At 38.1% G+C, this 60948-nt stretch overlaps 1 protein-coding gene across 8 annotated transcripts; it reads left to right on the forward strand.

Annotated features, from left to right (window-relative positions):
- The first annotated feature begins 16069 nt into the window (after nucleotides 1-16069).
- Nucleotides 16070-54947, forward strand: PYHIN1 (pyrin and HIN domain family member 1). 8 transcript variants are annotated; one of them, XM_021925396.2, is made up of 11 exons: nucleotides 16070-16291; nucleotides 16894-17131; nucleotides 21477-21761; nucleotides 23027-23145; nucleotides 23690-23857; nucleotides 26599-27021; nucleotides 28424-28612; nucleotides 29507-29674; nucleotides 47308-47363; nucleotides 51548-51672; nucleotides 54608-54920. In XM_021925396.2, the coding sequence occupies exons 3-10, from the start codon at nucleotides 21497-21499 to the stop codon at nucleotides 51669-51671; spliced, it is 1512 nt and encodes a 503-aa protein (XP_021781088.2). In that variant the 5' UTR covers nucleotides 16070-16291; nucleotides 16894-17131; nucleotides 21477-21496; the 3' UTR covers nucleotide 51672; nucleotides 54608-54920. The 8 variants fall into 8 exon arrangements, with proteins under 8 accessions (XP_021781088.2, XP_021781085.2, XP_021781087.2 ...); XM_021925393.2 differs by having other exon boundaries at nucleotides 16071-16291; nucleotides 23000-23145; nucleotides 54608-54919; XM_021925395.2 differs by having other exon boundaries at nucleotides 16071-16291; nucleotides 16993-17131; nucleotides 23000-23145; nucleotides 54608-54919.
- The last annotated feature ends 6001 nt before the right edge of the window (nucleotides 54948-60948 follow it).

Raw genomic sequence — 60948 nt, forward strand, 5'->3', positions numbered from 1 at the left:
TGAATATCATCTGACACAGGCAAGAAGTTGATACCTATTATGAGATCAACTCTAATGTATGCATGCATCTGGGACTAACGACTAATTGAAATTTTAATGAACTTTATTCCAAAAATAAGTGTTCTATATTTATTTGATAGGTAAAGAAAGGGGATAGACTAACAGGCCACAAGCGATGAAAGCACAACACGAGCCACAATTTAAACATGCTCTGTTCCTCTTTTTCTTATATCAGATTTTGTCTCTTTCAGAAAGAGTAGGAAATGCAAAGAACCAATCAATCAAACTGAAAGTAATTAAATAATTAAATTTAAATTATCTGAAACTCCAGCATCCATATTACGCCCCTCTCAGATTTATTTTTAGGTAAATATATACTTTTTTTTTCTGAAAATGATATTAAACAATATATTGTCCTATTATATATCTGTGAATAGTTGCATAATTTGCTTTATTTTCTGTATTCATCTTTTGGTTGCTTGTGAGGCTGAATATCACTGTTATTATTAATATTCTCATGGATGAATCTACTGTTACTGATTAACTTGCATTGGGAAAGGTATTAGGCTGAATGGGTCACATAGATGAGAAGTCAGATCCAGCGAAGTCCAATCAACTCCAGGTGATCACTGTGTATAGTATCCAAGGTCAGACCGCTCCAGGAGCTGCGGGTTTGTGGGTGAGGCGAACCCATACCTCCAGCACTTTTTCTTATAAACAACCTTCCCTTCATTAATGTATAATGCTGCGGTTCACAGAGACCTAGATGTTACCGAGAAAGGATTTTAAAGATAATCCACTCTGACCCTTGGTTTTCTGTCAACATGCTACCTCCTAGAGCCCTGACATTAGGAAATACTGCATTGCTGGCAAAAGGGATAGTGAGGGAGGGCTCTCTGAGAAGGTCTAGCCTAAGGTATATGTATATCTGTACAGTACTAGGAGTTGCTATCCTGCAGGTTGTTCATTTGCTCATTTTAGAGGGGAAGTCTCACTAAGTTCGCTGGCTAGAGTGCAGTGGCTATCCACAGGCGTGATCATACTGCACTGCAGCCTGAAATTCCTGGGCTCAAAGGATTTTCCCACCCCACTGCTGAGAGTAGAGTCATGTGCCATCATGCCTGGCTACATCTTGTTTTTAATCTGTCACAGTCATTTTCTCATATGTACGGTAGTTACTATGTTATCAGGACCTGACTATTTAGTTTTCATTAAATGATAATTCTATCTATAAAATTCAGGATATAGGAAATAACAATATCCTACAGAAAGGAAAATGTCACAATATCCCCTGCAAGAAAGGAGATAAATTTCAACCCTCCTTCCTTCGACTGAAAAAAAAAAAGAACCAAAGGTCAAAACTGACTTTTTAAATGCATAGTTTATCCAAGCGAGTCAGATGTGGTTATCGCTATATTGTGAATACATACCTTGTATTAGTTATATACATTACAGACATTTTCTTACAATGTTTGTTGTATATTTTCACTGTGTTTACTTTGACTTTCATCGCCTTTCATGGCCTCTTTACAAAGAGGAAATTGATTTGCTTTAAGCTTTAGGAAAACCAGATTTTTGTTGTTTTATATTTAGATTATAGCAGAAGTCATAAGAAACCAAATGATGCCCTTGTACTCACATTTAAACAGAGAAACTTATTAAAATATATTAGTAGAATGACATTGATTATAGGTTCCTGAAAGACATAAAACTTGTACTAATTAATAAAATACTTGAGGAAATTAAGAGGGCAGGAAACTAATTTAACATCGTGCTCAAAAGCAAGGTCTCTGTGGTAAGATAGATTTCCTCTACCTGTGGCTCATTAGTTACATGAGATGGGAGAAATAGCTTAAATATTCCTCATGAGATTGGTTTAAAAGCCAGGAAGAAAAACTTGATTAAATTTGATTGCATGCAAATTCTAATTTGTTTATTTTTTAAAAAGGCAAAGTAAACACAGCGAAAATACACAGTAAACACTGTAAGAAAATGTCTGTAATGCATATAACTAACACAGGGTATGTATTCACAATATAGGGATAACTACATAGTATTTTATTTGAACAGCTCATTTGCAAATGGGCAAAAGATATGAATAATCACTTTATTCAAATGTCAAATACACATGATCAGATGCTCAACATTACCAGCAATTAATGACTTCCAGAGCATCAACCTATATGGTACAAGATATAAGTCAAGAACAAGATAGGTGTTTATGAGCTAAAAATAATTTATTGTGACTTTTACAGGAGCTTGAATACCCTCATTGGTAGAGTCAACATTAATAAAATCTGAATTATTACCATTAATATGGCCATGCCATTTTTATAGGTAGGTGCTAGAAAAATCAACCCAAATGTCCATCAGTGACAGATTGGATTAAGAAAATGTGGCACATATACACCATGGAATACTATGCAGCCATAAAAAAGGATGAGTTTGCATCCTTTGTAGGGACATGGATGCAGCTGGAAACCATCATTCTTAGCAAACTATCACAAGAACAGAAAACCAAACACCGCATGTTCTCACTCATAGGTGGGAACTGAACAACGAGATCACTTGGACTCAGGAAGGGGAACATCACACACCCGGGCCTATCATGGGGAGGGGGGAGGGGGGAGGGATTGCACTGGGAGTTATACCTGATGTAAATGACGAGTTGATGGGTGCAGCAGACTAACATGGCACAAGTATACATATGTAACAAACCTGCATGTTATGCACATGTACCCTACAACTTAAAGTATAATAATAATAAATAAATTTAAAAAAAAAAAAAAAAGAAAAATGCTACTTATACATGTAGCATTTACAAGTAAAAATTTAAACAATTATCAGGAGCATTTTGTCTATAAAAATGTAATCTTCCTTCAACCCTATTATCCACTTACATTTATATATTAAAACATATTATATATGACAAAATTAATACTCAGCTATTTCCTTGAAGTTTTGCTTTAATTATATAAATGTAATATTTGCATTTCAGTCCCTAATATCTTATTACTTAAAAATGTCTTATAGTATTTGCTATAGGGTAAAATTTATACACAGAGAAAATTCATGCAAATGTATTTGGTGGCTTCATGACCTCAGGAGTGCACACCCTGTAGTTTGAGAAGTGTGTTGTTGTACCATGCATAATAGCTAACTACTAAATAGTATCTTACTGTTTACAAAATGCTTTCACATGGAGTCTCAAAAATGAAAAGAAAAAACAAAACATTCAGGGACACCTATTTATCTCTGGAATGAGATGATAATTATTTTAACTACTCAGTATGGAATGCCTGATACACTACACTTGCTATTTATTGTAATCTTCCAATGATCACATTTTAAATTAGGTAAATGACTTACCTGAGGCCACACAGCTAGTAAAAGGACTGAACTCAAGTTTTCTGAATGCAGGTGCTCTGTTCTTTCTTTTGCCAACTGCCTTCTTATAATACAGAGTGCAATGGTATATTGTTTTTTTATTTTAAAAAAAGAAATAAAGAAAAACAAGGTTGGTGTTATTGGCTGTGATTTGAAAGGCACCAACCCAAATATCAAATCCTATTATAATTGAAGTATTAGCAATTATTTTATTTTCCTAAGTCATTTATCTCTCTTCAGCTAGAATATCTGCACAGCTTGATCCTTCACTTTGTTTAGATTTCTGCTTAATTGACCCCTCCTAAGCTCGACCTTCAGTGAACAAAAGCTGCAAAATGGCACATGACACCATAACTCTCTATTACCTACATGACTTGCATTTCTTCATAGCAGTTATCTACTTGACATTACGGTATATATATGCTATTTCCATTCATTTATTTTTTAATTGGCAGCCCGCTGAAATAGAACAGTTTGTGGGCAAGGACTTTGCTGTTCATTTCTGTACTCCTACCACCTAAAACAGTATTGCACATACTGTAGGTATTATATAAACATTTTAAAAAGAAATTCATGTTAAATCAACTGTCTAGACATGCCTGCCTAAAAATTCAACCCTGAGAATCTCCACTTTCTAGCCTTTATTGATACATTTGGCGTTAGTAATCTAGGACCAGAGTTAGTTGAACATGGATATACAAGTGTCTTCGTTGTACATTCTCCAAGAGGGATTTCCAAGCCAGAAATAGCATAGATGAAAAACAGAACAAACCACTGAAATCAAACCACATCTACTTCTGGAATAATTTCAAAAAGGGAAAGGTTGAGAAGGCTTTTCAAAATCTAAGATATTATGCCAAATACATAGCACTACACAGAATCAAGGCAGGAAGCTTAGAAACTTCTGTCTCCAGAAGGAGTAATCCAACTTCCTATGGTTCCACTGTGCAAGCTACTCTAGATTCTAAGAAGGAAGTAAAACATGGTGTACTGCAGGGAAACTCAAAGTAATTGAGTTTGTTTGAATTTTCAGATTAAGCTGATAGAAAAGCATGTGGTTTATTTTAAAGGTTCTACTATCAGTTATTTTTTCATCATAATTTAACTGGTGAATCTGATATTTATTTAGGCTATGAGTATATTTGTATTCGGTATATGTGATATGATTTGACTGCGTCCTTACCTAAATCTCATCTTGAATTGTAGTTCCCATAGTCCCCACATGTCACAGGAGGGACAGGATAGGAGGTAATTGAATCATAAGGGCTGTTGCCCCACACCATTCTTGTGATAGTAAGTTCTCATGAGATCTGATTTTTTATAAGGGGCTTCCCTTTTCATCCACTCTCATTTCTCTCTCCAGCTGCCATGTGAAGAAGGATGTGTTTGCTTCCCTTTCCACCATGATTGTAAGTTGCCTGAGGCTTTCCCAGCCCTGTGGAACTATGAGTCAATTAAACCTCTTTCCTTTATAAATTACCCAGTCTTGAGTATGTCCTTATAGCAGCATGAAAATGAACTAATACAGTACATTTGTACAGCAGAGAGTGGGGTGCTTCTATAAGGATATCTGAAAATGTGGAAGCAACTTTGGAACTGGGTAACAGGCAGACGTTGGAACAGTTTGGAGGGCTCAGAAGTGGAAAATGTGGGAAAGTTTGGAAATTTCTAGAGACTTGTTGAATGCCTTTGACCAAACTGCTGATATAAACAATAAAGTCCAGGCTGAGGTGGTATCAGATGGAGATGAGGAATATTTTGGGAACTGGAATAAAAGTAATTCTTGCTATGCTTTACAAATACACTGGTGGCATTTGGCCTCTGCCCTAGAGATCTGTGGAGGTTTGAAATGGAGAGAGATGATTTAGGGAATCTGGTGGAAGAAATTTCTAAGCAGCAAAGTTCAAAAGAAAGCAAGTTTAAAAAATCTGCAGCCTGACAATACGATACAAAAGAAAAACTCAATTTCTAGGAAGAAATTCAAGCCTGCTGCAAAAATTTGCATAATTAATGAGGAGCCAAATGGTAATTACCAAGACAATGGGAAAAATGTCTCCAGCGCCTGTCAGAGGCCTTCATGGAAGCCCATCCCATCACAGGCCCAGAAGCCTAGTAGTGAAAAATGGTTTTCTGGGGCCCCACGTCCCACTGCTCTATGCAGCCTTGGGACATGGTGCCCTGCATCCCAGCTGCTTCAGCTCTAGCCATGGCTGAAAGGGGCCAATGTACAGCTCAGACCATTGCTTCAGAAGGGGCATGCCCGAAGCCTTGGCAGCTTCCACGTGGTGTTGGGCGTCTGGGTCCACAGAAGTCAATAATTGAGATTTGGGAACTTCTGCCTAGATTTCAGAGGATGTATGGCAAGGCCTGGATATCCAGGCAAAAGTCTGCTGCAGGGGCAGAGCTCTCATGAAGAACCTCTGCCAGGTCAGTGCAGAAGGGAAATGTGAGGTCAGAGCACCCACACATGGTCCCCACTGAGGTACTGACTAGTGGAGCTGTGAAAAGAGGGCTACTGTTCTCCAGACCCTGGAATGGTAGATCCACTGAGAGCTTGCATTGTGGGCCTGGAAAAGCCACACTCAGTGCCAGCCCATTAAAGCAGCCGGGATTGGGGCTGTACCCTTCAAAGCCACAGGAGCAGAGCTGCTCAAAACCATGGGAGCCCACTTCTTGCATCTGCATGACCTGAATGTGAGACATGTAGTCAAAAGAGATCATTTTGGAAATTTAAGGTTTGATGACTGCCCTATTAGATTTTGGACTTGCATGGGGCCTGTAGCCCCTTTGTTTTGGCCAGTTTTTCCCATTTGGAATGGGTTATTTACCCAATACCTGTATCCACATTGTATCTGGAAAGTAACTAAATTACGCCTGTAATCCCAGCACTTTGGGAGGCCGAGGCAGGCAGATCACGAGGTCAGGAGATCAAGACTATCCTGGATAACATGGTGAAACCCGTCTCTACTAAAAATACAAAAACATTAGCCAGGCTGTGGTGGGTGCCTACAGTCCCAGCTACTCAGGAGGCTGAGGCAGGAGAATGGCTGCAACCCAGGAGGCAGAGCTTGGTGCGAGCCGAGATAGCAATTCACTGCACTCCAGCCTGGCAACAGAGCGAGACTCCATCTCACAAAAAAAAAAAAAAAAAAAAAAAAAGAGTAACTAAATTGATTTTGATTTTACAGGCTCATAGGTGAAAGGGACTTGCTTTGTCTCAGATGAGACTTTGGACTTGGACTTTTGACTTAGTGCTGAAGTGAGTTAAGACTTTGGGCGACTGTTGGGAAGGCATGCTGATTGTGTTTTGAAATGTAAGGACATGAGATTTAGGAAGGGCCAGGGCAGAAGGAGATGGTTTGGCTGTGTCCCCACCCAAATCTCATCTTGGATTGTAGTAACCATAATTTCCATGTGTCGTGGGAGGGATCCAGTGGGATGTAATTGAATCATTGGTGCAGTTTGCCCCATTCTATCCTCGTGATAGTGACAGAGTTCTCACAAGATCTGATAGTTTTATAAAAGTCTTCCTTCTTCCCTGAGCTCTCATTTCTCTCTCCTGCTACCGTGTGCAAAAGAACATATTTGCTTCCCCTTCTGCCATGATTGTAAGTTTTCTGAGGCCTCCCTAGCCCTGCAGAACTGTGAGCCAATTAAATCTTTCCTTTATACCCAGTCTCGAGTATTTCTTCAGAGCAGCATGAGAACAGACTAATACACTTTGTCATAATATTCTGCAATTACAAAGTCATAAACATTTAAATTACTGTCATAAAGCCAAGAAGAAATAACTTGCCATATTCAAAACTCTTGGAGGAGCTCAAGCTCCACTTTCTAAGTAATCCCTTCTCTGCTTTAATACTTGGTGATCACTAGACTAGAATCCCTAAGTGAGATGACTCAGTCACATTTTGGCTCTATCAGCAGCCACCTGGCACTGGCTAAGGGAAAAGGAAAGATCAAAAAAGTAGGCATTTGCACCACTAATTTTCTGCCATCTTGTATTTTCATAATTTATTGTTTATTTCCCTTTCTGACACTCTTAAGCTAATATAGTAAACACTGAAGAATACAGGAACATTAACTGGGCACACAGGAGTCTTTTTCCTTGTACCAAATATTCTCAAGCACTAAATCCAAAACTTAAAATGCAATAAAATCCTTATACCACTTACCCATCACTCATAAATTATTTTTCTCATCTTCACATGTTAACACCCAAAATCAAGCAAAATCTATTAATAAATCTCAGTTCTGATGAAATTTGCTCCTGTTGCTGAATAAATCTAAGTAAATTATAGATAGATATTAGTAACTTGAGGCAAGAATTCCCAAAACTATATGTATGGGGTGAGGAGTTAACTATTGACAACAGTAGAGAATCTCATTTCCAATTTAGGGGATAAATAATATCAGGGGAAATCCTGAGAGCCAAAAGTGGAAGTACAAAAGTAAAGATGAGAAAATAAATTATTAACTAATAAGATTCTTCAATGACTGCTTCCTAGAGTATGGTCAATTATAGATAAATTGAGCAAATAGAGGATGGAGATAATGGAAATTAAAGGCACAGAGTGTGGTGCTATGGTTTAAATGCTTTTGTCCCCTTCAAAACCAATGCTTAAACTTAGCACACAAAGCAACAGTGTTGGCAGGTGGGGCCTAATGGGAAGTGTTTAAATGATGAGGGCTCTGCTCTTATAAACATATTAATGCCACTATAAAAAGAGCTTGTGGGGGTGAATTAGCTTTTTTTGGCTCTCCTATCATGTGAGGACACAGCAAGAAAACCTCATCAGATACTGATACCTTGACCTTGGACTTCCAATCTTAAGAATTATGAGAAACAAATATCTGCACTGTATAATTACCCAGTCTATGGTATTCCACTACAACAGCACTAAGCAGAATAAGACAGTGGGAAAATATGCCTTGTTCATTGCAGAAAGCGTCAGAGAACAATGGTTTTCATGAACCAGAAATGTCATTCTCTCATATACTCTCCATGTACTATGAAATGAACATGAGATGAATGGTGCCAGTTCTGGCTATGTACAGTATATTAGAACTCATCCACATCATCTCTGAAGTTTCCATATAAATTCACTCTCCTCTCTGGCCCCAACACGATCAACCCTAGAACTACAGAAGCTCTTTCTGCCAACAGAATTTTCTGCAGTTTATGGTATTTGTTTAGGGCAAAAGGAAAAGCAGGCAAAACCACAATATAGACTACAAAATTGCAGAGAAGAACTAGGTCTGAGAAGCATTCAAGTTGGAGAGGAAGGAATGCTACAGCTGTGAAAATGTGTTCTGGGTAGGTGACTGCAAAGTGAATGGTAGAAATGTCTAATCCGACTGGAGAAAGCTTACTGATGCCAGGATAACTGCTGCTTCCCAGAACACCCACCCTTCCCTAGGAATGTAGAACAGACTGCAGAGAATCCAAACAATACCTTTGCGCAGGAAGTAAATAGACTAAAGAGTGCAACCAGATGGCTTAATAGGCCATCAGTGACTGTTTTTCCCCTCTTTTCCCATTCTCTTTTCTTCTTACGGCTTAAAAGACCAGTCATGCATGTATTGCAAAGGCAGAGATCTTCCTCTTCTTGCTATTACCCAAGATGGCCTCACATGTATCCCCTGAATAAATCTTTGACTACCTACCAATTTGGTGTGGTCTGCTTTCTTTGGTCTGAGCTTGCCCTGTTCTTATGAAGGGTAGGTATTGGTCCAGCAAGGAGTTTTCCCAACAGTCACCTTGCTAGTTAACTGTATTCACTCAGTGTGCAAGTATCCCACCTCCATTATTCCAACTTGTGTACAGAATTCAACTCTCTTTAAAACCTGTTATATACATGAATTGCAACATCTATGCATTAAGTAGAACACACTCTATGGAATACAGAATAACATGGAAAAATTGATAAAATGGGGAAAATAAAGCATAATAACAAGATTGAGGAAGGAGATAAGCTTCTACTCCTAGTTTCAACAGTTCAATGAAACAAAGATCAAAGCTGATATCTGACTTTCACAGTTTCACTCAGATGGGAGTCGGATAGACAAGTATTAGCTTTTCAAAGGATAAAATAATTTAGTTTAAGCTTTGGGAAAATCAGATTCCTGTGTTTTAACACAATTTTTTCAGTCCAAGCAGGAAGCATGAGAAACCAATCAATGCCCCTGTGCTAATATTGTAAGTGGCAAAGCTTTGGATAAGATAGACCTGGTTTGAATCTGGCTCCAACCCTAACTAGTCACATAATTTTAGGAAAATAGCTTAAATGGTTGCTACAGACTGAATTGTGTCACCCAGATTCATATGATGAAGCCCTAACCCTCAGTGTGATGATATTTGAAAATATGAGGCCTTTGGGAGGTAATTCGTTTATGATGTCAGGGTCTTCATGATGTGATTGACTCCCTTTAAAGAAAAGGCATCAGATCTCTCTCTCTCTCTTTCTCTCTCTCTCTCTCTCTCTCTCACACACACACACACTCTCTCTCTCTCTCTCTCTCTCTCTCTCTCTCTCTCTCTCTCACCCCCCACCAGGTAATGACCCAGTATGAATATGGCTATCTACAAGCCAGAAAGAGGGCCCACACCAGAAACTAAGTTGGCTGGCACCTTGATCTTGGAACCCCAGCCTCCAGAACTGGGGGAAATGCCTGTCATTTAAGCCACTCAGTCTATGTCATTTTGTTATAGTAACCTGAGACTCAAGTCAACTAAGACAATAGTCTTCTCTAAAATGGGGAAACTCTGCCTCAAAGGGTTGATTTGAAAATCTACTGACATAAAGCATATACATTACATTTTACAGTCTAGTGCATCATGAGAAATCAATATGCAGTAGGAATCATTGTTCTTAGCAAGGTAAAGACACTTAAAATATTGATACTATTGAGTATCAATAGTATCAACAGTATTGAGAACTATTTCACACTATTGAGTATTTAGGATGTCAAGGTCTTCATGATGTGATTGGTCTCTTTTAAAGAAAAGGCATCAGATCTCTCTCTGTCTCTCAAAAGTGTGAAGTCACTTTTCACACTTCTCAAAATACTCAAAAGTGTGAAATAACACAAATGGTTCCACACAACTGAAACTTTGGTATATGCGTAAGCGTATGGAAAATGAGGTCAGAATGGTAAAATAGTAAGCTACCTTTTTTCATAAAGGGAGGAATGGAAGTTTCATTGTGAAAAAATAGGTACATAATTGGGAGATTTTATGCAGTGAGAGGATGAATTGAAGGCAGCATACTCATTCCTCAGCTAGAAATCAGAAAAAAGATGATGATGATGATGATGATGATGATGATGATGATGATGATGATGATGATATGACTATGATGATGATTATTATTATTATTTTGAGATGGAGTCTTGCTCTGTCACCCAGGCTGCAATGCAATCTTGACTCACTGCAAACTCCACCTCCCGAATTCAAGTGATTCTCCTGCCTCAGCCTCCTGAGTAGCTGGGACTATGGGCGCCCGCTACCACACCCAGCTAATTTTTGCATTTTTAGTGGAGATGGGGTTTCACCATGTTGGCCAGGCTGATGTTGAACTCCTGACCTCATGATCCACCCACCTCAGCCTCCCAAAGTAGAAAAAACAGATTATTAACTATTGAGGAATTTTTCTGCTGGTTGTCAAGTATTTTGCATTATAAAGGCAGCAGAGGAGGTGATATTTATACCACAGGAATTGGCAATTACTACAAATCAGAGCTCTTCTGTAGTTGTTACAGTTAGATTAATATCTAGTTTTGCAACTGCATTCTATTTGTTGCATTTGTTCTTTGTTTCTTTGCCCCTGTTTTTCTGCCTTTTTTGGTTTTAATTGAGCAATAATTTTTTTCTTTTCTTCTCTTAACATATGAATTATTCTTTTAAAAAATTTTTTTATTGTTTGGCTTGGAGTTTCAAAAATATAGCTTTAACTAACCTAAATCTATCTTTAAATATTACTGTATTGCTTTATGGATACAACAGATACCATATAACAGAAAATCCCCTATTCCTCCATTTTTTTCCCTGGCTCATTTCTTGTATTTATATACTATAATGACTGAATACATTATTACTATTATTACTTTTTTAAAAAGTTATCTTTTAAATAAATTAAGAATCAAAATTTTCAAAATTTTCAAAATTTAATTGACTTGCATTCATGCCTTCTCTGATGGTCTTCTTTTCTTCATGTAGATCTGATCTCCTTCACTTTTGAACAATAATTTTGCCAGATATAGAAATCTAGATTGCCATGTTTTTTCTTTCAATACATTTAAGCATTTCATTTTATATTCTTCTTTCTCTTGTTGCCTCCAATGTTCCTGACAAAAAACTCCACAGTGATTCTTGGAATTGCTTCGCTATATATAATACAATATTTTACTTTCCTCTGACTTTGATCAAGATTTTTCTTTGACTTTTCTGCAGTTGGAATATAAAATGCCCAGATATGATTTGTTTTTCAGCATTTATCGCAGTGGAAAATATCTGACCTTCCTGCATCTGAGGTTTTGGCTCTGGTTGGTTTTAAATATTTCTTGGCAATTATTTCTCCAAATACCGATACAGGAGATAGAAATAAATTATCTTAGGCAGATAGTGAGGGTAAAAGAGTCCTCGGCAGAATTTCCCTTCTAACAAAAAGCAGCCCAAAAATCACTTATTTTCTAATAAAGAGCAGCCTGAAAGATCAAACTGCAAACATAGAGAAGGTAGCTAGGAGCTTCCACAGGGGGATGCTGGCAGCGCCAATAGAAAGGGCTACCTGTTGCGAGGCATATTCACCACGGGGCTCCACCTTCCCTTTTTTGTTAGCATGTGTACGGTAAAAAAGAAATAAGCAACATGGAGTAGCTATCCACCTGCATAATAAAAGACTGGAGTAAGGGCAGCCAGAGATTCGGTCCCTGTGCAGATGGCACAGCTGGTCCTAACCAGTTTTACACAACCTATGTAGGTCAGACACCACCTCCCCTATCTCATCTATAAAAATCTCTGCATTTCACAGCAGATCCGCAACCCATTTTTCCAGGACGCTTCTCTGTAGCAGAGAACTATTCTCTTTCTTTTGCCTGTTAAAATTCAGCTCTAAACCTCACCCTTTGTGTGTGTCTGCATCCTTGATCTCTGTGGCCATGAGACCAAGAACCTCAGGTGTCATGCCAGACAAAGAGACCAGTTCAGTACTTTTTATGCTTCCTTATTTCTTTCCTTCTGGCTTTTCAATCCCACCACAGTTATTAGATATTCTGAGGGCTGGAGGGCTTAATACTTTTTTCCTTTGCATTTAGTTTGGAAAATTTCTATTGATCTATCTTCAAGGTAACATTCTTTTCTAGATTGTATCTGGCCTATTGATTATTTTCTATTTCTATTACAATTGTTTCACTTCATACATTTTTGTTTGATTTGTCTCTTAGTGTTTTCTTCTCTCTGCTTATCTTACTCATCTGTTATTGCATGCAGTCTACTTTTTCCATCAGAGCTCTTAATACATTAATCACAGTAACTTTAGATTCCCTGTCAGCAAATTTCCACATCACAGTCATATCTGAGTCTGCTTCTAATGCTTCTTTTGACTCTTCAGACTCTGTTTTTCCTTGTCTTTAGCATACCTTGCTTTTTCTTTTTGTTGTTGTTGTTGTCATCAAAAGGAAGATATATATGATCAGGTAATAGGAACTGAAATAAATAGACCTTTAGTATGAGATTTTTTGTTAGTCTGGCTAGGTGTTAAAACTTTATTTACCTTTTGTCCTAGATGTAGGTTCCAAACACTTCAGAATCCTTTACTGTCCTTTTTGTCCCTCCCCTTGACTTTGAACTTCCCTGAGCATCCTCCTCAGAGAGTCAGTCTACCAGGAATAAGCAAGAAAAATATTGGAGGATAATATAAATGACCAGTATCACGAAAGTAAAGGGATAACACTGCAGATATTAAAATGGTAATAAAATAATATTATGAACAATATTATGCAAATAAGTTTGTTTACTTACTTGCATAATTCCTGTAAAACACAAATTTGTTACAGAAAAAATTCCCATGAAACACAACTTACCAAAACTGTCTTGTAAGGAAATAAAACAACTAAACATTTTTATATCTATTAGAGAAAGAGAAGTTATAACAAAAATCTTTCCGTAGTGAAAGTTTTGGGAATAGACACTTTATGAATTCTATCAGACATTTGAGGATAAAAGTTTACCATGTCTATACAATCTGTTTTAGAAATGCCAGTTTGCTGTCACACCCAATTAAAGATATTACACAGAAACTAAAACAAAAGCCAATTCTCACATGAAAATAAATGTAAAAACACTTTTGAAATATTGAAAAATTATACTTACCAATATACTTATCAATATGATAAATTATAATGCATTATTAAAAGTGTTTTATCTCTGGGATGTAAGATTGATTCAACATTTAAAACTCAATCACCCTTCCCTCTTCCTTGAGAAACAGAAAACTATTTACTTGAGAGACAAAAGGAGAAGGCACCTGTTTCAGGTGGCCGATGGTCATGAATGCATAAAGCAATCTTGCTAACGGAGGCTCCCATACAAATGGGTTTTGTTCTGACTCTTAGGGATAGAGAAAGGCTTTAACACTCTGCATTTCCATTTTCCTCTCTGAGATCACAAAAATTATCACAAGCCTTTATCCTTGGGTTTACAATGGACTTTAAAAGTCCCAAATGTGGTTTGTTGGTGTGATTGCTGCTACGAGAAAAGCTTCAGCTGAATTAAATTTGAAAGAGTTTAATTGAGCAACGAACGATTTGTTATTCAGGCAGCCTCCCAAGCCAGAGTAGGCTCAGAGACTCCAGCACAGCCACATAGTGAAAGATTTATGAAGAGAAAAAGAAAAGTGAGATACAGAAAATGGACATGAGATAGAGAGCTGGATTGCTTATAGCTCGGAGTTTGCCTTATTTGAATGCGGTTTGAACAAGTGGGCCACATTTGATTGGCCAGAACTTGGTGATTGACCCAAGAGTATACTACAGTCCATTTACACTTCCATTTAGGCCATCATTCACGCTGCATGAGAAACCTTTAGGCCGAACTTAGAATATGTAAGAAGCCAGCTTTAGGCTAACCTTGATTTAACATTGCTCTTCTACTTACTTTTGCTTTTCTCTTTAGAGGCTTTCTGCTGTCTCCTAGACTGATGACTGGGTACAGACTAACAAACATTTTCTGTAATAAGCCATGCAGCAAAATCTTTACACTCTGCAGCCAGATGTACTCTGTTGCTTGTCAACTCTTCATTGCACCATGAAGTAGACATTGACAATGCATAAGTGAATAATCACAGCTGTGTTTCAATAAAATTTTACTTACAAAAGTGGATGGTGTGTTAGTATTGTCCCATAGGCAGTAATTTACTAACATCTTGGTTAGAATATTAATCTGGTGGGAACTTTTCCTGAGGACTTTGAATGAGCATGGGAATTAGTACTTCAGATGATAAAGTCATGCAGGTTCATCCAGACTTTTTCCCCCTTATCAGGATCTCTTGTATGTTCTATTAATGCGCTTTCTGTGTGATGGCACAAATTGCAAATTATTGCCCACTGCTTCAGAATCAGTACAAATGCACATTTTTAAAGCATTTCTTTGCTTCATCTATTACAATTTTATCTGCACAGTGTGGATTACGGAGCAATGTTCTGAATTGTCTTTGGTGACAGTAATTTGTGTGTTGTATGCTGGAGTCCTAACCAAAGGCATTACTCTGCATGAAATTATTACCACAAAGGGGAGAGAAAAATGTCCTGAAACACGATAATTTCTACCAAGTTTCCTCTACTCTCTGACCTTTGAATTGGGGTAACCTGACCTTCCTAATATCCCTCTCTACCTATTATGTTAAAACCAACTCAGTGTCTCCACATTAACAGCACATAAACCTATAAAACCATGAACACTCAAAGGTATTTTTATGGCCACCCTTCCAGATCCTCCTTGCTTTTTCTTAACTTACTTTTGCTTTGATAAAGTTATCATATGTTCCCAAATCCAGACTTCAACTATCCTCTCCGTGACCCCAGTTTGTACTAAGATGATCAGCTTTCTTCTGCTCTAAGATGGCCTCAGATCATTTGTATTATTTGTGAAGGAAACCAAAAATACTTCTCAAAATACTTAGGACTATTAAGTTAAACACACAGAAAATGCAGGGGAATATGCTGCCTCAGGCACTATTTGCCTGACGGCAGGACATAAATCCTTATTTACTGGAGAAAGCACTTACTTTTCAGCCCAGAGAAGGCACCACCAGAAACCTGAGGAATCTGGGAACATCCCACATTTTCCCACCTTTAAATGACTGGGACTGCTTTCTCCTTTGCTTTTCACTGTAAAGGATTTATGGCTCTTTATTGAAACACTATTTAAACAAGGTTTCTAAGCCACAGCCTGGAGAGAGAAATACTTTTGAACTGAGGCCTATCCCTTATGATAGGTAGAGCACACATTAATAAACTGCTTGTTTTTCTCGTTAATTTGGCGTTTTCAGGAGAGTGTCAGCTAAGAACCTAAAAAGGGAAATTTAAAAAATATATATGTTTTCTCCCCTACAGCTATATCTGGGGCCCCACTTTCCACTCACAGCCACATCCTGCTTGCAGATCTGCTGCTGGGTTAACACAACATCATCTGCCAGTTGGTGTCATTTATTTGACATCTTGGGGCTACAGTACTCTGAAGGACACCCACTGCCCTTAACAGAAAAAATACTGCTGAGAAAATGGTTTAACAGGACTCTCACCCTACCAGAAGTTCAGTGCATTTTCCAGGATTTTCAAGGCTTCGATGTTGTCATGTTGCGAGCCCACTATCCACTTGTGTTTTTCCATGAATAATGAAGAAAACGTGAGTAGTCATGAATCTAATCATTGAGGTTAAGTAACCTAGTCATAGTCAAGAGGACAGCTAGTGTTAAACTCCTTCATATATATTTGAGAAAGGATTTATATATTGGTAATAACTTTCTGATATGGAAAGCCCTAGGTTTGTCAACTATTAATAACTGGGTGAATGCTTCAGGTAGTATTTAAACCAATTGCCATTTCATAGCAGACATTCTCCCATGCGGGAGATGCAGTAAAGTACTGGTAGCAATAGATGCTCCTACCAAGATCTCCTCCTGCAACTGCCACTCTGTGCACAGGAAAGGAGGGAGAAGAAGCCACCTTGCTTCCTCCTATATTTGACAATCATTCATCGGAATAGAGGTCCCTAATGACTCACATGTAAATCTGCTGGCTAAGAAAGTTCTAAGGTTGGAATTCCATTCAGATATCAACATTTGTAAGAAAAAAAAAAATTTAAATATAACTTTGATATAAATTTTACTTTGATAAGATACCTACAGGAAAGAAACTGTTCATTTTCTCTAACAGGATGGAAAGCGAAAAACACTGGTGGGGGGTGGGAGGAGTCTGCACATTGTTTCACAACTCCTCTCTCCCTAGGGCAAAGCAGAGTGTGAGGAAGCCAGTACTAGTCAAGTGAAGCGACTCTAAGGACGGCCATTTTCCCTTACTGTCTTTGAAAATACTTCATTTTCTTAGCATTTCAGGAGATTATAACATCCGGTATTTCAGTTTCTGAGAGCTTTACTGATTGATTTTCCTACTCAAAACAATCCTCATTTCCTACATTTCTGAAGATCTCAAGATCTGGACTACTGTTGAAGAAATTTCCAGTAAGGTGAGTACTGTGGGTATTTTTGCAGAAAAGATCTAGATGTTTCCTTGAAATCCACAAAATCACAAGGGAAAAATTAATATTGGCTCTTCAGAGCAGTGGGGTGAAGGGAGTAGAGCTGGTATCAACTATATTCAGAAAAGTGAAAACTGCAGTTACTACTTCCAATTCTTTACTTACTTCAGAGATAGTAGATATCCTTTATTCTACAACTGGGGCACAAATGAAGGAATATGCATTTTGATCATTGCAGATTTTAAAACAAATTCTCTGAGTATATATTCTCTGAGGTTAGAAAGCTTGGTGGCCACAGGGGTCTAGGCAAAAGACAAGAAAATGATTTCATTCTTTTTTATGGTTGCATAGTATTCCACACTGTATATGCACAACATGGATATAGCTGGAGAATATTATCTTAAGTGAACTAACACAGGAATACCAAATACTGCATATTCTCACAAGTGGAAGCTAAACATTGAATCCATATGGACACAAGATGGGAACATTAAACACTGGGGACTACTTGAGAGGGAAAGGTGGGAGCAGTATGAGTGTTAGAAGGCTATCTATCCGGTACTATGCTCACTACCTTGGTGATGGGATCTTTGTACAACAAGCCTCAGCGACACACAGTTTACTCATTTAACAAGCCTGCACATGTACTCCCTGAACCTAAAATGAAAGTAGAAGATAAAATAAGACAAGATAATGTGGTGCACAAAGTATCAGGAAATAATATTAAGTAAAAAAGACATCTAGATGTAGAGCTGTGTTTTATGGTATTATCTCAATTTTACAAAATATGTTCTCACACACAAACGTATGTGAGAACGTTTTGTAAGTAATATTATTCTACAAATGAAAACACAGTAGAAAATTTATCCATTTTGCAAACACAATTATTCAAATAATTTGTGTCAATATTTTCATAAGTATGTTTAACTTTTACATAAGCATCATTCTACACCAGGTATAAAAGGCAGTTTTTCAGTCATTTTAAGATTACTTCCTGCCCTCCTGAAAGTTAATGATTTTTTATTTTTCTAGTGGCAATGTATAGGAGAGAGGCAGGGAAGTCAATTTGAAATAGATTTATATTGCAAAGTCTAGAATTTTTAGAAGTCTTTCTGTATAGCCTGGTGCAATATTTCAGTGTACTTGACTAGAATATGAGATTTTAAATGTTGATTTCAGAATTTATATATGTTAGATAAATACTGCTATCAATTATGTTGCTCAAATTTGTAAAAATGTTATGTTTTTACTTTGTTCATTTAGTATTGGAAGATATAAAAACTCCTATTATAAGACGGTATTTTCTTGTACTTCTCTCAAATTCATATATATAATATATAGATATGCTCATATGCATATATATAATGTATATTACGTGTGGTATGTGATCATGCATACATGTTTCTAAACATAAACATACACATATAAATATATATATTTGTGGCAGTGTGTGTACATATGTGTGTATATGAAGATAAATACATTATATAAAAATATATTATCATGAAAGACTATACAATAATGAAAAATAATATACATTTATTATTATTAGATAAATCTATAATTTAAATTATTGTATCTTCCCAGGAATTCACCATTTTACCATGTGGAATCTGATAATACTCTTGGTCTTAAGATCTTTTTAAAAATGATTCTAACATAGATAAGCTGGCTTTCTTCTAGTTTCTGCTTGCATGATAACTTAAATTTCTTTTTCACTTTTCAGTGATCTTTCACTGACAACATACATACAGAAATTTTAAATCAAATTTGATAAAAGTTTTCATTTAATTAGTTAAGCTCTTTATGTACAGGCTAATAATTAACATATTTTGGCCTGTTTCTGCTATCTTCACTTCAATTTATAACTCTTCTATATTCTCCTACTTGTCTTTTTTTTTAAACTTACATTTCCATCTCACCCTCTAAGACAATTACATTAGTAAACTGTCACATTCTTTTTCTCCCCTCCCTCCACCATGTTGGTATACTTTCTGTTTCTCTTTTCTTTGATCAAGGCTTTCTTTTTTAAAAATAGGCATACACAATCAAGTTCGTTTTTCATTCTTACTCGTCTTTTGGCCTGCAGCTTTTTAAAAATTTTTTTTTAATTTTCTATTGAAAAGTTCTTCCAAAAATGTTTCTGTGTGCGTCTTTGTCTGGAAAAACTACTAAGGCCTTGAGGTTCAGAGAATAGTTTTCGGGGGCCTTTTGTTTAAATATCATTTTGTTTAGATTGAAATTCTAGTTTTAAAAATTATTTTTTCCTTCAAGACAAGATGAGAGCATTTCTTTTGTACCTGGGAGGCTCGATATGTTTTGAAAATCAGAACTTGGAGGTTTAAAAGATTACTTAATGCACATTTTTCTAGAAACCCCAATGTTATCAGTGTCATTACTGCAAAAACAAAAGCACCAATATTTCAGCATCAAAATATATGAATATTTGTGTTTAAGTGGAATAAATAAAAATCATACATAGCCTCCTGTAATCTCACATCGGGTTTCATTTTGCAAGTTAATTGTGCTGTCATACTCACAAAACAAATCAAAACTTCCCATTTCTAAACTTTTTGTTTAGCAATTTATATGGGATTTTGGACCAGCATTATATAAAAATGATTCCATTCTCCTGTTTCAAGTAGATTTGTTGTTGAGAATCAGTTTCAATCTAATTTTTGGATCTTTGCAGGTGATATATTCTTCATTCTCAGAGGCGTATGGAGTATTTATTTGTTTTTTATATGCTTCAGTTTGACTATATGTCTTTGTATAGATTTTTTCCTTCATTCTATGCTTTTCAATCTGAGGACACTCATGTTCTCTCAAGAAGAAAGCAATTAACAGCCCCAGGAATTTAAATATCTTAATTACATAAGAGGTACACAAATACATGCTTTCTATAATTAAAATATTTGTTTTGGTATTTGTTTTTATTGAGATGGAGTTTTGCTTTTGTCACTCAGGCTGGCGTGCAGTGGCATGATCTCTGCTCACTGCAGACTCCACCTCCCAGGTTCAGGTGATTCTGTTGCCTCAGCCTTCCAAGTGGCTTGGATTACAGGCACCCACCACCATGCCTGGCTAACTTTTGTACTTTTAATAGAGACAGGGATTCACTATGATGGCCAGGCTGGTCTTGAATTCTTGACCTCAGGTGAACTGCCTCCCTCGGCCTCACAAAGTGCTGTGATAATTTAAAAAGGAATTAGGAATCCATAGCATGCTTTGTGTGTCATCATGTGCTAAAGTGCACTGGCGCTAAAGAGGTCCAGAGGAGTAATACTGTGTCCTTAAGGGGACTCTGAAAATTTCTAGAAGGCAAACTCTCAGTTGAGTCTTAAAGGTTGTAGGAGAGGTAGTTAGAGAGAGGAATGTGGGAATAGCTTTCCAGGCAATGAGAAGAGAATTCGCAAAGTCATGAAGCATGAAAATGTTTTATACTTCTGAATCGTAAGATATAAGGAACACACAAGTGCCAGAAGTTTAAAAAAGAAAAAAGAATGCAGATTATTCAAAGTTTTCTGAAACCAATACAAGAAGCAAGGAATGTATTGAAAAGAAAATGAGCAAATATTGAAACATTTCAGTGAGATAAAAATGTGTTTTATAGAGATAAATGTGGATCTGTTAAATGAAAATGAATTAGACAAATCGAGCCTAAAAGAAAAATCAAGCAACTATCAAAATATTCCAGCCAATAAATCCTGTGTTCTGCAATAGAGAAAATGTAGATGTCCAGGAAAGTGATAGTTTTATGGGCACAGAGGACAAATACGGCAGGGTCCAACACCAAGGAAGAGGATACTAATGATAGCTGACAAGAGAAGAGTTAAGGAGAATAGGGTCTGTGTCCCAGCATGAAACTGTAGTGCTGTAGCAGAAAGTTATTCATATAAGATGGGAGGCTGCAGCCCATTTACACCTAGGCCACTCCAGTCATAGTGGTGGGTGTGAGAAGGTTTAAGAAACAACAGGCAGGTTTTGGGGGATAGGCCCCAGCCCCAATAAAGGATGGGAAGAGGAACCAAGGACTTTGACACTGCACAGCCCATACTCTAAACACTGAGACAATTGCTTGTTCACAGACCTCCTTCTAACACCTGAACCCAATTCAACTATCCTCATTCAATGGGAAGAATTACTTGGACATTCCTAACACAGCAGTTCTTCACTCAATTTCTACAGTAACACATTTGGTCATTAAGTCCTTCTTTATCACACATATTCATGAACAACTCTTTCTTATGGGCCACTCATTCACAGAGGCATACATCTTCTTTTAAATCATCTGTATACGTGTGTAACACTGTCTACCATTTTTCTCTTGTAGGTTCACTTATATCTTTAGAGATGGCAAATAACTACAAGAAAATTGTTCTACTAAAAGGATTGGAGGTCATCAATGATTATCATTTTAGAATTGTTAAGTCCTTACTGAGCAACGATTTAAAACTTAATCCAAAAATGAAAGAAGAGTATGACAAAATTCAGATTGCTGACTTGATGGAAGAAAAGTTCCCAGGTGATGCTGGTTTGGGCAAACTAATAGAATTCTTCAAAGAAATACCAACACTGGGAGACCTTGCTGCAACTCTTAAAAGAGAAAAGTTAAAAGGTAATTGGGAAGAGGGAACACCCACCTGCTGCAACCATCCCCACCCTTCCCAACCTTGATTAGAATGCCACCTTGGTCATAGCTGATACATCCTTTTCCCAATTTGTGACTCACTGGCCATGACATTGTTGGCACTTCAGATGCCAACAAGTAGACAACTTATGGCATTCCATTACTAATGTGGATTGACATATATCGGAGTTGAGGTGCAGTAAAAGAACAAAAAGGAGAGGGAGTTGAAGACAGACTGAGACTTCTAGTACATTTGACAGATTACATAATGACAAAATAAAATTATAAAAAATTGTTGTTTATATCTGAGATATGTACATTTAGCCAATTAATGTGTCCATTCTATTGAGAATATTCAACACATCATCATTCTTTATAATACAAAAGATAACATAGTATTTAAATGTAAGCATTGCTCCTGGTAGTACGAAGACCTCCTCTCTTGTCATATCATTGAGTTAAAATAATTAAAACAAAGTCGGCCGGGCGTGGTAGCTCAGGCCTGTAACCCCAGCACTTTGGGAGGCCAAGGCAGTTGGATCACGAGGTCAGAAGATCGAGACCATCCTGGCTAACAAGGTGAAACCCCGTCTCTACTAAAAAATACAAAAAATATTAGCCAGGCGTGGTGGCAGGCGCCTGTAGTCCCAGCTACTTGGGAGGCTGAGGCAGGAGAACGGCGGCGTGAACCTGTGGGGCGGAGCTTGCAGGGAGCCGAGATCGCGCCACTGCACTCCAGCCTGGGTGACAGAGTGAGACACTGTCTCAAAAAAATAAAATAAAAAATAAAAAAGTCAAAAGTCACAATATCTCACCTCACAAACCTATATAACATCTCCTTTCACTGGTTTCTGTAATTTGAATAGATTATCTGGAGAATGTGACTAAGCAGTCAGCATCATGAGAACCTTACATTTTAAAAGGAAATGATAGAAGAATAGGATTGGGAATGCGTTTGACTGAGGCACATGGAGTTCAGAGGACATGAAGGATGTCCTCACTGCACAGAGGAGGAGTGATGAAAGCACTGAAGAGTATGAGTCAGTGTTTGTGCCTTTGTTTCTCCTGCTGGCCTCCTGGAAGCCAGACTAGGCTAATGCAACAGAGGTAGACTAAAACACACCTGAACTCTCAAGCAGGTGCTAAGAGCAAATAGTATCGAAACTGCTTCAGCTGTCCCCGATCATCTGCTCTGGGTTTATACATCTTCCTTTTTTCTGCATTAGTTGTGAATAAAATTGAATCCATTCCAGTCAAAGGAACAACCCCATCTAAAACGAGGAAACAGAAAGAAGTGGATCCTGCTACACCTGCATCCACCACAGGCAACACACTCACAGCTAAAGGAGCAGAGGAGACTCTTGGACCTCAGGTAAGCTTCAGGAAGAGGATCAGGCTTCAAGTCTCACAGTGGAAGCTCTGCTATGGCTCTTCCACTCAATCTCTCCAGCAGACAGTTATTTCTTCCTATGGTTCCCATCAAGTTTCAGATTTATCAAATTACATAATAATTGATCATCTTCTTTCTGCGAGGCAACAAGTTAAATGCTTTAGTAAACATAATGTAAATATGTATAAAATAAGTATATTTTCATCCCCAATAGAGAAGGATTTAACTTGAGAGTCAGATAAAAAAATGTTTCCTGTGTTTACAAAAGCCTAGTTTTTTAACTACAAGTCAACATATCCCAAAATACAAGTAATTAAGGAGTGATGTGTGTTACTTTCTCCGCTCCCCTTTTTAAAATGAAACCATCTATGCCCTGTTCTTTCAATTGGCCTGGCGATGTACACCACCCACTTAAGTTTCCAAGAAAAATAATTTATATATAATAAACATCCTGCCTTGTAATGAAAATGTGTTCTGCTTCATTTGACACTGAAAATAATTAACAAGAAAAATAAACTACTTGTAGAAAAGAAGAAAACCATCTGAAGAAGAGACCGGAACCAAAAGGAGTAAGATGTCCAAAGAGCAGACTCAGCCTTCCTGCTCTGCAGAAGCCAGCATGTCCACAGCCATGGGCTGTTCCCCACGTCCCCAGACCTCATCATCAGCTCCACCCAACGCTTCCTCAACTGAGGTACACTCTCCCTGGTCCCCTTGTGATTCATTTTCTTAACCCAAAATGTAGGAATCTGATTTCATCCTCTACTGAAAAATGACATCAATAATCAGCCAGTAAATCAAATGTATAGATTGAGAATTCACTGCATTTTAATCTTTTGCTTCCAAAGGGATACTTGATGAACTTGACATTATCTCTGACTGCAGAAAGTTTTCTGTCCTGTGTTGTCTGGGGAAGAGAGAGAGAGCTGTGGAATCTGGAACTTTCAGCAATAGACTCACTGTCTACTGCCCCCATCTGTTTCACACCCCTTCCCTTTGCTCACTAATTTGTTCAAGTTTCTTTGACACACACCATGCTCCTTTTTCCTTTAGGATTTTCACACACCATATTTCTTTCACCTTAAAACTCTTACTGGTCAACTTTATCCACCCTCTGGATCCCAATACTGAGACCTTATCCTCAGGAAATCCTCACTTAGACTCCTGTAACTTAGGTTAAATCTTCATGGTGTTCTGTCTCCTAGGAATTTCTTTCTATTCTACTGTTTATGACAACTTAAGTTAAGAAGTGTTTATCTTTAACACTTACCACCTACTCAAGGTAGTTCCAAGATTAGGGTTAGTTTGTAATTGTGTGGACCACCGTAAACCAGGGAGGGCCTACTTCAGTGTCTGCCTCATGGGAAACTTCCAATAAATACCTTTACTCAATGAAAAAATGAAAAACCAGTGGCTCACACCTGTATTCCCAGGACTTTGGGAGGCCGAAGCAGGTGGATTGCCTGAGGTCAGGAGTCCGAGACCAGTCTGGCCAACATGATGAAACACCGTCTCTACTAAAAATAGAAAAAAATTAGCTGGGTGCGGTGGCACGCACCTATAATCCCAACCACTTGAGAGACTGAGGCATGGGAATTGCTTGAACCAGGGAGGTGGAGGTTGCAGTGAGCCAAGATCGCACCACTGCACTCCAGCCTGGGCGACAGAGTGAGACTCCGTCTCGAAATAAAAAAGTAAAAAAAAAAAAAGAACCATATCCATATTCTAAGATATTAACCACTGCAGCTAAGCAAATGACAAATAAAGGTCATCTGACTCAGTCAAAGATACCTATTGTGAGGCCAAAAATTGTAAAAACAAAGAGAAGTGATGGAATAGGGAAGAGCTCAGGAGTTTGGGAAAATGTAGGCAGACAGAAGATGATACACCAAGACTTACAAATGAAAGAAAGTAAACTACAATTAATAATTGCATGATTCTGATAATCCTTATAATGTTGTACTCGTCTCAAATTTGGACAGGTCAGCCTTACTGTATGCATGTATCAGCAATAGTCTAAAAACTAATTGAAACTCTAATGAGCTTTATTTTAAAAAAGAATGTTCTGTATTTCTGATACACAATAGAGGAGATCAACTATGATAGGCAACAAGTGATGAAACCACAACACCAACCTTAATTGGAACATGCTCTATTCCCTTTTTTCTTACATTAGATTTTGTATTAATATAAGACTATTGAGAAAAAAAAGGAATAAATGCAGACAAACCAGATCAAACTTAATTAAATTTACATGAAATTCCAGCATCCATAATTTGCCACATTTCTCTATATGCCCTCTCATATTTACTCCTATGTATACACATATTTTTTCTGAAAATACCGTAATACAATGTAATGTCCTATTATGTCTCTCTGAGCAGCTATTATGATCCCCTTCATGCAGGTCCTGTATTCATGTGGCTCCTTGTGAGGTTGCATATTGGTTACTATTAATATTCTCATGGATGAGTCTATGGTTACTGATTAACTTGCATTGGGAAAGGACTTTTCTGTGTTAGGCTGAATGAGTCGTATGGATGAAAAGTCAGATCAAATAAAGTCCAATCACTCACAGATGATCACTGTATATGGTATTCCAGATCAGACCACTCAGGAGCTGCTGGTTTGCGAATGAGGCCTACCTATTCCTCCAGTGCTTTTTCTTGAAATTGAACAACTTTTCCTTCATTAATGTGTTCTGCTGCAATTTAAGGAAACCTGGATGTTATAGAGAAAGGGTATTAAAGACAATCCACTCTGATCCTTGGTTTTCTGCCCACATGCTACCTCCTGGAGCCCTGACATTGAGAAAGGCTGCAATGGTGGAAATGACACTCTGTAGAGTGTCTGTAGCCTGAACCTACTGAGATGAGGGCATTCTGAGGGGTTTAGCCCACAGGTATTCTCACCTGCTTTAAGAGTATTTATCTTAGGCTGGAAAAGTACAAGTTGTATGCTAAAAATTGCCCTGTCTACGTTGGTAATAACTAAACACTAGTGATGTATGTGGTTTGTGGTGGATACCCTTTACCATTTTCAGTGCTATTCAATTGTATTTTGTCTATTTTTATGCTCTGGCATTTTAAGCTGGTAAGAGTAAAACTACAATTCATTATTTTATGCTAAATTTATTTTAAGTTACTTCATGATAATCAGCTCAGCATCCACTTGTCTTATGTTGCTATTATATCTTACATTTTAAGGATTATTCTGTTTAGAGAAGAGTCTTCCTTTACCATGTGGTCTCCTATATTACTGCATCTGGCTATGAGACTACTTCAGGATATCCTCTCCTTCCCTGTATCCTGGCCCTAGCTCTACACATCTATAACAGTTTTGGGGCCCAATGTTGTGACGTGAGGTCATTGAAGAGCAATTCTGTATTCCTCACTCAAAAATTTCTTTTTTGTATTCCTTTTTTATCATGCACAGAGCCTAAAACCATTGGCCAACCGTCAGGCAACTCCCAGTAAAAATATTTTCCCAAAAGACCCAATGATCGTGATGGTACTAAATGCAACAAAGATATTTAAATATGAATTCTCAGAAAATGAGCAAAGAAGAATGTTTCATGCTACAGTGGCTACGCAGACACAGTTCTTTCATGTGAAGGTTTTAAACATCAACTTGAAGGGGAAATTCATTAAAAAGAGAATCATCATTATATCAAATTATTCTAAACATAATAGTCTCCTAGAGGTGAATGAAGCCTCTTCTGTATCTGAAGCTGGTCCTGACCAAATGTTTGAGGTTCCAAAGGACATCATCATAAGAGCAAAGAAAACTCCAAAGATCAATATTCTTCACAAACAAACTTCAGGATATATTGTATATGGATTATATATGCTACATACGGTAAGGCATCAAAGCTGTTTTGTTGCAGTTTCTACAATAACACGTGAAGTTAAAACCCCTGATGTGCTAAATGGAAGTTTGCATATTTACTTAACATTAGAACTCAGGACTCTCTCAAAACTACTGACAAGTAAATAAAGTCTTCTTCAAGGTTAAAACCAGGACTAGGAGAACTATTAATGTTCTCATTCCCATGTTTTTCTTTCCAAAATATCACCCTGAAGTTCTTTAGTAAAACATTCACTGAGAAACCTTGAGACTTCATCAGATATGACTACCTATTATGAGTCATAATGATCAAGGATAGTGAGGGATCTAGATCCATACAAACATAATAGTAAACTTATTTCTTTGATTATAATCTCAACTGTAGCAAAAATCACATTAGTTTCATTTTGAATAAAGTATTGTCCTTTGAGGCTTGAGTTCCAGTTTTGACAATCAGGGCAAGAAATGAATTGACTGATTATACCTGGAAAGCAACTGCAGAAAACAGGTAGGACAATGTTCTAACCAAATGAAGCCTATTCATCAAAAAGTATTGAACAACCGAGAAATATAAATTTGGATGATACTTGGAAAGTCAAGTAATCTGTACTCGTATATTAAATATCTCACAAAAAAAAGAGCAGAATAATTTTTCTGATATGTTACTGTCAAAATTTATGAAACTAGTTAGCATGAGACATTCCAACTCAGAAAACCAGTCTATACCTGGCTATTGATTCCAGTAATTTCTTACATGATCAACAGCTCACAATCTGTTACATTTATTTTCTAGAATGACCTCTTATTTTAGCAACGTTGCTTTCTGTACACACTCTTAAAGAAATTATCCTTAGAAATATACATCCAGAACGATGAGTAATAGCCTTGATGAGCAAGAAATTGGAATGTTTGAACATAAGGACCTGATTTCAGAATGGGAGATGTTGAAAGAGATTCAGTAAATGGAGAAAGTCAAAAAAGTAATTAGATAGTTACTAAAAGCTTATTTTTTATTACAGATTCCTCATAACATAGCAAACAATTAGTTGTAACAGATGCCCATTCTTTTTGCATAGGGGCAGAGACCAAATAAGCCTACCAAGGACTTCAGGTTCCTTTGTATCAAGGTGCTTTGGGAAGCATAGCTGTCTTGGAGGTGAAAGAAGTTGAAATTGGGAAGATAACTCATTGCTCTAGAACTGTAATAGAAATACTTAGAATGTTAAGGACAAACAAAAAGGATATTGAGGGAGAGCTCTGTGAGATGGTCTAGACTAAGGCATATGTGTTGTATGTTGATACAGTACTAGGAGTTGCTGTCTTGCATCTTGTTTTTAATCTGTCACAAGAGACTTTCCCTTATGTACAGTAGTTACTATGTTCTCACAAACATGATATTAATTTTTTGTTGCAGAAAATTGTAAATAGGAAGACAACAATCTATGAAATTCAGGATAAAACAGGAAGTATGACTGTAGTAGGAAAAGGAGAATGCCATGATATCCCCTGTGAAAAAGGAGATAAGCTTCAACTCTTCTGCTTTCGTCTGAGAAAGAGGGAAAATATGTCAAAACTGATGTCAGAAATGCACAGTTTCATCCAGGTGAGAAATAAACAAATATTAGTTTTCCAAAGATGAAAATCATTTGCTTTAAGTTTTAGGAAACCATACTTCTGTTGTTTTACACTTAAAATTCTGCAAGTTCATGAGAAACGAAATGATGCCCTTGCACTTACACTTAGAGAAAATTATTAAAATATATTAAAAGAATGACATTAATTATCTTCTTCAAAAAGACATGAAACTTGTGCTAACTACTAAAATATTTGAAGAAATTCGGAGGGCACAGGACTAATTGAAGTTAGTTATCAAAACCAAGTTCTTTGCAGTAAGATAGGCTTGGTATATATTTTGCTCATTTAGGTGCATGATATTAGAGAAATAGCTTACATGTTCCTCATAAGATTGGCTTGAAAATTAAATGAGATCATGGATATACATTTTGTATCCCATTGCCTTCCTTGTACATTATGACAAACCAGTATGCACTAGATACTACTGCTCTTAACAAGGTAAAGACAGACATTGGAAAGACTTCAGGCAGATAAAATCTTGCATACAAATATGAAAAGTGAGAAACAGCATAGTGAGTTCTGTACAACTTTGGCATATGTGGAAAGGTAAGAAAAACTCATACAACACAGGTAACAAGTAGTCCTTTTCTCATCTGTCTTATGCCATAAAGACAAAAATGGAGTTCATTTTAAAAAATAAGCAAATAAAGATGTTATTTGACTAAGAATGTTAGATCATTTTACATTTTAGCAAAAAAATATATTGGCAGTTGCCTGGAGGAATACATTAGATAGAGGCAATTTTTAAAGGTAATGACATCTATTAGAATTTAATAAAGGATGATAGTCTCACATATTTAAAGATGTTGTGCTTTCCCTAATATTAAAAAACATTAAACAAAAAAAAAATGAATACTTTCAGATACACAAAAGTACAAGCCAGAGAAGCCATGACCCCAGGAGCATGGCACTACCCCAGGAACGGAGTCAGCATCCAAAACCTTCAGAGGCTGGCACAACCCTACCTGAAAGCCGTCCCAAGACTCCTCAGATGCCGCCAACAACCCCATCCAGCAGTTCCTTCACCAAGGTACAATTTCCTGGGTCCCATGCCTCATATCTCCCAAACATAAATTACAGGGATCATTAGACTGTTAAAAGAGTTTCTCTTCCACAATCTCTTGATAAAATTAAATCACCCATGTGTTTACTGAATGCATGCAGTGAGATACTACCACATCACAGTCTTTGCTATCTAAAATATATTTGTGCAATGATTGCTGACCTCAAGAGGGCTAATATCTTGTGTTGCTCCACCTACTGAGAGGGGGAGGGGTAATGGCCAGACAAACAGAGATGAAGACAAAGCGTGCGTTATGACCCACATTCCAATTTCTTTCACAACTTTCCCCTTTGCTTATTGGTACTATTTCTGAATTTATTTTCAGCATTCCGAGTTGAAATAAATATTCCAAGTATATATTTGGAAACATGTTATTTCATTGTTGGGAATCCATTTCTCCCATCTCATCGCTGGCAAGAATTTCCTTAAATTTCAGATGCCAGCTTAAATATTTTCCTCTGGCAAGTCCTCAATGATACAAGATAGCAGAACTGATGAGTCCTTCTACCCTTTACTTTTACAGGGCCTCCTGTCAATGAGAGTAAATTACTAATTTCACAGAAGTGAAGAGAGAGGCTTATTATATAAGATGTTTTCCATACTTCTTGATCTGGGATTTCCCTTAATAGGGTCAGTGTCGCACATGATATATTTGTAGAACAGAAAAAAACTACAAGTCCCAGCGTAGAACATGTAACAACGACAATAATTATATTTCTATGATTTGAGCACTTAATTAGGTGTTGGGTCTTAAATGTTGTTCCTGATGTACATTATCTCATTCCTTCTTCATAACCATCAAGAGGATGCTACTTTCTGTCCCAATTCACATAGAAGAAAATAGACATATGCAGACATAAAAAAAAAAATCTTCAAGTTCTCAAAGACAGTGTTAGAGTCAGGATTCATATCCAGACCTACTGAAATGTAAAACTTGAGCAATTTATGATTATATGTGGCTTTAAAGTTGAGATATACTAATGTCAGCAACTTATTTTAAAAATTTCAGAATTGACAGCGTCATGTAATGGGTTTGTTTGCATAGCCCAGGCTCTGCAGGGCTTCTCAAAAATAAGGTACCCAGAATGAACAAAGTCATACAGAAGCCACTCTCCAGAATTAGAGTCCTCTCATTCTTCTCTATAACAGAGTGCTTTTTATATAGTAGATAACTGAATTCTAGAAGTGGTAGAACAATGGAAATTAATGTATTATTAATGAATGGTAAAAATCAGTGAAAATAGAGAAAATTATATGATTGAGGAGACCTATGTCCTTGCTTCTGGAAAAAAATGTTTAAAAAATTACTTCAAACGCTCAAGTAGATTGTTAAGTATTTCTAAATATGATTGATAGCCCTGAGGATTCTGGTTAACTGATGCAGATCTACAAGAACAGACAAGAAGTTCTGCATCTGTGTAATTCGTGGATTTGAAAGACTTAGTTAATAAACACCCATCAGACATTTTCAGAGCTAAGTTTGTAATTCTAGTTTCTGTATATGCAGAAGAGGAGATTTAGGGAAATTACACTTATATAGATATTCCAGAGAACATTCACAAAGAGAGGGTCCTGTTAAAATGGATAAAATATTTAGCATGTTGTGGCTCATATTGAAAATTATTAACCAGAAAAAAATAATCTATTTTCCTCCCAACAACTAAGGACACAACCACTCAAACTCCTGACCTCAATCTCCTAATTCAGCCCCAGAGCAGAGTCTGCAGTGAACTGCAGTGAAGAACTCATTTCCATAGGGGTTCCAGCATCAGGTTTCTCAGTTACGCCCAAAAACCACATAATACAGTTTCTTACACAAGATACTATCTTGCATTTCCCATTCCTGTGCTTCACAACATCATAATTACTAGGGTGATTGGATCAGGACAGGCACCTCATTGATCCAGACTGAATACAATCTCTTTAATAAAATTTATCATTATTAGTGAAGTATATTCTTTGAGACCCTATTAGATTTTGTCTTTTGGGGTTTACAAAATACATATTCATGAAATCATTCCTGACTCAAGAGAATTACTGTCTTTTGTTGGTCCAGGTGTAGAGAGAGATTGTGGGGATGTAGCCAGATAAAGGAAGATGAATACAAGAATGTGTTCATTATCTATATTCCAGTTACCTTTCATCCTTTCACTTTGTTTATGACCACACCTCAGGTTTTATTTTAAACTATCCATGGTCTTTTCCAAATCAGAAGCTTTGACATAGATTTCTTCCTTTGCTGGGATCATTTTCTCCAGTCTCTTCTCTAACCCACCTCTCCACAGGTGCCAGCTTAAATCCCTTCCTAGGACAAGTCCTCACTGGTACCTGTGGGGGTTTGTCCCACAGACCTCGACCCAACAACAGATGAATAATGTATACTGACACAGATATTCTGCCTGTCAGTTCGGCTAAGGGTCCAGGCCCATCACAGACACCAAGGAAGGTGCTATAAAGAGTAGTAGCCACAGCCTCCACTCTGCAGGCATTTATTTAGCACAGATTTAATTGACAAAGGCTTTGAGTCAATACACCTGTAGGTAATTAATCTGATCGCCGACCCCCAAGTAGAGAGCAATTATGCACCCACGATTGATCAAAGGTTGGTCTTACGATCACATGAGTAAACACGCTATTTAGATAAACTACCTTCCTTTGAAACCACTTTAAGCTATTTACTCAAGGTAAGAATTAAGCTGCTCTCAGCCATAGCCCTATCTTGAGACTTTTACAAAACCTTCCAGCCTTCCAAGAAGATTTGTGTCTATGTCCTATAACTTCATCTTAAAATTTTTCTGCCAGCCTGACTGAACTACCACATGTCCCCCTTTTCTGTTTTCTGCATCAGGTTCTCTGGACTGAAGCATACAGATATGTGCAGCAACAAGTCTGTTGGGCAGGGCGGTCATTGCTCTTATTCTGGCTTTGCATCCTAGAATTAGCAAATAACATAAGACAACCATGACTATAATTAGCAGCATTCTTTTCCAGTCAGAGTGACCCCCAGGAGCAGGGCTCTAACCAGGAGAGATGATCTTGCACACCCTTCCATATGGCTGTTTGTTGGGTGTGTGGATCTATAGTGTGAAAGGATTCTAAAATTTTAGTTTTAAGTTGCTTTATGTCTTAAATTTTATGCTTTAAAATTTTATTCTAAAATTTTAGTTTTAAGTTGCTAAATTGTCATGAAAGGTTTCCCAGAGGCGTTGTTTCACTTCATCCCAACCATGTATTGATTGGTTCCGTGGTAGAGAAATGATACAGATATGTTTATGCCCCCCAGTGGCAGTTTCATTGCTGTCGGAATGCCAGTGCATCTTGTTGCTCCCCCACATATTCTAAGGCAGCCTTGAGGGCTCGCAGTAGTGCAAGAATCTTTTGATCTATACCTTGCTGTAAGAGAAGTTTATTAGACACATTTCTGGCCATATTATCTACAAAAGCAGCTGTTTGTACTGATTCAGTAATAGATGCAACAGCCACACTAGCGGTTGCCAGGATGACTATGGCTGAGACCATAAAGGCTATAAGTGTGCCTATGAATCTTTTGAGTCTGACCTGGGACAGGGGACATTCTTAGGTGGCAAGGACAGAAGAACCTTGCCAATCGCGTGTCAAATTGACTGGTAGGAATGCCTCAGATTGTCTCCTTAATATCATAACACTAGCAATATTTAAGTTAGATATATTGTAATTAGTGATACATGAGGCAAACCAAGCCTGTTCCTGCACCCCGATCACAAATGCGGAGTTTTGGGGTATAATGGAAATATCAGTTCCCATAAGGAAAACATATGGATGGGGAGTGCAAATTAGGCACTGATCAGTGTGATTACGAGTGAAGGCTATAGTATAATTGTTACTGGAATTATGATATGTCCCATACCAGGTGTCAAAGGAGGTGCTAAGATGTCCCAGGTACCATAAAGTGTCATGGAGTGGCAAGGACTTTACTTGGGGTCTGGGATAACCCATCTCCCCATCAGCTCAAATCATAGGGGAATGGGATGAGGTTACAAAACGGTGATTGATGCCATGATGGATGAGGACATCAGTAAGACTGCCCTGCAAATAGCTGTGTGGGCTCCAGTCTAAGATGTTATAATAGCCTAGTTGGAGGCTATGGGCTTGTTCCCCATGACAGACCTCCCAGCTAAAGTGGAATTCATTACTTTCCCAGCTTTGTTCTTTAGCACAGGAAGGAATGTTTGGGAAAGCGGCATTAATTGCATTACCCAATTTGAGGCTACCTGCAGCTAAGACTGTTAAGGCATTTCTTTTGCCATGATGTAGCCACAATTGGGTTTGGGCAGGTACACATTAAGGGTTAGAACCTTTATAACTTACACACAGTGGAAGGATAGTGGAGTGATATGTAGTGTTATCTGGCACCTTAGTCCAATGTGTGCCATTATTGAGAGACCCCACTGGGTGTAAATCTAACCCTCCTAGCCAAGCAATCACATTATTCAAGGCTGGGAAGGGAGTGTCTGCCCAGGTGACAGGGCGAAAGAAAGGTAGATCTAAGATATGAGCCCAGTAGAGTTTAGCAGGTACAGGTTGCAGACAAAGTGAGAGCATAAAAAAGGAACCATACCCTATGTGAGTTGCAATGTACAACAGAAAGCATAGCAAGAAGCAAATTATCTGGAGTGAATGGTGTCTGTGTCCGGAGCAGGATTCGTTCAGCCTCCTGAGTTGTCCTCTTCAGCATCCCCCAGGTAATGTCTGAGGCTTGTGTTGTCTGAGGAAGCCACATCGTCCAGGGCTGCGGGTCCTGTAGCGTTAGTTCCTTCATTTCTGGTACCAGGTTGGGTCCTAGCCACGCCATGATATGGTTTGATGTGTCATGCTGGAATCCAAGGAGGACCTGAGGGCGTGTGGACACAAGCATGCCCTCTTCCCCATGTTAATAATACACTTGGAACACACCATACATTACTGTTCACATGTTTCCATAAAACTGAAGGTTTTATGCCTAGAGAGGTTTTAGCAAAGTGCTTTTCTACAGCTTGTGCCAATAGTGTGGCAGGGTATTTACCCATACTCCCCCTTTTTTGTTTCTTGAATATATTTTTAAGTGTGGAGTCGGCATGTTCTACTATGGTTTGTCCTTGGGGGTTATATGGGATGCCTGTGGAATGTTAGATATTCTACATGTGACAAAATTGTTGAAATTGTGAGCTGGCATCAGCTGGACCATTATCAGTTTTAATTTTTGTGGGCCGTCCCATAAATGCAAAAGTTAATGACATATCCAGTGGATTTTCCAGGAAGAACATGTGCACTAATTAGATGAGTGTTCGTATCAACAGATACATGTACATATTTTAGTTTTCCAAATTCAGGGATATGTGTAATGTCTGTTTGCCATAACTGATTAGGTTCTAGTCCTCTAGGGTTAACACCTGTTGAAGGAGGGGATGTGCCTGTGAGCTGGCAATCTGGGAATTGTAGGATAATCTGTTTAGCCAGTCTCTGGGTAAATTGAAATTGCTTAGATAAGTTTCTCCAATTTTGGTGGAAAAACTGATGCGATTAGGTGGCTTGGTCAAGCAGTGATGTCATAACCTGAAGGCCTGCTTGATCATGGCCATAAGCCAATGGGCTAGGCAGTGAGTTGTGGGCTCGAATGTACGTAATAAAAATAAGATGTGTACGTTGATCTAGCAATTGCTGAAGTCAGAGAAAAAAAGCACATAGGACAGGCTCCAGAGTGGACTTAATTAGGGCTGTCTGAAGGTTCTGCAATAAATAGAGTAAGCAGAATCGCTAACGATATTGACGGGCTGAGTGGAAAAAGTTTCCAAGGCCAATATCAGAGCCCCAATCTCAGCTCTCTGAGTGCTGGTAAACCGAGTTTGAGTGATTGAATTATGTGGTCTCCACCAGACTGGCGCTTTTCCATGTTTACGCAAACCATCAGTAAACAGTATTGAAGCACTAGGTATGGGGGAGTGAACTACTTTTGTAGGTAAAACATTTACTAGACTTTTTGGGAATGATGAAAAATGGGTGCATCCCAAGGGCTGTTGGTAGAATATCATCCATAAAATGAATAACCTTGAAATCAGGAAATTTTTCTTTCTACTGGGGAGCAGTTTGCTTTTAATTGCTCTTTAATTAACTCATGGGCCTCTTGTAATTTCTCTCCCTTTAGAGGTTACTGTTTTACTTAAATTGGATTTGGAGAAAGTCACGTTAGGGGTAAGAGAGAGATAACAGTGGCCATTATTAGAAAGAGGTTTTTTAAATTTCTAAATTTTACTTAAATCTTAGCATAGAATTATAATCTGGGGTGTCGCTTGTATACAAGGAGCACATGAAATTTTGCCGTGGTCCGCCTGCAGAGCTGGAGAGCTAAGCATGCGGGCCCCAGAGTGGTGGCTGCCTTGCGCTTGCCTAGGCGCCGCTGTTGCCTGTGTGGCTTTTCTTTTCTGTTTTCTGTGCCACTCCCTCCCGCTGCTGCAGGGCGGCTGCTGCCTGCTGGGTGGACCTTCCCACATGTGCCACCTGCCCCTCCCCAGCAGGCTACCTCCTGCAGCTGGGCCTGGCTTCCTGTAGCGGCAGCTGCCCAGGCTGAGTTCCTGGGAGCATTGGCTGGCTCCGGATTTGTGAGCTTCCCCACTGCCGAGCCTTTCTTTCTACCTACTGCTTGCTTGGTGGCACAACTTTGGCCTCTAATGCTTTTTTAAATCTTTTTATAAGCGTTAAAAGAAATGGGTTTATGATTGCCTTGTTGATCTTGCATTACTCTGCAGGCAAAGGGCTCCCTTCTAATGCCGCTTGCTTAAGACTGGGTTCCATACCTGGAGCATATCCTGCCTTTTTTCCCATCTATTGGAGGAAGGGAGCTCAGGCAAAACCTCCGTTCCCGTTTGTTATTTTGGCCTGATGATACTGGGGCTGAGGGAAGAGGAAGTGGTAAGGCAGGTGACGGTTCCTCCTCCTTCCCCTTTTTAGGCTCTTCTGGTTATAACTAACCAGAGCCCCTCTAACTAAAGCCCATAGCGTTAGGGCTGTTACTGGGACCCATTGCCCTTGTGCATAATGTTGTTTAGGATTTCTCCCTACTTACTCCCAGAGCTCTACATCTAGCATGCCTTCTTTTAAGAACCATTGATTATGGGTTACAACCATTTGCATTAGGTCCCTTAATTGAGCCTGTGAAACTGAGGCTCTGCTAGCCTTAAGCAGCTGTTTCAATACTTTTATATACTGTTTCTGTTGAGCTGATAACTGTTGTCCCATGATGAAACCTAGCCTGAACAAGGCCCACCGGCGCTGAACTTGGAAATCCCAAGTGGACACTAACGACTTACTGACTCACTGACCGTGCAGTTCTTTTTCACCTTCGTTTTTGGGAGGTCCGTTGCACTGCCTTTGCAGTGTTCCTCACACGGGGTACCAGCTGCAGGGGTCCATCCTGCAGACCCTGACCCAACGACAGATGAATAATGTACACTGAGACAGATATTCTGCCTGTCACCTCAGCTAAGGGTCCAGGCCCCTCACAGCCACCAAGGAAGGCGCTGTAAAGAGTAGCAGCTGCGGCCTCGACTGGCTGGCCCTGTGGGCATTTATTTAGCACAGATTTAATTGACGAAGGCTTTTGAGTCAACAAACCTGTGGGTAATTTGGTTGCCGAACCCGCCGCAGTAGAGAGTGATTATGCACCCGCAGTTGATCAGAAGTTGGCCTTAAGACCACATGAGTAAACAAGCTATTTAGATAAACTACTCTACCTTCCTTTGTACCCACTTTAAGCTATTTACTCAAGGTAAGAATTAGGCTGCTTTGAGCCATAACCCTATCTTGTGACTTTTACAAAACCTTCCAGCCTTCCAAGAAGATTTGTGTCTATGTCCTATAACTTCATCTTAAAATTTTTCCCACCAGCCTGACTGAACTCCCACAGATACCCACATTTCAGATTAGATGAGGTCCTCCCATTGTTGGTTCTCTCCGGTCCTTCATTTATGAGCTTTCCTAGCTCCCTTTACTTTTCATGATAGCCTTAGAACAACTAGAGTGAAGGAGTGATTTTCCCCCTTTCTATACCATAAGCTCAGATGGTAGGTAGAGTTTACCCCAGAGGAACAAAATACAAGAGGGAAAAGGTCAGTTCATGCTATGTGCATCAATTCTTATTCCAGATTACCTTTTCCTCTGACATGATGGGGTAGTTACTTGTACTCAGGGTTCAGAAGCCTGTATTTATGGTGAAAGGGCAGGAAACTTGGAGAAAAAGCAAAATAATTAAATCACTAGTTTTACAATCGTTTCTCACCCCAGCCCTAAGCCCAGCAACAGACACCTCCACCACCTTGTATACACTCTGGAAGACAGGCTTCCTATGTACAAGCTCTCTGTTTTGTTTTTGTTGTTATCATTGTAGTTCTTAGTTCTAACTCACTATATTGGCTCAGTAGTTTATTCAAGTATTATTTGAGCTAGCAGCCTGTGTCTTTTTGCCAACTTGGCACAAGTGGCTATGAATGGAGCCCTTGCTCAATCATTGCAGCCTCAGATCCATATTCTCTTGGCCACTTCAATGTCCACTTAAATGAACATCTCCAGACAACAATGCCTTTCTCACTTACATTGATTGAATGGGATTATGTAGGAATTTCTAAATCTTACCTGCCAAAATCTTAATCACAAACCTTGCTAAAGCTGTACAGATTATTCTGCTGTACGTGAACATCTCTAGAGCACAGAAATCCCAGGAGAATATTATGCCTTTTTGGCCTCAAATACCTAAACACATCATGCAGCCATTTATTCTTGGGTGTCCAACTACCACCTGTAAAAAAAGAGTATCCAACTACTTACTTATGACTCACTAGGTGAGCAGGAAAGTCTCGTTCCACTCATCGTGGGTTTGCCAGATTTTGTCTGATATAGTTTGTATATGGATTGGGATTTAAAACAAGAAGCAACCTATTCTTATCATTAATTTCTTATGTTATGTTAACCTAAAGCCAAAAACACAAATTGACATGAATCAGGACCAGGAATGGTAAAGAAAAGCATTACTCTGAGAACTTTTTTTTAATAATTTAAAATACTAGTCAACCAGAGTATATATGTTCTCATCCAAATTCCACCATTGTGATGGACTGTTTTATTTGACTATTTTTGAGAAGATAATAACTCAAGATGTTTTTGTCAATAAGTGGTAGAAACAAATAAAGAAGTTTTTTTAATAAAATACTTTCTATACCAGTTTGATCTAGAGTTTCCATGAGAAAGGTAAACAGGGAGTACAAGACACAAGTGATCAGAGTAGACATCCAAATCCCTGCAGAATGAGTATAATACCAAACATAAATTATATTCTACTTTCTGAGTATTTACAGGGTACTGGTTTTAAAACCTGCATTCTATATGTATATGTATATTATCACATCCCTTTTTCATAACACAGTCATGAGAATGCTACTCTTAGCCTTATACATAAGAGAAAACTGAAATACATAGGATTTAAAAATATTCCCCAAGTTTACAAAGATAGTGAGTGTGCTAAATGTAAATTATATGTACTTTATGTATCTTTTCTTATTTGTTCTGCGTTACACTGCCTTGATGATGTCATTATTAGTCGTCACATTTCATATTTCTAAATACTGAGGAAATGAGAGGTTAAATCTTCATTTAAGATACTGCTTTTGAGGGACAAGATAACTAACTAGAAACAGCTAGTGTGCACCACTCTTGTAGAGAGAAGAGAGTAGCAAGTAAATGCTAGATCTTCAACTGGAACATCCAGGTGGACCATTGAGAACCACCAAGAAAACAGCTTTACCCATGGAGAATAGAGAAGAGTAAGACAAGACAATTGCTCACCTGGGAATGGCGTGAAGCCAGAGGAGGCTTCTCCACTGCAGGGAGATGGTGGGTGAGTGAGAGTCTCTGTGGACCCATACCTTTGCCACCCTGGGCTCAGGAGATATTCCCATGAGACTACCCCACTGGAGCCTTCAGACTGAGCGGGGAGCTAAGCGGAGCCTGGGCAGAGCCGCCACTCAGGCATACAGGGAACACTTGGAGCCTTGGATCCAAGTATCCTGGAATTAGCGGCTGCAGCTCTGGCAATAGGGGAGGTCAGGCTGCGCCACAGGCCTTCAGGAAAGGAGCTGAATCCAGGGTACTAAGCAGCACTGGACTGCAAGCCTCGCCTCCACTGCACCTCACAGGATAAAGTCCACTAGCGTAGTACTCCAGGCACCCCCCTGCCTGGGCTCCTCGGCCGGTAGCAGATCTGCACTTCCCTGGCATGAAGCCCCCAGAGGGAGAGGCAGCCCGCCACTTTTGCTGTTTCACAGCCATTGTCACGGCTGCCTTCAGGCCCTGGAGCGTGTGTGGTGATTAGGGACTGGCCAGATCCCCAGCACAGCACAGATGCCTCATGAAAGAGTGGCCAGACTGTTTTATACGTGGATTCCGGATGCCAGTTCTCCTCACTGGGCAGGACCTCCTGACTTCAGACTCCAGCTACTCCCTGCCTGGGCTATGGTGACTATAGCATCTCTATACTTCCCTGGGATGGAACTCCTAGCGGGAAAGTTAGGCTGACATTTTTCCTGTCTTGCAGCCCTCACATCAATTGCCTTCAGGTTCTGAAGGAAGGGCAGTGATTGGTGATGGGTGGATCCCCAGCACACTGGAGCCACCCCACGGAGAAGTGGCTGGAGTGTTGTAAACATAGGTCCCTGTTCACATTTTTCCTCACTGGGTGGGGCCCTCAGGCCTAGGGCTCGAACACAACTACCCTGCCCCCTCCTGAACACTTCAGTGGAAAGCAGCTTTGCATTTGTCTCAGGAGAAAATCTCAGAGACTACCCACAACTCCTCCACCATTGCAGCTGCAGTGGCACTGCCCTAACTGCGCTTGGGCCATGAAAGAAACAAAGGATCTGGTCACTATGCTGGCACCTCCAGCGCACAACAGCGAGCACTGGAGAGGAGTCCAGTCTCTCTTCCCTATGAGCTCCCAGTCCCACTCTTCACCAGACAGGGCTCCTGGCTTTGAACTACAGAACAGCTGCCTCACCCATGGCTAAGCATAATGTCTGCTAGTGACTCTGTGTTTCCCTGGGGGGTCCCAGAGGCAACTGACTGCCCCACTGCAATGGCCAAAGCAGTGGTTCTGCCCCGATCCCCTTAGTCCAAGGAAGAAACAAAGACCCCGAGAGTTTCACCTGCGCTTCTAGCATACTACAGTCACCATACAGGCAGTGAGGCACAGTCTCTTCTCCCTATGAATCCTCAGTGCCCCACTCTTCAATGAGCTGAGCCCCTAGTTGTGGCCAGCAATGTAACTGCCCATTTCCTAGCTGAACATTCCCTGTAGCAGTGGCTCTGCATTCCTCTGAGGTGCAGCTCCCAGAGGCAACCAAAAGGCCCTCTGCCACTGCTGCTGCAGTGGTACTGCCCTGCTGCCTTCAGACTGAGGAGGAGCTGCAGTTGCCCTTAGGAGAAGAACTCAGTCTATCTCTCTTGTGATCCACCCGTAGCCCTGCTCTTCACCAAACAAGGACCCTCTGGCTTGGACCCCCAGCACAGCTGCCCCATCTTAGGCCAATTGCACTGGCTGATAGCAGCTCCTCATTTCCCTGGGGTGGACCACCAAGAGGCAAGTGAAAGGCCCTCTGCCATACCACTGCTAAGGTTTCTTCTGCTGCAGCCTCCAAGCTGGGGAGGGAACATAAAGTCTGACCTCACCCCAGAGCTGCAGTGTGCCAAACCAAGATCTGCAGCCAGTACTCAAGTGGGAAAGGAGCCCACACTTTCAGAGCACTGAGAGGGAGCATGCCTTGCATATGGCAGAGCAAGAGTCTACCTACTGACCAGCACACTTAAACGCCACCTACTGGATCACAGCCCAAAACTCCAACACCAAAAGTATTTTGCTAATATAGACCCCTGTGTAACCATGGACAAGAATTTAGCTAGAAATTAAAATCCTGCACAAAGCCCCAGCTCTCTAAAAACATCCAGGAAAGAAGGTTTCTAACTACTCAAAAGAAAGAAACAGTGCAAGAACTCTGGCAATTCAGAAAGCCAGAGTGTCTTGTTTCCTCCAAATGATTGCACTAGTTCCCCAGCAAAGGTTCTTAGCCAGGCTGAAATGGCTGAAATGACAGAAATAGAATTCAGATTATGGGTAGGAATTAAGATAATTGACATTCAAGAGAAAGTTAAAACTCAGCCCAAGAAATCTAAGGGTTTCAATAAAATGATACAGGAGCTGATAGAAAAAAATGGCCATCATAAAAAAGAACTAAATTGATCTAATAAAGCTGAAAAATACACTACAAGAATTTCATAATGCAATTGCATGTATTAACACCAGAATGAAATAACCTAAGGAAAAAACCTCAGAGTTCAAAGACTGGCTTTCTGAAATAACTCAATCAGAAATAAAATAAAGAAAAAAGGAACTAAAAAGAATGAAAAAAACCTCTGAGAAATATGGGATTATGTGAAGAGACAAAGTCTAGAACTCATTGGTGTCCCTGAAAGAGACAAGGAGAAAGCAAACACCTTTAAAACACATTTCAGGATATCATCCATGAAAACTTCCCCAACCTTGTTAGAGAGGCAAACTTTCAAATTCAGAGTACATAGAGAACTCCTGTGAGATACTACACAAAAAGACCATCCCCAAGACACATAATCATAAGCTTCTCCAAGGTTGAAATGAATTTTAAAATGTTAAAGACAGCTAGAAAGAAAGGGCAGGTCATCTACAAAATGAACCCTATCGGGCTAACAGCAGAACTTTCAACAGGAGCCTGACAAGCCAGAAGAGCTTTGGGCCTATATTCAGCATTCTTAAAAAAAATAATTTTCAATCAATAATTTCATATACAGTCAAACAAATCTTCATAAATGAAAAAAGAAATGAGGTCCCTTTTAGACAAACAGATGCTGAGGGAATTTGTTACCACCAGACCTGCCTTATAAGAGATACTGAAAATTATGGAAAGGAAAGAACATTACCAGACACTACAAAAACACAATTAAGTAAACAGAATAGTGACACTATAAAGCAACCACACAAACAAGTCTGCATAATAATCGGCTAACAACACAATGACAGTATCAAATCTGCAGATGTCAATATTAACCTTTAATGTAAACAGACTACACACTCCACTTAAAAGGCACAGAGTGGCAAGCTGGATAAAGAAGCAAGACCCAATGGTATACTGTCTTCAAGAGACCTATCTCACATGCAATGACACCCATTAGCTCAAAATAAAGAGACAAAGAAAAATCTACCAAACAAACAGAAAGCAGAAATAAAAAACAGAGGGTGCCATCCTAATTTCAGACAAAACAGACTTTAAACCAACAAAGAGTTAAAAAGACAAAGAAGGGCATTTCATAATGGTAAAGGCTTTGATTTAACAAGAAGACCTAAATATCTTGAATATATACACACACAACACAGGTGCACCTACACTCATAAAACAAGTTCTCAGAGACCCACAAAGAGACTTAGATTCACATACAATAATAGCGGGAGACTTCAACACCACACTGGCAGTATTAGATTGATCATTGAGGCAAAAGAAACAGCAAAGATATTCAGGACCTGCACTCAATACTTGACCAGATGGACCTAATGAACATTTACAGAACTCTCCACCTAAAACCACGGAACACACATTCTTCTTATTGCCACATAGCACACACTCTAAAATTGACCACACAATCAGATATAAAACAATCCTCAGCAAATTCAAGAAAACAGAATCATACTAGCCACCTTCTCAGAACATAGTGCAATAAAAGCATAAATCTATAGTAAGAAAATGGCTCCAACCATACAGTTACATGGAAATTAAACAACCTTCTCCTGAATGACTTTTGGGTGAATAATGAAGGCAGAAATAAAGAAATTCTTTGAAACTAATGAGAACAAAGATAAAATACATCAGAATCTCTGGGACATTGCTAAGTCAGTCTTAAGAGAGAGGTTTGTAGCACTAAGTACTCACATCAAAAAATTTAAAAGATCTCACATTAACAACCTAACATCACAACTAGAACTAGAAAAACAAGAACAATCAATCCACAAGTTAGCAGGACACAAGAAATAACCAATATCAGAGCTAAACTAAAAGAAATTGAGATGTAAAAAAAAAAAAACAGACAAAAGATCGACAAAGCCAGGAGTTCACCTATTGAAAAAATTAATAAGAGAGATTGCTAGATAGACTAAAAAAAGAGACAAGATCTAAATAAACACAATTAGAAATGACAAAGGGAAATTACCACTGACCCCACAGAAATACAACAATCCTTCAGAGACTACTATAATCAATTCTATGCACACAAGCTATAAAACCTAGAAGAAGTGGATAAATTCCTAGAAACATATAACCTCTGAAGACTAACCCAGGAGGAAATTGAGTATCTAAATAGACCAATAACAAGTTCTGAAATTGAATCGGTAAGGAAAAGTCTACCAACTAAAAGTAGTCCATGACCAGATGGATTCACAGCCAAATGCTATCAGATGCATAAAGAAGGGTTGGTACCATTCCTACTGAAACTATTCCAAAATTTGAGGAGGAGGGACTCCTCTCCAATTCATTCTATGAGGTTAGCATCATCCTGATACCAAAAGGCAGAGACACAACAAAAAAAGAAAACTTCAGGTGGTTATTCTTGATGAACACAGATGCAAAAATCCTCAACAAAATACAAGTAAACAAAATCCAGCAGTACATCCAAAACCTAATTCAACACAGTCAAGTAGGCTTTATCTCTGGAATACAAGATTACATACACAAAGCAATAAATGTGATTCATCACATAAACAGAACTAAAATCAAATGCTACATAATCATCTCAATCGATGCAGAAACAGCTTCCAATAAAATGCAACATCCCTTCATGTTAAAAACGCTAAATACGCTAGACATTGAATGAACACACTTCAAAATAATAAGAACTATCTCCAGTAAACCCACAGCCAATATCATACCTTATGGACAAAAGCTAGAAGCACTCCCCTTGAAAACTGGAACAAGGAAAGGATGGCCTCTCTCACCATTGCTATTCAACAGAGTACTAGAAATCCTGGCCAGAGGAATCAGGCAAGATAAAGAAATAAAAGGCATCCAAGTAGGAAAAGAGAAAGTCAAAATATCCCTTTTTGCGATGACAAAATCCTATACTTAGAAAAACCCATAGTCTCTACAGAAAAGCTCTTTGATCTCATAAACAGCTTCAGCAAAGTTTCAGGATACAAAATCAATATACAAAAATCAGTACACATTCCTATAAACCAACAACATCCAAGCTGAGAGTCAAAACAGGAATGTAATTCCATTCACAATTGCCACAGAAATTGACAAAAAGATTTCTTGTATTCATCGAGGTTGGAAATCACCATACAACATTTTTTTCTAGAGCAGACTCTTTGTGGGATGAGAGGGTTTTCTTAGAATGTAGTATGTTTTGTATATTGTCTCTTATGTGACAGGCACTGTGTACATCACTTTGGATCCATTTTTCTCATAATCTTCAAATCAAAATAGTGAGGCAATCATTTCATTTTTTAGATGAGGAAACTGAAGCTTGGAGAGGTTAGGCAATCACAGAGAGGCTAACCAAGGAGGTAGTTATTGTAGATAATTCCTATCTACAATAAGAATTACAAAACACTGCTCAAAGAAATGAGGGAACACAAACAAATAGAAAAAGTTCCATGCTCGTGGATAGGAAAAATCAATATTATTAAAAATGGCCATATTTCTCAAAGCAATGTACAGATTCAATGCTATTCCTATCAAACCACCAATGACATTCGTCACAGAATTAGAAAACACTATTTTAAAATTTATATAAAACCAAAAATGAACTTGAATAGTCAAAGCATTCCTAAGCAAAAAGAACAATGCTGGAGGTACCACTTTGCCCAACTTCAAACTATACTACAAGGTTACAGTAACCAAAACAGCATAGTACTGGTACAAAAACAGACACATCGACCAATGGAACAGAATAGAGAGCTCAGAAATAAGACCACCCAACTACAATCACTGGATCTTTGACAAAGTTGACAATAACAAGCAATGGGGTAACGACGCTTTTTTCAATAAATGGTGCTGGGATAACTGGCTAGCCATATGCAGAAGATTAAAACTGGACCCCTTCCTTACACCATATAGAAAAGTCAACTCAAGATGAATTGAAGACTTCAGTGTAAAACCTAAAACTATAAAATCCCTGGAAGATGACCTAGAAAATACCATTCTAGATACAGGACCTGGCAAAGACTTCATTTTGAAGATGCCATAAACAATTAAAACATAGAGGAAGAAATGACAAATAGGACTTCATTAAACTAATGAGCTTCTGCACAGCAAAAGAAACTACCAACAAAGTAATCAAACAATCTACAGAATGAGAAAAAAAAAATTGCAAACTCTGCACCCAACAAAGATCTGTTATCCAGAATCTATAAGGAATGTAAACAAATTTACAAGAAAAAAATGAGCCACCCCATTCAAAAGTGGGTAAAGGACATGAACAAACATTTCTCAATAGAAAACATACACATGGCCAACAAACATATGAAAAAAAGTTCAACATCACTAATTATTAGAGAAATGCAAATCAAAACCACAATGAGATAACATCTCACACCAATCAGAGTGACTGTTATTGAAAAGTCAAAAAATAACAGATGCTGGTGAGCTTGCACAGAAAAGGGAACACTTATATACTGCCAGTGGGAGTGTTAATTAGTTCAGCCATTGTGGAAAGCAGTGTGACATTTCCTCAAAGAACTTAAAACAGAACTCCCATTTAACCCAGCAATTCTAGTACTGGGCATATACCCAAAGGAATATAAATTATTCTACCACAAAGACACATGCATGCATACGTTCGTTGCACCACTATTCACAATAGCAAAGACATGGAATCACCCTAAATGTCCACCGACGTTAGACTGGATAAAGAAAGTGTGGTACATGTGCACAATGGAATACTACACAGCCACAAAAAACAAACAGATCATGTCCTTTGCACCAACATGAATGGAGTTGGATGCCATTATCCTAAGCAACTTAATTCAAGAATAGAAAACCCAATGCCACATGTTGTTACTTATAAATGGAGCTAAACAATGAGAACACATGGACCCAAAGAGGAGAACAACAGACACTGGGGCCTACTTGAAGAAAGACGATGGGAAGAGGGAGAGGATTAAAAAACAAGTCTTAGTGGGTATCAGGCTTAATACTTGGGTGATGAAATAATCTGTCCACCAAACCCCTGTGACATGCAGTTTACCTATATAACAAACCTGCACATGTACCTCTGAACCTTACAGTCAATATTCAAATCCAGGCTTAATGAACTCTAAAACTTAAGTATTTCATGGTCATATATTGCTTCCAGAGTCAGAATGTAGATGTCAAAATTTCTGAAATATTTTTCTATATATTTAAAGTTAGACATTGTTATGGCTTGAGTTTGTTTCCATAATTCAGGTTCTGCAAGGCTTCTCTTGAGAAATTAGATAACTGTGACTCACTATCTCATTCTTTGTCTTTAACTGCCATGTTAAGGCCTATGGATCAGATGCCTGTATCTTCAGTGAATGGGCAGGCAACTTGAAGCTAAGGTAAAAGGAAAACTGAATCACTATCCTCCAATCTAGTATATTACCCATTACCAAACGGCACTCGGACCAACCTTCTTTCTGCATCCCTAATACATGCGTACCAGTTGAAGACAGGACTCCTATGTAAGGAGTTCTCATTTTTTCATTTTGTTTTGTTACTGCTTTTGTTCTTATTGACTGGTCCATTCCAATAATTCATATTTCTCTGTACACTTTCTAAAATTGCTATTTGTGGATGGTGATATCAATCTAGCCTCTTACTTCAGGTGGTTAGATGAATCCCATTCCTAGTCATTATCAGCTCGGATCCATTTGTTCTCTGCTACAACATTTAAAGACAATCCGTTTTCTGACGCATAATGGCTTAGATATAATGGAGCGACAGTTTCTAAGTTATCTTGTCTAAATACATAATACAGCCATTTCTACATTTATAGGAATTATTCTGCTATACATAAAATCCCTTAGATACAATAACTTTAGAAAGAGGCACGTATCTCCATGGCCACCTACACCTAAATGCACCATGGACCTTTTCTGCTTTGGTGACCCACTCAAAGGTTGTCTCACCACTCAATCTATGATTCACCAGCTGAGCAGGAAAGACTTGCCCTTTTACTCATTTTGTGTATGAAATAGGTTCATTATGCTTTGGGATCTAAACTCCGAAGAAGACAGAAGCATGACCATCTGTCATGACTCATCTAAAGCATAGATAGCAGAATGGCGTGAGTCATGATCAGGGATGGTAGTAGGGAGAAATTACTATGAGGAAAATAATCAACAACTATTTAAATTAATATCCAACCAAAGCTAAGATCTTAGGCATCCAAATTCTGCTACTGTAATGAAAATGTGTTTATTTGTATTTTATTTTGTATATTTAATTTTTAATGATTTAGGGGGTACAAGTGCAGCTGTGTTATATGGCTAAATAGCACAGTGATGAAGTTGGGACTTTTAGTGTATCCATCACCTGGATAGTGTATGTGGTACCCATTAGATAATCTCTCATCCCTCACCCTACTCCCACACTTCCATCTTTCTGAGTCTCCAGTGTCGATTATCACACCGCCTCTATGTCCAATATCACTTCTTGGACTTTCCACTGAGATAACTGTAATATCTGATCTTATCAGTTTTGACTTATTTTGAAGAGATACTTGTTCAATCCACTTTTATCAATGAGATTAGACTACTAACTTTGGTAGAAGGGAATAGAGACTATCTTATTTAATATTCTTCCCATACCTCCTCAGTAAGATTTTCTACAACTGGGTCAACATAAAGCATAAAATATCTGTGAATAGAGCAAACACACAAACCCTGCATATACTATAACAATGAAAATAATAATGATATTTCTTCTTATTGAGCATTTACTGGATTCTAAAGTAAAGCTATGTTTATTACAAAATGTATAGCATATATTCTTTATTGTATATCCATGAAGATGCAACATATATCCCATTTCACATATGAGAATCATGAGGTTCAAAGCAGTTAGAAATCTCTCCGAAGTTAATAAAGATAATTAGTGTTAGATGCAAGATTCATATTCAACTTAGTCAATTAAAAAGTTTTTGTAGTTTAGGGAGTATGTTTCTTCCAGTGTGAGAGTATATATTAAAATATCTGTAATGTATCAGTAAGCATTTCAAATAGTGTTGAATTTTACATTTGGTTTTATAATCCAGACTCTTGAAGCTTCTAAAACAGGATGAGGTACACAAGATGACTAGGGTTTGTTGTCCTCACTAGGAAACCACCATAAGCAAACAGATCTTTCAGCACTTTTCTTCCATCTCCTTAAGGACAAAAGAAAAATGCTATGGAAATCTACAAGTAGAAATAAATGAGAGCGATTTGATATTGGAAGTAGAATGTCCTTAAGTGCTTCCCTTAGTGACATTAGAGAGAGTCACGTATGATTTTCTGGACACCCACTATCCTTACATTAACAAGGTATAAAAAAAGACAGTTACTGGGAATGCCCTAGTGAAATCTGGAATGGTTCTGATTACTGTTGGGAATCCTGAAGGATTTTGGATACCTGATGCATATCATTGGATAACCAGAACCCTGACTGGAACTGTGCTTTCAGAGAGTGCTGATAGCAAAATGAAGATCAGTATGCCCAAACAACCGACAGCTGAGTTTTCTGGGTCCTGAAGTGCAAATTATGGGAATCCTTTGCGTATTTGCTTGATGAAAATGGCTTCCATCCATTTGGCTAACATTGTTCTGAAACTTCTACCCTTATAACCTAGAAGGTTGTTTAACAAAAATAACTCCAGCAGAGGTGCTTGACCAAGTTAGCCTAGATGAGTTTTCACTAGAAACAGAGCCAAGGCCCAATCACACACCTATAGAATTTCAGTCAATAAAATGAAGGATGAATGCCATTTGTGAATGTGCAGGTGAAGAGGTTAGGATATCTAAAATTATGCTGTTTTCCAGAGAAAATGCAAGAGGGATGACAATGTAAAAAGAAGAAAAGAAAAAATAAATTTAAAAAAGCAAAACAGATAGATGATGATATAGATATAGATGATATAGATAGATACAGATATAGAGGCACATACATAATCAGGCTTTATCTCATAGTGAAACCATTAATCAGAAAAGTCAGTCTTTTCCTCAGAACACAGATGCCAGAATCACCCGAACATATGACTCCAATAAGTTAGTATCCTCTCAAAAGTGGATAGTCTGCATAGGTAAGCTTCAGGCGTCAGAGAACCTCCAACTCTGAACCATCCTCAGATGTCACAGAAAATGTCACAAACCCCACCTGGTAGTTCTTTAACCAAAATACCAGCTTCTTGTTGCCATTCTTTGTGCCTCCCTTTGTTATAATTAAAGGGATAGTCGGTATCTTGACAGAGCTTTTCAGTCAATATCTGACTAAATACAGTTTTTTATTTTACTGTATTTCTCATTCATCTATTAAGTATGTAATCAGAGATGCTACTAGATTCTCAGATTTTTATGATTTATAAGGGATACATTAATAAAATCATTCCTGACCTAAAGACATTATTGTGATTTATGGTCCACATATAGAGAAAGAGTGGAGGAGAGTATACAAAGATGAAGAAATACAAGAATGTGTTCCTCTCTTACATTGTATTGTTCATTCACAGCTTTCCCCCTTTGCTTCAGAACCATAACTCACAGTTTATTTTCAACATTCTTACTCTTTCCTATATGCGTTGTTTCATATACGGTACCCCCTTTGTCTGGAATCTTTTTCTCCTATTCCTTCCCTGGCCCTTATATATTTCTGGGCCAGCCTAAAACTGTCCTCAAGCAAGACCTCCTGATAACCCCATCCAAACATAAGACAGATCATCTCTTTGTGTCCTTCACGTGTCCATTTATTTCCTTTATAATACTTGTCACCACAGTAATTATAGTATATTTTCAACCCTGTAAGTAATTGAGATTACATATACTACCTGCTCAGGTAAGTAAAAACAAGGGTCCATGAATGAGTTTATATCTGTGTGTATCAAATCCTATTCCACACTACATTTTACTTACCAGTAAGTTGGACTGTGTAATCACCTGCCTCTGTGCCACAGCACCCTCTATCAGCAGTGAACAAGAAGTCAACTTACAGAAAGAAAAGGGGAGTATTAAGTCATTATTCTCTCATTTAGTTTTTTGCCCAGGCCCCAAGATCCACACTGACACAGCCTACATCCTCAATGACTCCCCCACACCTATGAGTTGAAGACAGACTTATTCTTTACAGGAGTTTGCTATATGTGATTGGATTTTTCTTTATTATTTTGTTATTGTTACCCAAAGTTCATATTTTCCTGAAGAGTGTCTACAGATTTTATCTGGTGGATCAGTAAGCAGGCAGTGTGTTTTTCTCATCTTGGCAGAAGTAGCCTCAAACAGACCCCATGCCTAACCATTGCCAGCTCAGATCCATTTTCTCTTATACTATAATGCTAGTTTCTGTGTATGCTGAAATGTGGGTTAAGAAAACTAAATGTATGCCAGCATCCAGAGAGATTAGCAGAGAAAAGATGCTATAAAAAGGGATTTTGACACACACACACACACACACACACACACACATCCAACTTATATAGGAAACTATTAAGCAGAAAAAACAGTTCTTTCTGTCATAAAGTGAAAGACTAAAGTACCCAAATTTATGACTCCAGAAGGATGAAGCCCACCCAGGAGCACAGTCACTGCCTGCAAACTTTAGAATCATCTCACCAACTGCGGCCCCTCCTGTTTCTTCTGATACTTTCACCAACCGCCATCCAGCAGTTCCTTAAATAAGGTACCACCTTTCTATTTCCATTCCTGTACCTCTAAAATATAATTGTAGGGGTAATCAGAGTCTTCAGAGGGATTCTCATTTAAACTCTGACTATATATTATTTCATTATTTTACTACATTTCTCATTCATTTATCACTATATAATTGGACATGCCACTGGATTCTAAGTCTTTCAATACTCACAAAACATGCATTCATGAAATCAATTCTGTCTTCAAGAAGATTACTGTTTTTCATTGGTGCAAATATAGTGTATGTGGGGAGGTATCCAGACAAGGAGAAATGAATACAACAGTATGTTCGTACCTTCCATTCTAGTTTCCTTTCACAATTTTCCACTATGACTAATGACCATAACTTAGGATTGATATTCAAAATCCCTGTTTCTTTACGTAGCTAGTGTCTTGACATATGCTGCTTCCTTTGTTTAGAATCCCTTACTCTCATCTCTTCATTTGCCCCAATATATTTCTGGGCCAACCAAAATCCCCCTTCCTCAGAAAAACACTGCACTGATACCCTCCTCCTGCCATAGAACACATCATGCCAAGGTGTCCTGAATATTTCTCTTTATTTTATTTAGAACATTTATTAAAATTCTAATAATAGAGTGTTCTTCAACCATACTTGAGAATAAGTACAGCTCGTAGATTTCTTGTCCAGGAGAACATCAGACAAAGGTGAACTAATGAATTTCTATCTAAGTGTTCCAGTGAAATCCCAGCCTGCTTTTGGCCATGATAGGACCAGTGGAGTCACCTCCACCTAGGGAACGGAAGACTGTGATCTACAGTGAGAAGGAAGGTGATGAAAGAGAAAGGCAAGAGGAGAATCACGTCACCACTCTTTTAGTTGAAGACATGTCACCATACAGACTAGTTGAAGACAGATAACCTATATACAGGGGTTCTCAATTTGTGGTAGTTTTTTGTTTGTTTATGTTTTTGTTGTTTTTGATAAGCCCAAGAATCATATTTTCCTCAATAAATTATACATAACTTATTTGAGAGTCAAAGCTAGCATGTCCTCTTTAGCCATCTTGGCTTAGGTGACCATGGATGGAACTCATATGTAGTCCTTACCAGCTCAGACCCACTTTTCTGTTACTTCATAGACATAATTGGACATCCCAGGACAACATTCTGGAAAAGAACTTATTTCTCCTACATTTTGGCTTTGAAGGGACTACGCAAAGTTTGCCTACGTTCTACCATTTTAAATATGCATTATGGTCTGTTTCTATAGCCATTAGATTTATTTGATTTATTAAACCTCCCGTAGCCCAGGAATCCCAGCTAGGGTCCTATGTCTCCTATACCTAACCACCCATCTAGCCATTTCTTCTTTGATATCTAGCACTTCCACAGGAGGCCTGGAAAATACATCTGATTACTTCCTCTGTGTTTCACTAGTTCTGAAAGAAGTCCTTGCTTTTATATATCATAAGTCACCCCAAAGTGATTGTTTGCATTATTAATTAATTATTAATGATTCATTTGTATAAATTTTTCTATGCTTTTGGATTTAAAGTCAAAAGCAGACCATTCTTATTTTTCATCTTTTGTCATGAGTCTCCTAAATCAAAGAACCCAAAATGGTTGGGAAAACAAATGGAGATATTACTGGCTCAGAATTACTATATGGGAAAAAAAGACGCTTTTAGTTTTATCCCGAATCACTACAACTTTATCTGGGGTTTCCACAAGAGGGTCAACATAAATCATAATTCATTTCTGGATCAGACTGACACACAAACGTTGCAGAGTCTTTGAAATAGCAATGAAAATAAGATTTTTCTAACTGGGCATCTACTGGGTAAAGCTGGAAGTGAAAGTTATGTTTTTATGTATATGATTGCCTTTATTCTTCAATACACCTCTATGAGCACAGTAGGAAGCCCATGTTCCAGGGAAAAAATGTGTTCTGCTCTAGACAAGTTAAGTTTGAGATTCCCACAGGACATCTAAGAATTATCCATCTGATATATAGAGCTTGAACTTGGATTATTTTGGCTGGGCCTTTTATGAATTACGTCAGTATAGACATAGTTGTTAAAACAGTGGATGTGACTGAAAGTACCTAATAGAATAGAAATAATGATGCCTCTCATTTACTGAGTATGCTGAATGACTCAGACTCTTCTAAGGGTTTTTCAATAATTATCTTCATTAATCCTTTATAATCCAATGGTTTCATGTATTAACTCATTTAATTCTCTGTGGTACACAATGAACAGAAGAGGGAGTTAAAGTTGAGGGTAGTCCACATAGCTCATAACAGTCCTAAATTACCAAGGATGTCCCTGAGCAAATCAGAACACAAAGCTAGCTGTCTTTAGTGAGAAACATCTCTGTGTAGACGGAGATGGTTGGATCTACATGACAAAGTTTATGCTGTTTGTCACATATAATCATGTGGGATTCCTGGAAAAAATAAAGGCTAATATTGGAATGCAAAAAGATCAGAACAAAGGCTAACACATTCAGACACACAAAAACGCAAAGGCTTTCTGATTGTTCCAGTTCTCAGGGCCATTTGTCAAAAGTCCCAAGCCTTCCTTGACACAGTTGCACCAGGAATACATTTTGTACGCTCCTCCTACCTTTCTGCCCAATGAGAAGTTTTCCTTTAGCCCTTGTCATTGGACACACCAGTTCCTTTCTCTATCCTGTTGTTCCCTGACATCTCCTGCCCTTTCACTTGGGCTCATGCTGGGTAGGAGTGAATATTGCATTTCATGGCCCCAACAGAGGGGGAAGATGTGACTCCAAGGACAGGAATTCATTAAAGGAGATAGGTGAGAATGAGAAAAGAGTCCTTCAGATGGAAATAGAAGAGATGTGGCTCACAGGGAGGAGAGGCAGTGTGATTGAAGAAAGAAATGTATGACCACCTGCATCTCAACTGGTTTATTTTTGTCTCTTTATGCTTCAAGGTCACCAAGGACAAGGATATCAAACAAATACCGTTCAATCTTTATTCCAGTGTGGAAATTTTGCCTGAAGTCCTCCACCTAAAAACCTGATGCCACTGGTAATGATGTTTATGAAGATAAGATTGAAGCACAGAAAATAATATATGTATATATATATATCTGGTTGAAATACTATATATATATATATATATACACACCAGCTATTAATTCTAGGAAATGGAGTATTAAGGGTACATTTTATTTCATTAGTTTTACTTTTATGCATTTTCTTCATATCATATTTTGCATTCAGAGTTTTCATAATTTGAAAAAAAATAAATTTTTTCTTTATAAAAGAATGCTTCCATAGGAGTTCTTTAATCTATCCGTGAGTTATTTAAAAGCAAATAAACTGTGGCCTGCAAGTCAGGGTGGGGCACACAGATTTATAGTTTGGATGGGATCTTTAAGGAATAGGCCCTGGTCAAGACTGAACTGACTGTGCCCTGCCCAAAGAAACCAGACCAAGGGGGCAGGTAAGGGTGAAATCCAGCCTATGATTCTGTTGCAACCACTGTGTCCTGGGAAGGAGTTGCTCTAGCCAAAACTAGAGATATCTTCTCAGAATTGGACTCCTGGAGGGGGAATAATTGGGTAATTTGCTTGCCAAACCAGGCACCTTCTGGTGATGTGCGTGAAGGCACTTGCCTATGTTAAAGGAAATCCTGGCCCTGTTTGATGTAAATTACCTGGTTCTGTACATTTCCTTCCGCACCAACAGCTCCTCAGGAGCTCTCCAACCATATTTCCTCTTCTCACGTTGCATTGTATGAATCCATCAGAAAGTTGCCCCAGGCAGATAGATAACTCAGGCAAACTGAAGAATAATTAATTTATTTTAGAGTAGAATGGCAGAAAGTCGGTATCTAAAACTTACAATGTATTTATAGATCATATATTTGGTACCTGCTATAATTATTTTGTGTCACTTAATCTTCACAGTAGCTCTAGACGGTTGACAGTTTTCTCCTTTTTACTCTCCATATATAAAGAAAAAAAAGGGCACAGAAAGCAAATTTACTTTCCAAGTGTCACTTAGGTGGTCTTATATAGTCCTGATTTGACATCCAGGCCTGTTGTTCTGGCTTGGATTAGGTGTGCTAATGTTAGGAGAACAGGGATAAGATGCAAATGAAACAATGAATAAGACGGATTCCACCTAAGATGGAGAAAGCTGAAAAGAGCCTCACTCTCACCCTTATAATTATGAAAAAGTAGATAATTGCAAAATCACAATCTTCTGTACTCATCAGAGAACTGTGGTGATCTGAAGCTATATATGCCCAGTTAATCTAAGGAAAAGAGACATTAAAGTTCTGCCTTTATGGTTTGGGCCAACAATCCAAGGAATAAATATAGTTGTTTTTTTTTCCCCTCTTGCCCTGCACCTTTCTGATTATGTCTTTTATGAGACGTAAAGGTAAGAAGGTATGATAAATTCAGATACCATTAATAAGTTCTTTTAGACATTCTTTGTTGCCAAGTATCATTGCGAATGTTCATATATGTGTGTGTGTGTGTATGAGATAATTTGATTCATTTGGGAAAATCAAATTTTGAAGGATGTTTTGAAGCCACTGAATTGTTTCCTCATTGCAGTGAAAAAACTGAAATTCAGAGATTGAGTGAAGTGGTCAAAATCACATCACTCAGCTAGTTAGGAAACAGATTTCATCTTGAGAAGATGTCACAAACTGCTAAAACGTCCTCCAAATTCAAATTTGACTTATGGACACTGAACAAATAACCGCTTTATATACAAATGATATTGGTATTCTGAGCTACTCAAATATATAATATTCATATTACTTTATGTAAACTAGGTATAATTGACCACTCTTGAGTATGTAGATGATGGTAATTAAGAGTTAAAGAATGAGTCATTTAGGTGCTTTGTCTAATGTGTTTGCTGATTTCTCCCTGAAATTGTAACTTCTAAAGACAGTCATGTCTGTAAATGAGCTAAGAAAGGAATTATCTTCCACCCAAAAGAATTAGCCTGTTCACTGTGTTTTAATTTAAACAACTTCAACCTCTAATGCCTTGACCCCACTCTATCTTATATTTTTATATCTTATCACACATCAGAGCTCCTACTTGGGACCACAAGTAAGTGAGAATCTGGGGCTTCCCCTAACTTTGAAATGTGTGAACCAAAGAGAAAGACAGAACAGCTCACAGAGATCTAATCTACCCTCATAGACATTTTAGAGATCAGTTTGTACCAAGTGGTTCTCTGCAAGAGGCAGAGAAATAGCTCTGAGAGGATCTCTAGTGTATTAGCAAATGATTGTGATTGGAAGAGGCAAACCCAACACTGTTGGCAATATTATTTCTCTAAAACCACACAGTGAGGTATGTATTAGAATTTTATTATGATAAGAACACCTGAGATCAACCACTTAACAAATTTCAAGTTTACAATACAGGATTAGGAACTACAAGCACAGTGTTGTGCAGCAGATCTGCAGAGCTTATTCATCTGGCATATCTGAAATTGTATGCCCATCGAACAGCAGCTTCCATTTCCCCCTTCCTCCAGCCCCAGCCAACCACCATTTTGTTTTCTGCTCCTATAAGTTTGGCTATTATAGATACTCTACATAAGTGGACTCATGCAGTATTTATTCTCTTATGACTGGCTTATTACACTTAGCATAATGCCCTCAAAGTTCATTCATGCTGTAACTATTGCAGAATTTCCTTCTTTAAGAAAGAATAACATTCCTTATCTATATACCTTATACCACATTTTCTTATCTATTCACTCAAAACTGGGACATTTAGGTAGTTTTCACAGCTTATCTATTTTGAATAATACTGTGATATACATGGGAGCACTGGTAATATCTCTTCAACTTCCTATTTTAATTATTTTGCATAAATACTAAGAAGAGGAAATCTTGGGTCATATGGTATTCATATTTTTTCTTCCAACTTTTATTTTAGATTCAGGGGCTACACGTGTAGGTTTGTTACATCAATAAGTTGCATGTCAGCTGGGATTGGCATACAAATGATTTTGTCACCCAGGTAGTGAGCACAGTACCTGAAAGGTAGTTTTTCAGTCTTCACCCTCCTCTCACTCTCCACCTTTAAGTAAATCACCAGGGTCTATTGTGCTTCTTTTTGTGTCCTTGCGTACTCAGTGTTTAGCTCCTACTTATTAGTGAGAACAAGTGGTATTTGGTTTTCTGTTCCTGTGTTATTTTGCTTCAGATAATGCCTTGCAGCTGCATCTAGGTTCCTGCAAAGGACATGATTTTTTTTTTTTTTTAATGACTCTGTAGTGTACCATATTGTATATGTACCACATTTTATTTATCTAAACCACTGTTAATGGCCATCTAAACTGATTCCATGTCATTTCCATTATGAAAAGTGCAATAAGCATGCACATGCACTTTGGGAGGCTGATGCGAGTGGATCATCTGAGGTCAGGAGTTCGAGACCAGCCTGGCCAACATGGTGAAACCCCGTCTCTACTAAAAACACAAAACCTCAGCCTTTTGTGGTGGTGGGCACCTGTAGTCCCAGCTACTTGGGAGGCTGGGGCAGGAGACTCACTTGAACCCAGGAGGCGGAGGTTGCCGTGAACCAAGATCGCACTATTGCATTCCAGCCTGGGGGACAAGAGCGAGACTCTAAACCAAAAAAACAAACTAACAAACAAACAAAAAACCAGATACATGCATGTATCTTTTAGTAGAACAATTTATATTCCTTTGGGTATATACCAGTAATGTGATTGCTGGGTCAAATGTTAGTTCTGTTTTAAGTTATTTGAGAAATCTCCAAACTGCTTTCAACAGTGACTGAAGTATTCAGCAAATAGCATCAGGATCACTGGCTAGCTGTATGCAGAAAATTAAAACTGGATCCCTTCCTTTCACCATATAAAAAAAAGATAGCATATAATTGGCATTTCCACCAGCAATGTATAAATGTTCCCTTTTCTCTACAACCTCACCAGCATCAGTTATTTTTTGACTTTTTAATAACAGCTATTCTGACTGGCGTGAGTTGGTATCTCCCTGTGGTTTTGATTTGCATTTCTCTATTGAGCATTTTTCACATGCTTGTTAGTTGCATGGATCTTCTTTTGAGAAAGATCTATTCATGGCTTTTGACCATTTTTAATGAAGTTGTGTGGTTTCTGCTTGTTGATTTGTTTAAGTTCCTTATGGAGTCTAGATATTATACCTTTCTCAGAATCATAGTTTGCAAATACTTTCTCCCATTCTGTAGGCTCTTTTCATTCTGTTGATAGTCCAATTTGCTGTACAGAAGATCTTTAATTAGATCTCACTTGTCAATTTTTTGTTTTTGTTGTTACATTTGCTTTTGGAGTCTTTGTCATGAAGTCTTTGCCAAGACCAATGTCCAGAATAGTGTTTCCTAGGTTTCTTCTAGGGCATTTATAGTTGTAGGTTTTACATATATAAGTTTTTTTTTAACTTTATATTGAGTAGATTTTTTTATATGGTGAAAGGAAGGGTTCTAGTTTTAATTTTCTGTATATAACTAGCCAGTTATCCTGACTCTATTTCTTGAATAGGAAGTCCTGTTTCCATTACTTGTTATTGTCAACTTCATTGAAGGTCCAATGGTTGTAGGTGTGCAGGTTTATTTCTGGGTTCTCTAACCTGTGCCATTGGTCTATGTATCTGTTTTGTTCTAGCACCATGCTACTTTGGTGACTGTAACTTTGTAGTATAGCTTGAATTTGGATAGTGTGATGCCTCCAGCTTTGTTGTTTCTGCATAGTATTATTTTGGTTATTTGGAATCTTTTTTGGGTTCCATATAAAGTTTAGAATAGTTTTTCTAATTCTGTGAAAAATGACATTGGTAGTTTGATCAGAATATCATTGAATCTATAAATTGCTCTGGAGAATATAGTCATTTTAACAATATCAATTAGAATGGAACAATATCCATGAGAATGGAATGTCTTTCCATTTGTTTGTATCAACTCTGATTTCTTTTAGTAGCATTTTGTAACTCTTGTTGTAGAGATCTTTTATCTCCCAGGTTAGCCGTATTCCTAGGTGTTTTATTCTTTGTGTGGCTATTGTGAAAGGAACTGTGTTCTTGGTTTGGCTCTCAACTTGGTTATTATTAGTTGTATAGAAATGCTAGTAATTTTGGTACATTGATATTGTATCCTGAAACTTTGCTGAAGTTGTTTATAATTTCTGGGAAATTTGGGGCAAAGGCTATGGGGTTTTCTAGGTATAGAAACATATTATCTGCAAAAGGAGGTAGTTTGACATCCTCCCTTTCTATTTGGATGTCTTTTTTTTTTTTTTTTTCCCTTGCCTGACTGCTCTGGCTGAAACTTCCAGTGCTATGTTGAACCAGGAGTAGTGAGAGTGGGCAACTTTGTCTTTTTCTGGTTCTCAAGAGGTATGATTTCAGCTTTTGCCTGTTTGTGACATGATGTTGGCTGTGGGTTTGTCATAGATGTCGCTTATTATTTTGAGATATTTTCTTTTGATACCTAGTTTGTTGACGGTGTTTAACATGAAAGAATGTTGAATTTATTGAAATCTTTTCTGCGTCTATTTAGGTAATCACATGATTTTTGTGTTTTTTTAATGTCATAAATCACATTTACTGATTTGCGTATGTTGAACCAACTTTGCATCACAGGAGTAAAGCTTACTTGATCATGGTGGCTTAGCTTTTGCTGTGCTGCTGGATTTAGTTTGCTAGTATTTCTTTTTTTTTTTTTTTTGAGGACTTTTGCATCAATATTTATCAGGCATATTGTCTTGAAGTGTTTTTTGTTGTTGTTGTTGTTTGTTTGTTTCTTTTTCTTTCTGTTTCTGTCAGGTTTTGGTATCAGAATAACACTGACCTCATAGAACGATTTAGGACAGACTCTCCCCTTCTCAATATATTGGAATAATTTTCGTAGGATTGGTATCAGTTCTTCCTTATCTATCAGGTATAATTCAGATGTGAATCTGCCTGATTCATGGCTTTTGTTGGTTGGTAGATATTTTATTATAGATTCAATTTCAGAACTTGTTATTGATCTGTTTAGGTAGTCAGTGTCTTCCTGGTTCAATCTTGGCAGGTTGTATGTTTTCAGGAATTTATCTATTTCTTCTAGATTTTCTGGTTTTTCAGCATAAGAATGTTCATAATGATCTCTGAGAGTTTTTGTATTTCTGTGGGTTCCATGGTAATGTCCCCTTTGTCATTTCTAATTGTGTTTATTTGGATCTTCTCTTGTTTTACTGTGTATTAATCTGGCTGGTGGTCTATATATCTTATTCTTTCAAAAAACCAATT

This window comes from Papio anubis, chromosome 1 (genome assembly GCF_008728515.1).
Source record: "Papio anubis isolate 15944 chromosome 1, Panubis1.0, whole genome shotgun sequence".
In the NCBI taxonomy this organism is placed as follows: Eukaryota; Metazoa; Chordata; class Mammalia; order Primates; family Cercopithecidae; genus Papio; species Papio anubis.

Coding starts and splice junctions, on each gene's coding strand:
- PYHIN1 (XM_021925393.2), top strand. CDS start 21,497: ATGGCAAATAACTACAAGAAAATTGTTCTACTAAAAGGATTGGAGGTC. Junction 28,613..29,506: donor AAATGCACAGTTTCATCCAG/GTGAGAAATAAA, acceptor GAATACTTTCAG/ATACACAAAAGTACAAGCCA. Junction 29,675..47,307: donor CCAGCAGTTCCTTCACCAAG/GTACAATTTCCT, acceptor TGCCATGTTAAG/GCCTATGGATCAGATGCCTG.